Source organism: Microchirus variegatus, assembly GCF_963457635.1.
Source record: "Microchirus variegatus genome assembly, chromosome: 5".
NCBI lineage: Eukaryota > Metazoa > Chordata > Actinopteri > Pleuronectiformes > Soleidae > Microchirus > Microchirus variegatus.
Window position 1 is genome coordinate 25,550,031 of NC_139806.1, and position 62,080 is coordinate 25,612,110.

At 41.2% G+C, this 62,080-nt stretch overlaps 1 protein-coding gene across 1 annotated transcript; it reads right to left on the reverse strand.

Annotated features, from left to right (window-relative positions):
• Positions 1 to 3,378: 3,378 nt before the first annotated feature.
• tiam1a (TIAM Rac1 associated GEF 1a) lies at positions 3,379 to 45,488 on the reverse strand (the record flags this gene model as incomplete). The annotated part of the gene is made up of 28 exons (XM_083889829.1): positions 45,431 to 45,488; positions 42,791 to 43,434; positions 41,159 to 41,442; positions 39,938 to 40,213; positions 39,625 to 39,853; positions 38,108 to 38,280; positions 36,714 to 36,938; positions 34,330 to 34,515; positions 30,517 to 30,663; positions 30,317 to 30,391; positions 26,967 to 27,137; positions 25,055 to 25,159; positions 24,162 to 24,243; positions 23,856 to 23,942; positions 21,263 to 21,475; positions 19,794 to 19,924; positions 10,973 to 11,200; positions 10,692 to 10,760; positions 10,489 to 10,614; positions 9,555 to 9,663; positions 8,186 to 8,365; positions 7,964 to 8,082; positions 7,758 to 7,866; positions 7,116 to 7,174; positions 6,911 to 7,007; positions 5,443 to 5,530; positions 5,193 to 5,365; positions 3,379 to 3,959 (listed from the first exon to the last, which is right to left on the reverse strand). Exons 2-28 carry the CDS (start codon positions 43,425 to 43,427, stop codon positions 3,379 to 3,381), a joined length of 4,959 nt encoding a protein of 1,652 aa, XP_083745955.1. The 5' UTR covers positions 43,428 to 43,434; positions 45,431 to 45,488.
• Positions 45,489 to 62,080: the final 16,592 nt, after the last annotated feature.

Below are 62,080 nucleotides of genomic sequence, written 5' to 3' on the forward strand. Positions count from 1 at the left end.
AATCTCCAGTCTATTTCTTTGTCTTCCCTCGCTCCTTCATTTGCTCTGCACGAACAAAGCTTTTTGGCAACGACTCACACGATGTGTTTTCTACCATGACCTCGCGTAAACCTGATCACGGGGGTTTTCTCACAGAACTCTTGTTGATCTTGACTAATATAATTGCCTGTCAGGGGGCCCGGGGCCCGGGGCCAACTCTCAGATTGGGTGCCCAGGCGTTTGTTTTCTTTATCTCTTTTAACTGAACGTTTGAAGCTGTGTGAGATTATGTTCCATACAGGTGCTACATACTGTAATCTTCTCCACCTAATCCAGATATTTGCATTATTTGAAGCAGGATTCTGTTTTTTGTTATTTTTCTAACTTGACGGATTGTTTTCCACTCTCTGATTCGTCCCTCATCTCTTACTTTGGCTCGAGTTGGTTTGGATTAAGGAGCAGATTGATTGGCGGCGGTTCTGTCCTGATGAGAGAGAGAGAGGAGAATAATCTTCAGGTTACATGGCAGATGACAGATTATCCTCCAGCAGACAAACTGAGGTCTCAATATCTCACAGGAGCAACGGATGTTCTCTCACCCACTCTCAGGATTTCTTGAAAGCTGAAACACAAGACAGTTTTTTGAATAATCTGCTGATGATTATTGTTCATGTGCATTTTTGTTCTCAGAAACCATAAAAACATATGAATAAATAACTTAAACTTTACATTTTCATCCAAAGCATTTGTTTTACACCTTTTATTTAAAGACCTGTTTCATGTTATGTATTCATTGGATTGGTGATACAGACCATTAGTGTTGTTCTCTATTATTTATTATCATTATTATAATAAAATGGATTAAATATATGGGCCAAAAAATAATAATTGGCATCAACTATAGAGAAAAACTCACATTGGTCGACCTCTAGTTGTGAAAATTCCCCGTGTCAGTTGCCTCCATAAAGTCTTAACTCCTCATTTAAATCTGTGCTTAGATCAGAATTGACATTTTTGCGTGGACTCACTCTCTCACGGCTGCGAGCCAAAATGTTCAGAGAGGCAAAATAAATAAATAAATAAAGAAATGAATGAATAAAAAAGATCTGCCAACTCAGCCTGGACCTTTGACAAACAGCCTATAGACAAACTTAATTAACTAAGACAACAGCGATCCAGCCTCTGCTGAGAGAGTCCTTGGGCAGCGGCCGTAAACACCACACTGGTGGAATTGGAATTTATGGAACAGTCGGATAATCAATAGATGCTAATAAACTTAAATAAGTTCATATTAGTGTTCATAAAAGCTGGATTAACACTGCATAATTTATACTCACAGGCTCTTACTAGAAACGTGTAAACAGTTTAAATACTGTCTTAAACAGCTGTGTTTATTAATAAGACTGTATTAGTGGTCATTACAATCATAATTAACATTTAATTTTTATTATGATCAACCGTATAAGCACTTTCTAGATACTAGAACACAATATGTTCTTTACGTGTGTTTTACGAGTGTTTATAGACCATTTTTGATGGTAATCAATGACAGTAATAGGTTATAATCAATATGAACGTCTTACAAAGTGTAATAAACCCTTTATTATGCACGTGTTAACTGTTAATAAAGCTATTTTGCAGCCAATTGATATAAAGAGGGAATAGTGTATTATTAAAATGAGTAATATGTATTTTACACATATGTATTAAATGCACAGGCCTTTGAAAGTGGTAAATAATGAGTTTCTTCAACCTGCATTATATCTGAAAATTTTAAAAATGTGTTATTTATAGCTGATAGTTTGAATCAAGCATTTTTATTTGATCAGTGACTGTTAGAGGGTTAATGTGACATTCCCAAAGCTGGTTGTAAACCTTTATATCAGTGATGAGAGGGGAAAGGAGCTTTTTGACGTCAATAAAAATAATAATAATAATTTTAAAAAAATCACGATTACACAAAGGCTAAATTTAGAAAATTTATTTTAACATAAAAATGATACTCCACTGTTTTTTTTTTTCTAAACGTACAAACACAGTTTTTTGTACAAAGGGAGAAGTCAAAAGGGTTTCCCCACAGGTGATTGTACCTCACAGTTTAAACGTGTCTGTCCTGGGCGTCATCATCATCATCATCATCATCATCATCATCATCATCATCGCCCACATCTAAGAAACCAGCATCAGTTTTAAAAACACGATGTTAAGAGTAACTCCCTCAACAGTTGCCGTTTAAGTGCATGTTTAAAACATCCATTAAGGTGCAATGACTGTGGCTGAGCTCACCAAGAGCGTGTGTTTAGATGTGGTGACATGTGGTGAAACAGCACAGCCTGGTGGTTGGAGGAGGAAATGCAAGAAGGATGAAAGTTCATGTGCCTCACAAAAAAAGGTCCAAATGAGCTGGAAGATGATGTCTGCATGAATGTTCCTCTCCGTTGAGGACTAAAATACAGTTTGTTTCTTTTAATATTAACACAGAAAATTCAAGTAAAACAGGATATGTTGGTAGGAAATATGCTAATTATCAAACCGTGGAGAGAGAGCATGGCAACTGGGGCTTTATGACCTAAAGTGAAGTACATAAAAATACAGTTTTATTTTTGAAGGAATGAAAGTAAAAAGGCAGGACATTCATGTGAAGGAAACTCGCTGGTTTCTGGCACCTGGAACACACACAGGAGGCGGCTTTGTAACACTGGGCTTCTACATGTGGCGTAAACATTTAAAAAAGTACAGTAAAAAAAAAAAAAAACGCGGTAATTAAATAAAGAATTGGTAGACGATCTGTTTTCCAAACTACTTTGCTTAAAAAGAGACAAAAAGTGAGCTTCAAAACGTTATATATACACAACACTCTTGTTGTACACCTGCTGATATTAAGTTAGAACGACAAAAAGCACAATAAAGCTAAGTCAGAGCTCACCGTCGTCTGTTTTTCTTTTTACGACCCTGAAGAGTTCGGTTACACTCAGCCCTTTTGAGTGTTAAAATACAAACACAGTTTCGGAGTCAGAAAATATAGAACACCCACATTTCCTGTGTTAAAAATAAGCTTTGTCTTTTTGTTTTTTTGGCCAGAAAAGTCACATTTTCGCTGATGAATGTCGTGTCACGTGCACGCTTGGTTGTTTTTTTTGCAGTCTTTGTTCACACGGACACACACATCTGTAGCTCCGGGATGAGAATTTCTCGGTTTCAAGATATCCCGAGCACTTTCCTCTCCAGACTTTGGGATCTTCTGAATGCAGGGAGATGCAGGTGTGGTGGGAAGAAGAGGACTGACTGAGGTTTAATACAAGGTTCTCCTTCAACTCATAAATATGTAAAGCTTGTGTCCACTCCAACCTCTATCCTCCTTTGTAAATAGGTGAAATAAACTGCCATCTTCTTCCTCTATCAGAATACGTCACTGTTGCACCCGTTCGCAAAGTCGTCCCGCCGCACCCAGACCACGTCACGGTCATTGTTCGCGGCCTTCTCCACGGCACACTGCTTCAACGGGGCGACCTTCAGAGTTTGTGTCGTGCAGCAGGACAGAGAAATGCCACAGGAGGGCAAAGAGTCGCCCAAACCTGAACCATCGCGCATCATCTCTAACTGTCCGTTCAGGTTGAGTCCGTCCATCTTCCCGTCCAGGTCGCCCGGTTCTGCCGACGCGGCTCGCACGGACTTGCAGTACTCGTCGTCGTCGCTTAAAATGTCCGTCTCCTTCACCGGGCCCACGTCGACGCCCTCTCCGTGGCTTTCGTAGGAGCCCAAGTCGAACTGCTCCTCCACCCAGCGGTCTGTGTCCTCGCCTTGAGGTTTGTGGGACTGGAGGAGGGCGTGCTGGAAGAGCGGCGGGCAGGGCGGAGGGTGAGCGGCGTCCGACTCGCCGCCGTTGTTGTTGTTGTTGCCGTGGAAAACCAGGTCGGTGTCGATGGTGAAGCGGTTCCGCACCAGCTTCCTGCGAGCCAGCGTCCGAGACGGAGCTGAAGCTGAACAGGGACAGATAGATGGAGACAAACGACGTATTAGATAAAGCCAATATTCAGAATTAATTATGTTGAATGGAGCAGCATCAAGTGCTTAATTTTTCTTATTAGCAACGTACGAGCACTTGCTAGATGCTAGGGCATGTTCTGAATGTTTTTTTGCTTGAAAAAGATATTTAATATTAATATAAATGAGTGTTTATAGTTCACTAATCATCTTTGATGAGATAATCAATTATAGTAATCGGTTATAAATCAATATGAATGCCTTATAGAGGCTAATAAACCCTTTATTATGCACTTATTAACAGTTAATAAAGCTATTTTTACAGCCACTTATCATTAAAATTAATAAAAGACAAAATTTTACACTGATAACAAATATAAGGTCATTATACATTTATATGAATGCCTTATAAAGGATAATAAACCCTTTATTATGCACTTATTAACAGTTAATGAAGCTATTTTGCAGCCAATTGATATAAAGAGGAAATAGTGCATCATTAAAATGAATAAAAACAAAATTTTTAACTGACAACAAATAATATGGATGCCTTATAAAGGCTAATAATGCCTTTATTATGCACTTAATAACAGTTAATGCTCCTTTGCAGCTTCTTAACATGAATAAACCCTTTATTATGCACTTATTAAAGCTATGATTTGCAGCCAATTGCTACAAAGAGGGAATAGTGCCTCATTAAAATGAATAAAAACAAAATTTTTAACTGATAACAAATAATACAGATGCCTTATAAAGGCTAATAATGCCATAATTATGCGCATATTAACAGTTAATGCTCCTTCGCAGCTTCTTAACATGAACTAACCCTTTATTATGCACTTATTAACAGTTATCAAAGCTATTCTTTGCAGCCTATTGCTATAAAGAGGGAATAGTTCATCATATAAAATGAATAAAAACAACATTTTACACTGATAACAAATATAAGGTTATTATAAATGAATATGAATGCCTTATAAAGGCTAATAATGCCTTTATTATGCACTTATTAACAGTTATTAAAGCTATTTTTTGTAGCCAATTGTTATATATATTACACTTACTCTTCACATAATTAAAGACAAATGTCGTATTAGATAAAGTAAATCTACGGAATCCTTTATTTTTGAATGGTTTAAGGGTCACAAATGTGCAAAAACTGAAATAAAATGATGAAATAAGTTAGTTTTTTATGTTAAGAAGAGAAAAAATACTGAGGATTGTGTCACCTGCTCTGTTCATGGTGGGTCGTGCACCTTTGAGCGCACACAGGCGTTTCCCTCCAAACGGGACGTACTGCTGATTGGGCGGCAGAGATTCCGTTTTCAGAAGCTGTCGTCGTTGCTTCTCTCTCAGGATGGAGTGGACCGCTTTCAGGAAGTCCTTCTTACTTTCTGGAGAACTGAAATAAAACAAAGCAAGAAATAAATAAGAATAAGGTGGTTTGGTTGGACATAAACCTTTTAGTTTGTCTCTTACTTGCAGCACAGCTGGAAGTTCCTCTCTGGTCGTCCTTCAGATTCAGATCTCGTGTGAACTATCTCACACACCGCCGTTCCCTCGGAGTCTGAGGGAAATAGAGAGGAGCAGATATTCAGTTAGTTTCCTTCCCTTTAATAGCAGCAGGTCATTAAGCAGATGAACGATCTCATCACCAGAGCGTGATTTAAGGTTTATATGTGCCAGAAACCAGAAAGTCAGGGAGGACTCTGTCCACTAATGAGTATTTATCTGTTTTGTTTTCACAGGATATCATGTGTTTTCTGTGGAGAGCCTCGAGAGCCTTTGAAGCTGCTGTCAAAATTCTTACGGGTCATGAGAAATGACTTTCTGTGACTCGTGGTCACAAACTCTCTCATATGAAAAGGACTTTTTTTCGCTGTGACCTCAATATAAGAAGCAAAATATATTTATTTTCTGAGAAAACAGCCTGGTTAGAGCTTACGGAAGATGATAAGGGCCACAGTGGAAAAAAATACTTCAGTTCTGACTTTAAATTTCGAAATTCTGACTTTAATCTAAGAATTTCTGACTTTAAATTTCGGAATTCTGACTTTATTCCCTCCGAACTCTGACTTTAAACTCAGAAATCTGACTTTATTCTCCGAATTCTGACTTTAAACTCAGAATTCTGAATTTATTCCCCCTGAATTCTGACTTTAAACTCAGAATTATTTTATTCCCCCGAATTCTGACTTTATTCTCAGAATTCTGACTTTATTTTCATAATTGTGACATTACTCCCCCGAACTCTGACTTTAAACTCAGAATTATGACTTTATTCCCCCCGAATTCTGACTTTAAACTCAGAATTTTTACTTAATTCTCAGAATTATGACTTTATTCCCCCCTGAATTCTGACTTTAAACTCAGAATTCTGACTTTAAAACTCAGAAATCTAACTTTATTCCCATAAACTCTGACTTTAAACTCAGAATTCTGACTTTATTCTCAGAATTTCTGACTATAAACTCTTTTTTTACAGTCAGAATTAAGAGTTCATGTGCATCATTCAAACCCTGACAAAAATAGCAACTGTAATGTCCAATTTCTCCCCAGTAGATGTTACTTCATTAACTTTGACTAATAGATTTTTGTGCAAATTCAGGCAGTTCAGGTAATTCACACATACGTCCTCGTAAAATTATGTGTAATATTATTTATGTATGCATTAAACACAATCTAGCGCTAATCCTAAATCCCCTCATTAGTTTCTTAATTTTGCCAGATTTATGGACATCTGGACAATATTCAGACCTCAAATCTCCACATGGTGCTGCAACACTATTGTGTAATCATTCAATTTCTTGCCAAAAAGATATTTCAGAATAATTAAAAGATAATTAACTCTAATACGGACTAATCCCTGAGCCAGCTTTGACCCCAGCAGCGTTTCCAGTCTTCTTTTTCATACAAAAAACTTTACCAATGATGTGAAAAGACGTACTTGCAAGGGCGCGGACTTGCAGAGAGTCTGTGGCGATCATGTGACGGAAACGGAAAGGATCCCTGTCATCGCTCACAGACGCGCGGTGAGCGCCACCCTGGGAAAAAGAGAGAGATTTCATATAAAACTGCTGCAGTACATGAACACACCAGCAGAGGGCAGAAGAGTGCAGAGGTTTTTGAATGAATTGACCTGCTGTACTTACAATCTTTTTCCTGTGCTTGGAGCAGCCTTTGTAGACAAACACGACCGCTGTTTTGAACACTAGACAAGAGCGAGGGAGAGATGAAGAGGGGGAAATCAAAAGAAACCATTAGGGCGCGTCCGCATTAATTCACCGCATATATCAAAAGACATTTTCATTAACCAGTTTACATCAGTGACGGCTTAATGCAGCGTGTCAAAGGCTGCGTTTTTACAGCTTTAACCCTTAGAGTTGCTCAATCAGCAAACACAAAAGATGAAAATGGACCAACATGGCGTGCGCCGAAGCATCCATTACCCTCAGCTTCACCTCCCCACAGAAAGACTCAACTCTGTGTTCGCATGTAAAATTTATAGACAAAAGTGTCAGAGCGCAGAGAAGCGTGAACGGAGGAAGGGAAAACCTTCCTGGATCATATCAGACTGGATTTTCTTCTCACTCAGTCCATTTCACCACCGTCTGAAATAGCCACACAGCACCTCGTCTATGCATGACAGCCTCATGTGAGATGCAGCAAAGTGCCACGTGTCTCTACATATTACGATTACAGTTATATAGAACAGTATTTGTCTAAGTAGAGAGTATCTGAGACAGTGCTGCTGTAAAGTGTTTGATTTTTTTGAGCTCATCGTTCATTCTTACCAAATGCTGCCAAATCAGGGTCCTTCTTGCTCTTGAACAAAGACGCAGGAGGGTTGAGCCAAACCACACTGGAGTGAAGCAGCAGATCCCCCATGGACAGGTCAGCCACCTGAGACGGATCAGAAACAACACGACAGATTATGAGTTCCACATGTCAGTCAGTCGTTCCCGATCAGTACGTTTTTGGGGATCATCTCCACACGTACCTCTTTCTTGTCCGCGGTCTGTTCGTTGATGAGCTGGTCGAACACGGCGCCGTACTCCTCGTGCAGCTTCTGCATCTCGTTGATGTGACTGGCGACCTTGTTCATGGCCTTCATCGCAACTGAATGGGAGCAACGGCAATCGTCACCAAACCACAATTAAAAAAAAGTATCTCCACAGCAGCTTAATGTTATACATGAGTGAATATAAGGACGTCGGCTCACCGTCCAGGTGGTAATGTTCCTCACTGTCCGGGTCAGTGAGAGAGTAAAGCTCCCTCAGCAGCAGCGGGTACTTCAGGACCCTCTGGATGGGTTTGATTAGGTAAGACTCTAAAGTGGACGAGTGTTGCTGTCTGGGGTTTCTCTCGGCCAGGAAAGCCTTGAAATCTGGATCTGTCTTTGCTGGAGGAGCACAAACATGAGTGTTAATTGCTTTTGAAGAAAAGGTGAAGAAACGTTGACAGAACTGAGTCAACTACCATCTTAAAGTGTTTCAAATCATATCAAATTCAGCAACATTGCCTGCTCTAAAAAGCTGCGGGTGTGTCCGTTGGAGGAGTCCATTTTCACTTTAGTGGGGACCAAAGCAGCTGAACATTAGTTCAGAATATTCATGTAAATTCTCCAGTACCAAAACTACGGAAGAGGATTAGGGCCAATTCTGAGAATAAAGTCAGATTTCTGAGTTTAAAGTCATAATTTTGAGAATAAAGTCAGAATTCTGAGAATAAATTCATAATTCTGTGATATAAAGTCATAATTCTGTGTTTTAAAGTCAGAAATTCTGTGTTTTAAAGTCAGAAATTCTGAGTTTGAAGTCCGATTTCTGAGTTTAAAGTCATAATTTTGAGAATAAAGTCATAAATTCTGAGAATAAAGACATAATTCTGACAATAAAGTCAAAATTCTGTGTTTTAAAGTCAGAAATTCTGTGTTTTAAAGTCAGAATTCTGTGTTTTAAAGTCAGAATTCTGAGTTTTAAAGTCAGAATTCTGAGAATCAAGTCAGAATTCAGAGAATAATGTCAGAATTCAGACTTCTCTTTATTCTCAGAATTCTGACTTGGGCCTGTGTGGCCCTAATCCTCTTCCATACAAAACAATTGTAGAGAAGCTACATTTTCATTATTTTGGTTGCAGTTCAACAACATACTGTACACACACACAGAGCTGGTTTCACGACAGTCCTGCTCTCTGTCTCCCTCGTCCTCCACCAGTTGGTACTGCAGCCTCACTGTCTCATGAGTTTTCCTTTCTCGTCTTTATTTCCTCATCTTTAGGAATTTCAAATAAAGGGACTAAGACATCTCAGCAAGAGGAGTTGCATTTTCATACCACACACTTTAATACACGGCCTTGGGGCAGCAACTGTGCAGAACTCGACAGTACTTTTTTTTCCCCAAATGTGTCTGGACAACGTGATCCCACACGATGTCGGCCTCGCGCCTCACTGTGTGTCGAGTCTAGTTCCAGCTCGCCCTGTGCTGCACCGCGAGGCGTAAGACTAAAGACACTTCCTTTACTACACTCAGCCCTCAGCCATCTTATGTCACTGAGGGCTGGATGTGATTCAAGAATGTTTTTTCTTTTACCTTTAGCCAGGACCTTTGGAACCTTGGTGTGGCTGGCACAGAAGGCGCTGTAGATCTTGAAGCGATCGGCGTAATAGAGGAACGAGCCGCCCAAAGAGAACAGCACTTTCTGCGGGGAAAGCAGGGGAACACTTAATCCGATCACATCTCCAGCGTCTTTGCTTTTTTATTTGGTTTTTATGTAACCTCTCAATCACAGTCAATCCCTTTAGAGTCAAAGTGAACAAGGATTTTTGTTTGCTCTGCAGCAAATGTCTCTTTATTCCCTGTATTTATAGTTTTATTTTTACTTTGTTTTTAAGCCAGTTTGTTTTTACCCCTTGGAACACAGCATTTAGGCTGCTTTTCCCCCCCATTTCTATATTGAAATGTATATACAGAGGCCATCAGAATGTGCAGTATATCCTATCTGATATCCTTTTATTTCCTGCACAACATAAAGGCAAGATTTTTCATTTTCACCAACTATATAAACACACCTGAGCAAAAAAGTACTCAAAAATGTTAAAATTGAAATTAGCTCGTTTTTGGGAACAAAAATAACATAGAAACAGTCTATTTTGTGACTTCTGCACACTTATTTATTATTTATTTAAATGTGATAAAAAATGAATCATATATTTGACTCAACAACACCCTAACACAGGAAAAATGCATTTTGTAAAACCTGAAGATGCCTTAAGCCTATAAACACACATCCCCAGGATGTCCATATAAGGAGTTGTGTATTAATCCTGCTGCAATTTACCAATCTGAGCCGTGTGAGCACATAAGGGTTAATATATTGCTTAGTATGTTCTCTCCCACATGCCCTGTAGTGTTTCCTTGTGCATGTTTGTGTGCAGAGTGGGAGAAACTGCAGAAACTGAAGTGGCCTAAAGGGGAAACAAACAAACTTATCAGCATCGACTTCAAGAGATCGACCTTCGCTTACCTTAAACTGCTCCACCCTCTCCAGCCTTTCGAGATCTGGCACCAGTCGGATTCCGTCTTCCAGCGTTCGGAGAAACTCCACTTGGAACTCCACCATCTCCCCGAGGTTACCGAACAAAACGTCCAACTATAACAAACATCAAATGTCATTATAAATCAGCAGAATGGGGTATTTTTTTCATTCTTAGACTATAAAGGAAGTACCTCATCCTGTGTAAGGAAGCTCTCCTTCTGCAAAGGTGTCAAGTAGCACTCAATGAGGCAGCTCAGGTCCTGGAAAAGATGAAAACACAATCAGCCTGTGACCACATGTTCAAGTTAATGCTGAGTCATTACTGTGGATTTTTAAGAACAGAAATCTGCTCGCACAGGTGAAAACACATCCCACATCAACATCCTGCACAATTATCACGTCAATTAGGAAAAGCACTTGACCACAAAGCTATTACATCCACGCATGACACCGGGCAGATGTAAAAACTCACTTTGACGTAAGTCTTCTCCGTCTCCACCAACTCGTTGATGACCTTGCGCAGCTTGTCGGCGTGGGAGAGCTGCCGCTGCGCCGCGGTGCCGTTCGCGTGGGGTGGGAAGGCCGACACGGGGCTCGGCGAAAGGGAGGACGAGGACGACGAGGACGAGCACGACATGGGGCACTCCAGGGGGTTCATGTCATGGAGGCTGCGGCAGAAAGCGGTGACCTGCTCCGTGCTCTGAAGAGACGAGGACACAGAAGACAAAGTTGTTATACGATTGTACATAATTTGAAACGATTACTGTGTGATATTTGTACAGATTTGTGAGAAACAGATATTTTTTTCCGCCTGAAGAAGATGATTTGTATAGGTCAGGACAATATTGAATCTAAAATGGACATTTTTCACACAAGAAACATCCTGCGAAAAATGCATTATTCAAACCCTATACACACCCCCAGGATGTCCATATAAGGAGTTGTGCATTATTCCCATTGCAGTTTCACAAAAAAACACAAAGAAAACACAAAAAAATTGTATAGGTCACCCCAAACTTTAGAACTGTAGTGTATTCAAGAAATACTGTGCATCCTACGAATTGAAAATAGCAGTAGGTCATGTTGTGATTTTGCTAAAAAGATATGATTAATTGTCGTCCTATCAACGACTAGAGCTTTTCTGAATGTTGGAAAAATGGACGCAAACAATAATCCATCATGAAATGTGGGTCCAGGAAGGTGCGAAATAAGTATCTCATCCCCTGATATTAACATACGTTAAAAAATACACAAAAAAAATACAATATATACAGCACATTCTCACAGAGCCTTCCATAACAACACCCACCTGGTATCAAAAATACCAAGCATGAGCAGACCTGCCAACATTAGTCAAAGGACTAAATGTTAAAAAGGGAAAGCAGGGTGTGGGACACACACACACTCACACACACTCACACACAAGTCATACATTAAATGATTGTGACATAACATGCAGCGTGTCTTTGGGAAAACATCATAGTCTCCATCTAAACACGTCTTTCATAGTTGAAAGAGATATCGTAATCGAAAAACGAGAAGAAAATGGATGAGTAACACCGGAGCGCTGTTGCTATTATTTATTTATACCGAGCCTATTGTTAAACTTCCTTTTCTCTGGAATCAGAGCAAACATTTGGTGAATAAGTGGTTTAATTAGATTGTTTTTGGAGCAAGTCCAGACAGGCTGATGCTGCTGCTGCTGCTGCTGCTGCTGCTGCGAGAGATGCACTTAGATATATTTATTTTAACCTGCTCAGGAAGAAAAAGACGAACAAGATGAAACACAATGGAAGGAATGAAAGATCTTAGACGACACACCAAACCTCTCTTGATGGAACAAAAATGACACACATAATCCTCCACCTTTACAAAAACTCCAAATTGAACCGTCTTTTATGAAACACACCTCGGGGAGAAACACGAAAGCACAATTACTGGGGTGTTTCCTCATATTTTTGACTCTACAGTGACTCATCCTCTCAAGAAGTAAAACAGGAACAGATAAACTATTAGCGTGTATTACATCTAGATGAGGTTCATTCGTCCCCCACAATCAGTGTTATTCCCTAATCCCTCAGCTCCATGTGGAGGGTCAGTGTTCATTAAGCAGAATCTCTGATGTGATGTGCATTTCCGACGACACGGCTTGTCTTCGCCGATTCCATGCCTTGTCTCATTGTCAGGCTGCGGCAATGACAAACACGGGCTTTCCATCATGGTGTTCAAACCAGTTTTGCAACACTGCTGCATCACACACCAGCAAAATAACATAGGATGATGACAGCCAGTTTCAGTCTGACTAAAATATGCACTTTTTATAGAGAAAGCACGCTCGGTTTTTCCCCAGGTGTTGATTCACTTCCTGATCTCACAGCATTAACCACATCTTTTTTTCTTAAATCCAGATCCATATCACCACCAAGTGTAATAACAACAATAATAAAAACCTCAGGTAGGTCAAATCAGGGAGAATCTATCACAAACTTGAGTATCTGCCGATATCGTTCAGTCAGATAAAGTCATACATAGTGGCTGCATGAATTTAAAGCTATTTTCAAGACATAATTCTCCAACTCTGTAAGAAATATTCTTCGGCCATAAAGAAGCCCATAACATGGCTCAGCTAAAATACTGTTAGTAAAATGTATTTATACTTTACAGTCTGTACAAAGTGAAGCATGCAAAATATAGGATTTTTATATTTGTATCTGTCGGATATCTACGGAAGAGGATTAGGGAAAAATATATTTGAGTTCTGACTTCAAAACTCAGAATTCAGAATTTCTTCGCAGAATTCTGACTTTAAAACTCAGAATTCTGACTATAAAACTTAGAATTCTGATTTTATTCTCAGAATTCTGACATTATTCTGACTTTAAACTCATAATTTCTGACTTTATTCTCAGAATTCTGACTTTGTCAGAATCTATGACTTTAACACTCAGAATGAAGTCAGAACTCTAATATTTTTTTTCCTGTGTGGCCCTAATCCTCTTCCGTAGATAAAAAAACTGGTGCTGCAACGTACAAATATTTTCATTATCGATTCATCTGCTGTCAAATGCTCTGAAATGTTTTGTTGTGTCCACAAACCAAAATCATTTTTTTGTGACATGGAGCAAAGAAATCAGAAAACATTCACATTTAAGAAGCTGTGGCCAGGATTTAAATTCATTCGTTCAGTTCTCAACATATGGAGAGAAATGAGAAATGATGTCAGGATCAATCTGCAAAAACAGATTCACGGCGCTGTTTCTAAAACGCAACGAAACGCAGCGACGACATTTACAGTTTTTGACAGTGAGAGGAGTTAGTGACAGCCGAGTGACAGATGGAGCAGCGACAGAGACAGATGACGGCGGGAGACGGAGATGGAAGGACGAGCAGGGGAGAAGATGGATAGCCGCGTAATGCTTCACAATCACTGCTGATTAGGGAGTAGGGGGTTATTATGCTAATGAGGCCGTCAGAATAATTCAGCCAATAAAAGAGGACACTGTCAATCTCTGTATTTCTTTGGTTAAAAATAAACAATTCAAGCTAAAGAAATGTCCTTTTACTATGAATAATGTCGTTTTATATCCAAATAATGGATGAATAATGAATACACACGCCAGATAAAAACATGTATAAACAGGTTCTTTTTTTTAATAATTAAAACAAGCTCTCTTGATTTTTCGACTTGTTAAATGTGAATATTTAAAGGTGCCATATTATGTAAGAATGTGGCCAAAAAACTGTATTTTTGGTTTCGTTTTCTGACGTAACTGGCAACCCGTGGTTGCGCGGCAGCTGAGACTCTACTGACTGCAATGATCGGTAGACGGTGGTAGGTGGCGCCACATGCCAAAAAACATGATTTCAAAACATAAACATGATTTGCAGTCTGCAAAATATTTATTTTTATGCAAATATTTTGTCTGTACTGTTGTTGTTGGTGAGTTCAGTTTGTTATATGAACATTATTCCTGAGTCTCTGTGACATATTAGGAGGATTTTATGGCCAGTTGATTAAGATTTATTACATAATGCACCTTTAAAGGACATCATTAAATGTGAATAATTAAGGACATTTGAGAATATAATTTCATTTTTCTGGACTAAAATAGTTGAGAAAATAAACAGATTCATCGATTACTTCCATAATCGTTCCCTCTGAAATAAAGCATCTTGAATCTTGATGAAAACCTTACATAAACTGTAAGAATGCTTTCCCCTCGCTGAATCTCTAACCGTGTCAACACTGCTGTACTATGACATAATCACTGATCTGCAACACACACACACTCACATAAACACACACACACACACGCACACACATCAGAAACTGCATGGCTCACCAGCTGAAACACATCATAGATGGATTCGGTTGAGCGCTTGGAGTTCCTGCTCCTGCGTACGGCCGACATTGTCGGAGGTCAAACGGAGTTCAACAAGAGGTCATGCATCCGATTTTCGCAGTCCAGGTCGCTTCCGTGTCTCAAACTCGTGCACAGAAACTGATCAAAAGTATAAAAGTCTGCTTGTGCCATAAAGAGTGCAATAAACAGCAGTGGTCTGATGTCATCTTATCCTGCTGCCTCTATCTAATCAGTCTCTCTGTCTCAATCCTTCTGACTGTCTTTGCCTTCGTCCACTCCTTGTTTACACACTCTCTGCGTCTCTTTCCTTGTGTCTCTCACTCATGTCCAGGTGTTTCAGCACCAGCAGCAGTGTAGAGTATAACATTAAAAAAAACAAGATCAAACATCACATCACATGGAAGAGAGGGGAGGAGGGAGGAGAGGGAGCAGTCAAACACTGCCAATGGGAAAAGACAATGGACATCTGGTGACTGTCTCTTTCAATGCAGGTAGGAAAGAAATGAAAATCAGGGCATAAATGAGTCTGAAATATGAAGTTTGAACATCAAAAACTGAAGATTTCAGCTTTAAGCTGACGCTCTGAAAATCTACTAATGCAAATTCTACAAATGCTATTCACCTTCAGGTCTAACAGGAGAGTCAAGTTCTCGTTCCAAAATTGCTTCACCCTAAAGTTCTAATCACTTTTTTAAGCGACACCCTCATCACCTCCAGAAATGACTTTCAACGCCACACCTGCTGCACGACTCGTAAATCGGAATAAACATCTTTAAAACAGTTTTCGTAGAAGAACTCTGAAGGATGAAGGTGCAACATCCACTGACTTACTGTAAACAAATGCAGCACATGACACTTTGACCTCAGACGCGTGGAAAAAAAAAACGGTTGAGAGAAGGATAAAGAAACTTCTTTCTCGTGAGTCCAAAACATGCGATCACTAACCCCGGCAACAAATACTCACCATTTTATCAAATGTACAACACCACTGACCCGCCCTTCAGAACAGAAAGAGCGAGAGAGAGAGAGAAGTGCAGCATGAGGGAGGAGCGTGGAGGCGAGCTCCAACCTGCTCACAGACACACACACACACACACACACACACACACACACACACACACACACACACACACACACACACACACACACACACACACACGCACACACACACACACACACGCCCGCCAGCTCAAACCATGTGAGCCAAGACACACAGAGATTACGCATATCCACGTATTTGGCTCTCTCAAAAAAACGCACCGCACTGTTTCTGCACACGCTGCATGAGACGTCTATGAAGGGTGCACGGGTAAAAAAATTGAAGCAGCGACACAGGAAGAACAGGTATGAACTTGTCCAACACAGAGGGGGGAGAAGGCGAGGAGAGAAGACAGGGGGGGAAGAAAAAGGTCTTAAGGTTCATTTTTATCTGAAGTCAGAGAAACATGGAAATCCATAAATCCCTGACGGGATATGCATCTTGACAGGGAGTCGGCGAGGGGAGGCTTTAATCATTTAATCTCAAGTGGAGGGATGATTACGTTGTGACAGGAGACCTGAACAATCTATATATGGACATTTAGAGGCTGTAGGAAGAAGCTTATGAGGATAAAGTAAAATGTGAGGCATTACTTTATTTCTTACATTAATACATATTTGGAATTCCTATATTTTAACCCAGAAAAAAAATAAAAAAATAATATATATATATACATATAAACATACATATACATACACAAATATACATAATATATTTATATACACATATATACACATATATATTATATATTTATATATATGTACATATATACATACGTACATATATATATATACTTACATATATATGTATATATGTACTATTTATAAATATGTATATATACATACATACATATATATGTGTATATTTCTTATATACACATACAAAAGGATAAAGTCAGTGTCAAATGTGAGGCATTACTTTATTTCTTACATTAATACATATTTGGAATTCCTTTTTTTTACAAAAAATATATAAACATATACATATATATATACACAAATACATATTATATATGTACATATATACATATATGTATATATATATATATATATATATATATACAGTACATACACATATTTATATGTATATTTCAAGAAATCCAATCTATAAATAAATACAAAACAATATTAAACCCACATATTTACTAATTTTCATTTTAATTAAATATAATAAATAATAATAACAACAAATGAAATATTTTAGTTTAATTCGATGCACATCTTGTTTGCATTTTTGTGCATTTGTGTCATTGTGTGAGGCTCCATAAATCAGCACAGTTCTCCCTCCAGTGGACGGCCTTGGAATTACACCAGCAGCTGAAACAAAAGCTACTTCGAGCTCAGTGAAGAGTATTTAAAGATTATTATTTTTGAAGACTAAAGACAGGACGAATCTATGTTTATGAATTCTTAGCGAGCAGTAACTACGTCGAACGAAACAGTGCGTTTAAAGTGCCGTTTGTCCAAAATGACACCATCGGGAGTCAATCAGACTCCAAACCATGATGAAAACCGTCCCATAAAAACACCGTCTACATACTAAATTATGCATTTTCCATTTAAATTGGCCTTAAGCAAACTGATGAAAGGTTTCTAAATTAGAAGCAGCCCTTGTGAGTGAGGCTGACTACACCTCAGAGGACACTGGCAATCTCCATTATCTCCATTATCACTGTTATCCCGGGCAATTTTATTCTCTGATTGGTTTATCACATTGAGGAGGTGGCTCTGTGCTTTGTCTCAAATAATGAACCACCCCGCGTTTCCTCCGGCGAGCCAGACACCCATTTATCTCCACTAAATGATGTGAAACACTGGCGAATGTAGTAATTAGAAAGTGGGGATAATTAAAATTGGCCCACTTTGCCAATTTTTTTCTCTCTCCTCAGTCTCATCGCCGCCGTGTAACTGCAGGCAACGTGGGTGAGATGAGGTAAGACATGATCTTCAGCACATGAGGCAAAAGACGTGATGGAAAGAAAAGGACAGACGTGGTGGAAAAGTTTCAGAGGTCAGAGGTCACAGCTGACTGGGCTGTGAGCTGTAGGGGGTCAGTGTGAAGAAACCAACCAACAAGAACCAGGTGGAAACAGGAAGGAAGGAAGGAGCAGTCAAAACAAAGGACGACAGATAAGGAGACAACACAATCAGAGAGAACAAAGAGGAGAAAAAAAACACTGAGCTGTCATTTCTGACGACATCATGACACTTTGGAGACAAACTCTATGACGAGAACAGCCAGTAACTGAAGGGTTAACATGGAGGATGAATAAAGGAAGATGAGGAAACTTAGAGGAGAGGAAAACCGATCACTACACACTGTTTTTGCCAATATATTTATGAGAATATTTCTGATAATAAATAAGCTTACAACAGAAGAACTGGGAATGACGCTGATCATGTTCCAACTGAGAAAAAAATGGACGCTTGCAGAAAAGCCTTTGTTGTTCTTGCTCTTTTGGAGGATAAACAACAAAAGAACACAGCGAAGCAACATGTCCAGGGATAAAAAGTGAACACTACCATGTGCTCGACTGTTTGTTGTGGTTTTCTCGGTCGCGTTTTGTGAGGTTCCGCCGACTTTCTAAGTTGGAAATATGGATGGATTTTTGTCTTTTAAAGGTCCCATATTATATAAAATCACCTGTTTAATCATTTAAATCCTTATATTTGGGAGTCTACAGGCCCTACCAGTCTCCAAAGTGTGAAAAAAGATGACTCACTCATGTTTTTGTGGTCCTCCTCAGTCTAAGTACACAAGATAAAACACGCGATGTTGACTTGCGTCACAATGCGTAAAATTCCTGGAATTGTCTCGCAGAGCTCCGTAAAAAAAAACACGCGAGAGTGCTGGCGAGGGAAGCGGCATCCGAAAACCGGAAGTCCGCAAAACGTTCTATTCTTGGCTCCACAGTGCAGCACAGAGTTCTACACAAACTTCCAGCCTCAGAGGATTATTCTGTCCAGTGGATACATGTTATATATGACGGCAATGTGCCTGCTAGAGCCTGCAAATGATCACTTTTCCAAATGCTAACTGCTGTTAGCTCCCAGTAGCCTCTGTGGCTGATGTCATTTCCTGTCCCTTAAGTTTCGTTTTACTTTTTTTTTTTTTTTTTTTTTTCCTTAAAGAGATACTACTAAACCAAGTGTTCTGAACATGGCTGTTTTGGCAGGGTGATTGAACTGCTGTGGTGCTTCATCCTTATGGTATTTTGACCAAAGCATGTCACAGACATGTTCATGAGAGAAATAGGGTATAATATGGGATCTTTAAATGTTACTTGACGATGTTGGTGAACAGAAAGAGTCATTTGGTCCAGCCATCACAGCAGCCCTATCTGTCAGTATTTCTCTCGTCGTCCTACTGATAACGGAGTCACAGAACCACCAGCACTGTCCCACAGGAAGGATTCTAGACTAGAGTCGACTCTGACCTAATCCTTTAGTTCTCCCACTCTTAAATGAAGCTCACTGACACACATCCAAGAGAAAAAAACACAGCCTCTTTCCTCATCTTTGTGTCCATGTTATCGACAGAGAAGCACAAAGAAAAAAAGAAAAAAAACCGTGCCTGCTGGTTTCTGGTTATCAGGCTCAGGCCGTGGTAATGGAAGTGACAACCGTAACCGAAAGAGACCGGGCTGGCACACGCCGCGTCCCGGCGATCACAGCGCCGGCCCTGATCGGACCAGACATGATCCTAATTACAAAAATGACGCTGCTCAGTCACTCTGTCACATATCTGTCATCAGTGCTCTGCAGAGCAGTCACACATCACACACATCTGTTTTGATACGTCTGCTCTTGAACGCACCTTAAAACGTCAGTTTTGTGAATTTAAGATCTGTTTAAGACTCATAATTTTTTCTGCTTGTGTCCATGTCCTACCTTCTGTCCTGGCCCCGTGAGGGTTTTCTCTTCCTGATCGTCGGGGCTCTGCAGCGTCAGCGCGGCTCGGTCGTCCATGCTTTCATCGAGACTCTCCACCGTCAACCCCGATACTTCGTCCAGGATGTCCTCTGCAGATAAAGGCAAAAGAAAAATACGCTTACAAGGGAGAAAAATGTACACAGAGGTATATCACAATACTTGAGAGCCTTTAAAGTGCGGTATCAATATGGAAATATTCTTGACAGGGGATTTTCTGAGTGATTTTGTGTTGTATTCAAGCCTCCGACCACTAGTTGGCAGCAGAATTTGAGCCGTTTGGTATTTATTTTACTTTGGGGAAAATTATTATTGTATTGCCCCTGCTTACTGTAATTTGGTGATATATCATATATACAGCAATATCTGTGTATGAATGTCTCCCTTATGGAAATAAGCTTCCCTTCCATATCACACATTACACGTCATAAAATAATAAAATATGTGACTGCATCATCAAAATGGTTATTTTGCCATCCATATGTATGAGAAATTGACAGTCGTTCTCCCATGGGTTAAGGGCATTTTTTCTTCTTACGAATGATACCATCGCTAACCTCCATCTGTCTCGCTCTAGTGTCTTTACTCCAGTCCGACCCCCCCTTTTGCACGTGGCGTATCCCGCACTATGACGGCCCCCACGCTGCTGAAACGATCCCTATTAATATTCATAGTCCTCGTGCAAACAACGCCAGCTTGTCAGCCCTGTGCACTGTAAGCCCCCCAATTTATAAAGGAATACAAATGGTGCCCTTGCTCAGATAAAAAAGAGCAGGTCAGAGGAAAAGCTGGCAGCCGCCTGCAGGTTCGGCAGAAGACATGGGCATTCATGCATAATTAGCAGATTGTCCTATTCACCCTCTGCTTGGAAGGAAACAAAAAAGGCATCATAAACTATATTCTCCCCCCTTTTCACCACTAGTGCATGGGAGAGGGACACATGGAAACATGTGCACAGTGTAAATTCAGACTCATCAGGGTGATGGATAACGCTCATTTGCTTTTAAATCACCTTGAGAGTGTGACTGTACACAAATCAATCCTACATTTAACCTGTGAAGGGAGACAGTGAGGGTGATTTTTAGCTTTTAGCACAAGCTGAGGCAAAGACACGGCATGTGGACGAAAACGTGTGAAGAGATCATCAACTATTTTGATCATCGATGAATCGGTTTGAAGATTTCTGATTGTTTTAGCGTCTTAAATGTGAATATTTTGCTCCACATAACAAAGAAATCATTAAAACTGAATCATGTTGGTTTGCAGCTCTAAAAAGTGCATTACAGTTTTCCCTAGAAAATCAGAAAATGCATCAAAAGTGATTTTACTCTCAACAGCTCACTCCATGTGTCACTAGAGGACACTGTTTGTTTGCATCATCCATCAGTGACACTTTTAGAGACACTTTAACCAAACGAAGTCGGCCTCACCTTGGCTCTGGGAGTAGATGTCCGTGGTGCGGTCCTGCTCGCCGTCCGAGCGTCGAGGCGGCAGCGAGCACAGCGCCCGAGGGTCGAGCCGGGGCAGGGCGCTGACACACAGGGTCAACGCTTGGCTCGCGAACGCAGCCCTCATGTCGTCCATCTGCAGCGTCGACGCGGCTTTGCCGTTGAGCAACAGGATCTCGTCTCCCGCTTTCAGACCTGGCGGATAATGACAGGACAAAACCCGAGTGAGGAATGTTGCTCCTGCAGGTGGGGCTGACGCATGATAAGTGACAGATTACCATCAAACTGAGCAGATTTACTGCACAAACACAACTTCAGTGTCATAATCTCCAACATCTAATTATGTTGATACTCTAATGTGTTCTAATACATTAAAAATGCATCCTCCCATGCTTTGTGTTGCTCGAGGCTACAGTTGATGTAACACGACTGGATGAGTTTGAGACAAGAGGGTGAAATGCATGTCTATTCCTGTCCTGTCATCATGCACGTATATACTCTATAGGGTGCAGAAACCATGATTTTCCCTCATTCCAGTGTGAGGCTTCTCCCCTGCACCACCTGTGCCTGGCTCTGCTAATTGAGAATTAGCACTCAATCGGCTGACCAATTAGCAGCCAGCCTCGCCCTCACACTCACTCAACCTGATTGGCTGTGACAGCTGTTTTTGTGGCTTCCTGGCAGCGGTCTCACGTGTCATCGCTGTGGTGTCTTGTTTACGCCATCAATCACGGAGCTCCGCATTTGTTATTCTTCCCTCTGATTTCAGTCCGCAGTGATAGGAATAACAGACACTGTGCGATATGACGGCACAGGCACACATTTAGCCCTAAGTAATGACCTAGTTGTCCAGGATGTGAAATGTCAGCTGTAGAAGAGGCTTTATCGGAGAGAGAGAAATAACCCCTCTGAACATATATGACTGTGTGTGTGTGTGTGTGTGTGTGTATAAGTGTGTTTGTATTAGGGGGAGGGGGGAAAAAGAAGAGATTGAGAAAAGAGCCTTCAGGCCTCCTCGTCCAGTTCTGACCTGTTTTTTTTTTTTTTTGCACACGCCCTGCAGAAAATCCTCTCATATTCACACATTCATTTTCTCTTTGTGAAACACAGGCGCAGACATTCAGGGCTCATCCCAAGCGTAAATGTGGACCTACTTGTGTCAACAATGGCAAATGTAACTCAGTGATTCAGCAAAATACAGTATAGTATTTCCAAAAATGTTGCCTGTAGAGACAGTAAGTACAGTCGCATCCTCCAGCCTGCTAACCTGGCAGCTTTTAGGATTGCTATTACACTAGAGGACACAATCTCACACTTGAGTAACCTTGGTCTGACCCTGGGGCACAGTAATAGAGGTTGGGGGGTGTTATTTTCTATATATTAATGCTGTATCTACAGAGCTGCTGTGTGTTTCTCAACTCCATTAGGTCGCTCAGGCTCTGTTAAAAAGATATGAGCGAGTGAATGGGGGTTGACCCGGTTGTTCAGAGGTTAGTGTGATGCAGACATCGCAGTTTTCTTCTTTGCTCTCATGAGGGACTAAAGAGGAACCATAATTCACAACTCCTTAATCCTGATCTCGCAAAATCCACAGCACGACGATTTCAGTGGTGTGTCGAATTGAAAGTGTATCATTCGTTCATTCAAAATAAAACCAGAAATAAAAAAACAAAAAACAACTTGTTTTCTCAATATTCGTTTACAAAATCAAAAGAAAAAAACGGATAACAAGCGTTTCCTGTTTAATCCAATTTTGATAAATGCAAGTTACGTGACCCGGAAGTGACCTTTGCTAGAACGCCATCACTGGTAAATGCTGCCTGGAGAAAATTGTTGCAGAATTTTGAGATTAAAAGTACAATTCCATTTTATTAAATATATGGACTCACACTCGTAATTTTCTCCTGCTGTTTATGCGTTTTAAACATATCTATATTGACTGATCAGTTCCTAGATTTGACACTTTTAATCTCGTTAATCTGCGACTTTATTTTCTCGTATTCATGCCAGAATAATCCTCAAGTACTTCTTCTTCTTTGTTTTGTTTTGCAGGCCTTCTGATAACGTTCCGCTTTTTCATTTTGATTTTGTAAACGAATGAACAAATGATACACAGATTTATGTAGTTATGATAGTTCTTTTTTCCCCCTTTAATTTTAAATGTTGTTGTTGTTGGTGATTTATATCACATTTGACTTTCGGAGCTTATACTGACTGTGAGTGTTTTTCCCTGTGGACCACATTTCTCAGCACCAAGGTTTGGGTTTTTCTTTCTTTCATAATCTCTTTTCAACTGAGTGCCTCTCTCTCTCTCTCTCTCTCAAATATGAGGAATTGTGCTGCGTCAGCTCAGCAGCTGATGCGATGCAGTCACACAGCACTGCACTGATAAGACGTCATGTGGGACCAGGTGTTTCCCAGGTCAGGTGTTTCGAGGATTTTTTATCAACTCCAAGAAATACCGTTGCTATTCGCACGTGTTTTGTCTTCTGTGTCAAAACTAGAATGAATACATGAATAAACAAAAAAAAAAAGGCTTCATGTTGTCAGTTAGTATTAAAGAAGGAATAGAAACCTTTGGCTGCGGCCAGTCCGCCTGCTTTCACTTCTGTAATGTGAAGCTGTTGCGTCCCGTCTTCGTCTATGACAGCCACGGAAAAACCTGCAGATAATCAGATGCAAAGAGAGATTGTGTCGTTAATTTTTTTCTTTCTTTGAAATATTGCGGTTTGACAGTGTGCACGGCTGAGCAATCAGATCCACTTAAGGAACTCACCCCCCACTCATTACCAAAGCATGACCCAGGGAAGTCCATTACAAAATGAATTGGATACAAGATTTAATAATGTGACAAAAACCTGTTTATTTTTTTTCAACATACCGTATCCGATGGTGGAGGACTCTGCGTTGTCAAACCGTATCATCTGGGTCGTTTTGGGGCAAATCTCGATTTCTTTATAGACCTGCAAACACAGGAGAATTATGAGGAGAGTAAGTGTTGTTGGATGAAAACAGCCAAGGTCATGTTTTCGCTCTTAATAAAGAATGGATAGATTCATGTATTATTCAGGCTCCTTAAAGGAGCAATCGCATTTGAAGGTTGCGGGGGTCAAAATCCAGGTCACGTCTGTAAAGTGAGTGGGTGATCACACGAGGGGGTTTAGACCCCACAGTGGGGCAAGAGCATAGACACAGCTGTGTGGACCAAGCAACAGACGGGAACAGGAGTGCGCAGTGTGCAGCGAGTGTGCTCCGCTGCCGAGAAATAATAATGTAATACCGTAGACGCGGGATGAAAGGGGGTGAAATGAGTCGCTGATCAAAGCGGCGAGATAAAAGAGCTGTGGAGGAAAAATACAATGATTGTGCTCGGAGAGAAAGAGTTCAGTGTATCACCTACAAAGCACCGTCACACAGCTTTACAGTGGGCTCATGAATGTGGAGGTGAGGTCGATCATTTGCATGAATCATAAGAACAAATTACAAACAGAAATGTGCAAACAGATCGCAATCCGCACAATAGAGTCCAAATGCTCTTGTGCATAATTTATATCATATATGCCGCGGTGCCTTTGTTGCATCGTGGGAATTTTATATGCATTTCATAAATCAAGGCCGCAGCCAAATCATTAAACTTGCACAAGCTTGCATCCATATCCAGCCAGAAATGAAGTAAAAATTAATTAATAATAATAATGTACAGGCCATGCAATCCACATAAAAACAAGTGCCACAAATACAGGTTATTATCACCGTGTGTGTGTGTTTCCTTACCACATCAGAGATGTCGTCTTCAAGTTGGGGAACAAAGTAAAGCATCTGGTTGTCGACCCACACTTTCAAACGCAGGTAGTGGCCGGATCGGTCTATTTTATGGGTCTAAAAGGTAACAAGAAAATAAGAGGGAATGAGGAGAAATACAAATGAAAATGCTGCTTACATAGACAGCAAACTTTTAATCACATAAATATGCAACTTTATTTTCTCGTAGATTTGCCACCTTTAATCACGTAAATCTGCGACTTTATTTTCTCATATACATACATGTGTAAATGCTGCTTACGTAGACAGCAAACTTTTAATCTTGTAAATTTGCAACTTTATTTTCTCGTATATTTCCCACATAACAGCTCATGGCGCCCCCTAACAAAAAAAGAAAGACTTGAAAGCTCACGTGTTAAATCATGTATATAATCCACATGTATGTGCAAACATGTCCCACACATGGAGCCATGAATTAGACGCTCCAGTTCCTCCTGACATGTTTACAGCCATGCATGCACACGCACACACACGCGTCGCTCAGCTTGTTTCTCAACAAAGACTTCAACTGGAACGCATCCGTGTTATTATGAGGCATCATTATTCTGCAGCTCTGCCTGAGATCAATTAGGGAAAAAGAGGGAGATGAAGTGGAACGAAAGTTGACAAGACCGCATGAGACTTGAGTCTTACACGGCGGTAAATATTGTAGGGTAAGAGAATTACTGAGAAAAGATCAGGTGACGTGTACATGTTCATTCCTGGAAGAAACCCTGTCAGGGTCTTAGATCTCTCTGATTCATGTTCAGATCGGCATCCAATTATCCACATTGTTACCCCCGAAACTGAATTTTAAAAAGTTGACTTTTACATACAGTATCTGCTTATCTCCAGCCATTAAAGCTGTAAATGGTGGTCCTTAAGAGTCCTTATATAATCGCTTATAGGACTCTCAACAGAACTGTGTGCAGAAAGACTTGTTCTCCAAGGTTGCACGAGTTTTCAAACCTGTCAAAGTGAATTATTTGTACGTTTAACAGCTCAGCTCACACCGGTTTTATTTGTTGCCTTAATGCATGCGTTTGTGTGTATACTTTTATGTCTTTGTGAGGACCAAATAAACAGGAAATGAAAGTGAGGTTATTTTGGCTGGTCTTCACATTTTGTCACACTTTATGGGTTAAGACTTGGTTTCAGGGTAAGGGTTAGAATAAGGTTTAGGTTAGGATTAGATTAAGGCATTTAGTTGTGATGGATAACTTTCGGAGAGAATGCATTATGTCTATGTATGTCCTCACTGTGACTGCTGGTGTGAAACATCTGCTCTACAGTCATTAATCAAACATGCAATTTGCATGTACAGTGACTTGTGTTTCAAGTCGTCGATCAATGCACTGACACAATATTCAGTCTGATACTGGTCGAAATCAATGGATCAGATTTAGGATGACAAAAAAACACATAGATGCTTCACTCAGCACAGATTATAAAGAGAGACACACCATCACTTTAAAAAACCTACAATAGAATTATACTTTAAACTCAAAATTCTGACTTTATTCTCAGAATTCTGACTTTAAACTCAAAATTCTGACTTTAAACTTAGAATTCCAACTTTCTTCTCAGAATTCTGAGTTTAAACTCAAAATGCTGACTTTAAACTCAGAATTCCGACTTTATTCTCGTAATTCTGAATTTATTCTCAGAATTCTGACTTTATTTTCAGAATTCTCACTTTGAACTCAGAATTCTAGCTTTAAAATCAGAATTCTCACTTTAAACCCAGAATTCTGACTTTAAACTCAGATTGGCACCTGTAGTTCTGAGTTTAAAGTCAGAACTCAAATGGCCCTAATCGTCTTCCGTACCTGACAGACTCGTCTCTGCTAATACAACATTTGTATTCCTCTCAACAACTGCCCACCTTGCAGATGGAGCTGAGGACTTCCAGCGCCGTGTCCCCAGGCTGTATGACGGCCAGGACGGGCTGATTGTTTGGCAAACACACCCAGGAGGGAGTCAGGTAATCGGGAACCCAAACAAAGCTGTCCACGTTCTGCTGGGGCGGACTTTTCACAGAACCCGCTCTCTCCTTCTGCAAAGACAACAAACAAAGTGATTACGTTATACACAGTTGCTCTAATCATAATGTTGTCCATCAGCTCACAAAAGAAAACAGATTTGCTTGGGATGATGAGACTAATGTGATAGAGAGCGGTGGTGGCCTGAAAGCGGCAGGGTGTCTGATTACAAAATCTAATTCATCTGTGTTGATGAGAGCCTCTTGAAACACTTGTCCCTGTGTGGGTATGTGTTACACTCACGTGTGTGTGTGTGTGTGTGTGTGTGTGTGTGTGTGTGTGCATTCCTCGCAACCTCTAAGCCCATCAGAGTGACCTCCGACAATCTGGCAGCCATGTCGGCCTCTTCCCTCTTCTGTTCGACCTCACACTGTCTGTCACTGATACCTTATCAAGCGCTATCAAGTAACAGCATCCGCATTTATTCTTTCGTTCCTCTGTCGTGGCTCCCCGCCCGCACTCCCTCGTCCCCCACTAATCACTGTCTCTCCTTCTGGTGCCCTCTTCCCCTCTATCTCTGCATCACTCCATCATCTCCCTCCTCCCAATCTTTCATTCACGCCACACAATCTGCTGACAGTGGTGGTCCAGAGTGTTTCTACGGATTCAGCCTGTGTAGGCAGAGAAGGGAAAAATATGGGAGCAAATTAAATGCTTCTTTTTTTTTTCTGCATGTATGCACAAACAAACATGTTCACAGACAAAACAAAACACAGACACATGGATCAGGCAGGCCCAGAGGAAGAACCTCCCCCCAACTCCCTCAACTCCACAGCTCTTCTCAGCACCATCTGGCTCCCCTCCTGGCCCATCTAGATGCCTCTGCTCGGTGGGTGGTTCACTATTATCTCCCACTTTCCCTTTTAATGACTGTTTTCAGTGGGATTCCCGCAAAATACAATAGCAAAATCAACTTTTTAATCATTTTAATAATTATATTTGGGACTCTGGCGGCCTTATGACTCACTCACTACGTCACAATAAGACATTGTTGGAATTGTTGTCTCGTGGAGCTCCGCTTTGTCCCAAAAAACGCAGGTGAGTGCAGCACAGAGTTCTACACAAACGTCCAGCCTCAGAGGATTTTACCCATCCACTGGATGCATTTTATATACTGTATATATATATATATATATATATATATATATATATATATATATATACGTAGTTTCTTGTGTCTCATTTGCATTTAAAGAGACAGGCACTCAAAACCGAGCGTTCTGGACAGGTCTGTTTTTAGCAGGATGATTAAACTGCTATGGTGCTTCATCCTTAAAGTATTTTGACCAATATGTCTACTTTAATTCAATCATAATCATAACGATGCAGCTTTTTGCAGCCATATCTTACAAACTAGGTTGTTTCACTTCCAGAAATAAAAAAAGAAAAGAAACGTCTTTAATGTAACCCCCACACACTCTGCCAGCTTAAGTTGGGCGTGGGTGGAAGGAAATCAATCTCCCATGGTGCCACTGGGGTCTTCCACAGCCAGAGAGGGTTAGTGTTAGTTATATTTGCTTCTATCTGCTGAGCTTAGACCCAGGCCCATATTCCCTCCCCCACATATCTCCACTTCCTTTCTCTCGTTCTCATAAAATATAGAGCTGCCATTCTAACTCACAGGTAATGGGACATTTTTCCCCCCCGTATATTCATCATTTACCAGGCTGTGTTGGCTCACATATGGTCGTTTTAGATAATCCAGTTGCCAACTAAAGGTATTTTTATGACCGAAAGACTCGCCGGAGCACAGATGGTGTGAAAGTGGCCTGTCCCTTTGGTAACAAATGTCTGCATAATTTGTTGAAACATCAGAGAGCTAATGATCCGAACATATCAGATCTTTTTTTTTTTTTTTTTTTCACAGTAGGATTAGGAGACAGAAATAACCCCTGCGGTCGATAACCTGTGATGCTGATGGAGTTGGAATTGCCTGGAGCAAATGAAAAAAGACGAAATGGAAATCTGTCAACTCTGGTCTGGAAATGGCGTTTGATGCTTGAAAAGGAGGAGGAGGAGGAGAGTACAGTAAAGGGGGGGGGGGAAGACATTATTTCTGTCACAGAGACAGGCCGGTCAATATCGAGACAAACAACAACACAGAAGCAAGTTAGTCCTGGGAAGATTTGTGAGGCAAATAATGTGACAACTGATGCAGGAGGAGACACAGCTGTGGAAAATAAGATCGGTTATTATCTCACTCACTGTTGAGGAGACAAGTGGAGGTCTGAAGACATTAAAACTTGATAATGACCTGAAAGAAATATTCGCTGATGTGGAAGGCCTGCGCGGATTTTGTGCTTCTCCCAGATAGAGGAGCGCAGAACACCACAAGGATGTCAGTTAAGTCAAAAGAAGTGGAAAATCCAGAGATGTCTGATGGCCTGAGGGGGCTTCAGAAGCCCACAACCCATTACACGAGCACAAAGGTTCATCAGATGCCCCAGTAATTTTAATGTCGGCTTGTGAGGAAGGCAAACAATGACGAGGAATTAGCCTACAGCGACGAGAGCTCCGGTTTCTCAGAAGTTAATGCCAAACTAAAGAAAAGGAAGGAGGAACTTTGTACTGTGACCCGGGAGCTTTATTACAGTAGAGGCTTACAGTAAACAACCATCATATCTGTTGTGGTCTCTGTCATCTTGGTTTGGCAACAGGACAGATAACAACCACAGAGTAAATGGAGAGGATTTTGTGTCGTCTTTAAAGACGTTCACATGAGCCAGATTTAATGAAGTTTACAGCCTGAAACAGTACTTTCCCGATATGATCCTTTTCTTTTCTGCTCTAGAATGTCCTCATACACTCGAAACTCCCTTAAACAACTCCAAACACTGTACTATATATGCCAGACCTCTATGTGGCGCTGTAACTCAGCTACACAAATACACCAACAACACATATAATGTAGTTTATATCAACTCAAAACACAAGAGCAAGAAAGAGGAGGCTATCACATCACAGTTTTTTGAGATATTAAGATATTTTTCACTCTGGGACTTCCAGAAATAGCATTTTATGGCTCCCAAAGGACAAGTTCTGTGTGAATAGAAAGCCAAAAAATGTGGATAAAAAACGTTTGCAGACTCTTAACCGGGCCTTACTATCACCAACAAACTGAGATTTGTGAATTTGGTCGATATAAATCAACTGATTTCATGTCAAAATAAAGTAAAGATGGACGGGTTCTTACCGATTTCTCACTGGTGGCGTCTTCAAACATGCGCTCCAGGGGCTTCTTCGTGGACTCTGTCCCATCGACAAACACCTGGAACCACACAAAGTGACTCAAACCAGTGAGACAATGTTATGGCACCTATTCTCCACTTTAAATACCAAAGGTTGTTTGGTAAAGCAAACTCCTGTAGTGTGGATGTGTCACTGTGGAGAGACCTGGTTAATGGAGGGATGTCCCTTGCTCTTCCTCTTGGACGCGGTGTCCAGACCCCAGAGGGAAGAGAAGCGGCTTCGGCGTTTGCTGAAGGTCCGAGGCGCCGCCTGATTTCTCCTCCTGATGTTGTTCTCTGTGCGGGCCGAAACCTGGCGACAGTGAGAAATACAGGAAATACAAATTTGGTTTGACGTTTTGGACAATTCTGCAAAGTACACGCCTTTCATCCCATTTAGACATGTAGATATATTGATTAGCAGGATAATGTGTACAGTAATTCACACAGAATTCTTTCTAAAAGCGATATATTGCCTTTATTGGGGTCACATTAGATTCAACACTCATGTAGTGTTCAAATGAATGAGCTAAAAAGGGCTACATTCAGCGGTGGCTGTCACTCGGGGGCATGTAAACACTCCAACACTCAAAATCACACACTGTCAGCATCTCGTTATAAGCTAATGGCACACGCTGAACCCTTTGAACCTCTCACTGACCTACTACTGCACACACACAAAGAGAGAGAGAGAGAGAGAGCAACCACTCGTGGCATTTCTGGGTTAATTCACTGCTCGGACTCCCTATACGGTGCATGAATACATCATTTGATGCACATGTTGGTTTAAAAGCGATCACACACACATACTCTAGTTATGCGAGTGTGCGCTTGTTATCCGCCCTCGACGGTCTAATGAGAGACGCACACTTCAAAACTAATAGGACGAACCGTCTTCAAGACACGTCTTATGTAAGCTGCATGCAAGAGCTGCTGTTTTTACACAAATATCTCTAATGAACACACAGTTACTGCAGTAACTAAAGGAAGAAAAACAAACTATAGCGACTGAGACTTATATTACTTTTTCTTGTGTGTGTTTTTTTATATATATATAAATAAAGTTAGTATTTCACTGTCTTTTCCTTTTATTTAAAGGTGCATTATGTATAAATCTAAATCAACTGGCCATAAAATCCTCCTAATATGTCACAGAGACTCAGGAATAATGTTCATATAACAAACTGAACTCACCAACAACAACAGTACAGACAAAATATTTGCATTAAAAAACATATTTTGCAGACTGCAAATCATGTTTATGTTTTGACATCATGATTTAGCATGTGGTGCCACCTACAGCCGTCTACCAATCATTGCAGTCAGTAGAGTCTCAGCTGCCGAGCAACCACGGGTTGCCAGTTACGTCAGAAAATGAAAGCTAAAAGACCTCGGTATTTTGAATTTGAATGTAGTAACTGTTTTTGGCCACATTCTTACATATGGCACCTTCAACCAGGATATTCCATTGAGGTAATGGGCCAATTCCAATTCCTATCTTAACCCTCAATCTTAACCCTCAAGCTCAACCCTTAATCTTAACTGGCCCTCAAAACCAAGTGTCGAGGGTTATTTTGTCACTTAGAAATGGGACACCCCTTAAATGCAGATACATCTTCCGACTGCGGGGGGCAGAATAACGCTGCGTCCAGTCTGTCAACTCCAAAAAAGAAGAAGAAGAACACATTTATGTCAGGATTATTTATTACGATCTGTTTGTCAGTCAAGTTATTAGGTTGTCAGTTAGTTATAAGATGATACTCATACAAATACCACAACCACGGACATATTCAGCTGACAGTTACCACACACCACGGCTTATTGAAAAGTAAAACCATAGCAAACGATCGCTTGTCCGCACCGGCCGGCTATTGACAAAAGATCGTAAAATAAAAATAAATGTTACGCAACAATGACGTTAGTAATCCATAATATGGGCCTAAACTAAGTTAATACAATGGTTTTCAACATTTTTATATATCTATTAACAAAGAAAATACTTAATTTGTATCGCACTCGCTTCGCTGCTTTCGACGCCATCTTTCTTATGTGAAAACACGCAATGCATTCTGGGTAGCCCTTGCTCCCAAGGGTGGTCTCGGAAAAAAATCTCTATATTGAGGGCGATACAGCCCTTAAACTTGCCCCTCAACTTAATTTTTCTGAGAATCGGGACAGCACTTGCAATAGAGGGAGCGCACATTTTTGAGATTGAGGGTTAAGATTGAGGGTTAAGCAAGGAATTGGAATTCACCCTTAAGAACCTCTTTTTCAAAGGCCAAGATATAGGCAAAGTTACACATTTACACTGTTAAAACACGAGAAGACAGATGAACAGATTATGAAAAAAACATGTGCATGTTTTGGTGTCGGGGCCTCAAGACCTCTCAGTAATGTATGTAGTGTATATATCAGTTTATATGTATGAACAAGTGGTATGAAGCATCCCTCATATTTAACTCACAGGGAAAAAACACTGTTAGGAAGAAAATAATGTGAGATAGGAAGAAGCAGAGACTCAGTGAGACAGACAAAGACAAAGGCAGTGGAGATATGGCCAGTGAAGGAAGGGACGGGGGGTCGCGGGGGCCAACAGAGCAGAGGATGTTAAGCCTGTTTGTGGGAAAGTGCCTCAGGGATGCTGCAGCTTACTTACAGAGTTTGTATTGATCCACCAATCAAAAAAACCAAAAAGCCTCTGCTGTTGTGATGTGTGAATGCGCGTTTATCCATCTGCCGCTCGTACACAGATACTGTTTCCACCTCTTTTGTCTCTTTTGCTTTTCGGTTCCAGCTGCTTACTCTCTGCGAGCAGCTGCGTGATACACAGATACACGCATAGATCATTCGATTAAAGGTCGGGGATTTCATTCTTTACATTTTTTCCAGGTAACAGCGAGAGCCTGATACAGACAGCACGAAGACTGTGAGCCCGCGGGGCGAAAAACAGGCAGAGAACAAATGGTCAGAATGTCTCGTTTTTTTTCATTTCTGTGATGGGAAACTTTGAGAGGGGGGAATGTTCTGAATGTGGTGAGGTGACATCGAGTGTGCACATCTCAGCGTGTACCCGTCTTCTCAATTGTGGTATGTGAGAATATGAACGATGAAGACTGGGTTTTGTTTTATCTCAGTGCCGGAGTTAAATTACCCTATTCAACTCCATTTTTGTCTTTTGGGAGTCGGTCGAAATTGCTTTTGAAAAAGGTAAAGGATATAAATCAAGAGGCAAACATGTGTTACTGTTGCAGTTATTCAGATGCAGCTGGACCGATTTCCATTTTTTCAACTGGGGGAAAAAAAAATCTGTTTCTAGTTATAATCCCAAAGATACATCCAGTTTATGCCCATAATCCCATAGATCAGTCATTCCCAGAGACCTGGTTTGCATCCACAGATGGGGGATATTTTTGGATGATCAGCCGTTTACATAACACTCATTTGTATATATTTTGAATTACACGCACAAAATGAAGCTGACTAATTTGTCCAACACTTATCTCAAACTTTTAAGTGTCACAAACTTTAAATTATGCTCAAATTGGCTGTTTTCATGATTTATATTGGGAACCGGGTCAACATTTTGTCAAATGTATCTGTACGGACTAAAAATGAGTCAGCGCTGGCCTTTATTTGTGCTGAGTCATCCAACACGCGACAGATCCTCATCGAGGATATGTATCTGCTCATAATTTAGCATTCACTTTCTTTTCTTTGTACTTGTTCGCATGGTTTTGATGTGTTTTAACCTAAGGTAACATACGGCGTCTATTATTTTGCACATTTCTCAGGCCTTCAGTGGGCGTAAGTGACAAGAACAGCCTGATAAACACACCCACTCTCCAGGCTGAGCTGAAATTGACAGTGGGCACTTGGGAACCTCTCATTAAATGCATGAAGGCAGGGTTTGAGTTTGGGATTAAGGAGCTTTGATTCGGTTAAATTGCAAAATGTGTGCACGAGGAAATCGCTGTCATACCAGTGCGTGGAAGGAAGAAACGGAGAAGATGCCCAGTCGTCCCATGGCCAGCTTCGTGGGACGCGACGCGAAGCCCAGCAGGCGTTTGGGGTTGGGCGGCTCGCTGCCCTGCAGGCTGGCCAGGTAGCAGCGGCAGCGGAACAGGTCCATGTGAAACTGCTCCAAGTTCTGCTCCCACAAGAAGATCTAAAAGAGGGAGACGTGCGAGAACAGTGATGCATTAGCGGTTATGTAACTGCAAAAAAAAGCTAGATTAGATCCAGATTTATCCACTGGGACGGCACAGTGTTGAAAACCCACAAGAGAGATAAAATGTGCGTAGAAGATGCATAAATGATCAGTTTTGTCATTTGGGCATTTTGGGAAGAGCGAGATGTGGGAGTGATGAAGAAGTATTACTCATGAACACAACCCCCACCTTTCACCGACCTGCTGTGTTATGTATCAGAGCGTGGGCTGTGGGAGGTGGAACACAGAAACACTGCTTTCTTCACGTGCGTCAGGACTAACATTTATACATCATCTCCCAGGCCTGTCGTCTTATGTAAACTCATTTTACAGATCATTTTTGGCACAATTTGTACATGTACAGAGTTAAAAAACCAACAGCTTCCAACGGTCCTTCCAAATGAGGGAGGGGGAAACATAGTACAAGGGGAATCTCATTGTTCCCGAGAAGCCACAAGTGACAACAACTGCCAAATTTAATTTCATTGCAACAAAAGAGTTAATCAACTGCACCGAAGAAAAGAAAACAAGAACATTAAATAAGTTTAAACAGACAGCAATTTACTCTGAAGCTTTGATTTGTCTGTTAAGAGTTAAATTTAAAAAAAGAAAGAGAAAAAGGTTTGTAGGACGAGAAAACACCCTGAAACATTGAACGGTTGTTGATGGGGCGATAGTGGATCAGTGGTAGAGTGAGATGTCTTTTAAATGGATAGTTTTAAGTGGACATCAAGCCTTAAAAGCGCTGTATAAATACAACCCAAATGTGTTTTTTTGAAATAAATTGTTATATACTTTATTTTCTGATTTTATCACATTTTCTAAATTAATAAAACTAAAGGGTCCCTCTATTTTTGATTGACTTGAAACAAATGCCACGTATATATATATATATATAAACAGGGTTTGACACACGTACAGAGCCGGCCAAAGCCTTTATGGGGCCCTAAGATGAATTTGATTTGGGGGGCCCCCCCTCCCACCAGCTATAAATTGCATTCAATATAGTTTATAATAGTTTGGGCACTTTAACATGTTAACGGCGGTTAATGGGAGGCACCGTTTACAAGTTAGCTCCGTTAGCTCCGTAAGCTGCGTTAGTGCCGTTTGCGTGCCGACAGTCAAACTGGAGCGGTGTGTTTATTCAACGAAAAGAGCAGCGCTACAAATAACCAGCATACATGTGTACTGCGTATACGTTTAGCGTTACTTTAGAGACTCATTTTAACATTCTGGAGTCACGTAAACATGACGACACGCGCGTCTTTTCCCGGTCAGTCGTCATGGAAACGCGTCATTCGTTAATGTGCGTTAACGTTGAAGCCGTTACGTGCCCAGAGCACTAGTTTATAATTATAGTTGATATATATTTACACCAAACTAGTGTCACTCTTCTTTTAGAGAGCAGTAAAATCGCAACAGTTAGCATTAATGTGAACTTTTATATTCAGAGTGAAGCACTGAATGTGGTAATACTGAACATGAATTTAAAAAAGTAAACTAGTGAAATGACTTGATGTGCAAATGTGCACTAAATGAACAATCTGTAACTCCAAAATAAAACCAAATAACTCCATATCTAAACATATCTGAATTTCATTAATATGTTTTTAAAATGTATCCACACACTATTAAGCAGCCACTAAGTTCGCTTATGCCTTGGTATGGAAAAAGAGTAAAACTGCATGCTTTATTTCACTGACAGTGAGCAAACCTGAGAGTGGAGAAAGCTTTGAACCTGCAGCTGTGACTTGTTTCCATAAACAGCAATTACACGTGAAAAAAAAACCGACTGAGAGACATTTCAGCTTTCACCTGCCTGCTCATGTATGCATCATGTGCATGTGTTCTGACATGTGTTACGAGTATGCAGAAATGAGCGCCAGTCAGAATGTGTTTGGAAACATCTGTCAGTGCGAGGTTCTCCCTAAGAACATTTTCTTTCGCCTGGATGACGCCACAGCAGTAAAGATGATTTATCGCCGATATTTTCAGCGTGTGAGAGCATCAGCGCACTTCAAAGATAGCGGGGAAGGTGTTTTCTTTCAACTCAAACGCTGCTCAGTACGTGAGATCACAAACCTGCTTCATATCAGCATCAAAAATCACTCAGTAGATACTTCTTTCATCTTGACGATGATTACTGTATGTATTACCTGCTCCAGTATGGTCTTCCTCTTCTTGCCGTCAGTGACGGTGGACAGCTGCATGTCTCCCATCTTCTTCATCTTCTCGTCCATGTCGATCTTCTGCTCCAGCTTGCGGATCTCGGTCCGCAGCAGGCGAACCGTGTCCTCGCGGTGGTGCTGTCGCGCGAGAGCGGCGGCGCACGCTGAGTGGATGGCCGTGATCCAATTCTCCAATTCCGTCTGGCCCGACGTCTGACAAGGTAAGAAGTACACATCGATCAAAGGCCTTGGTTACAGTGAGAGAGGGTAATTAAGAGGGCTAAAAGAATTGAAATATCACTTTAATAACCTCTGAGAGACAACAGTCGCGGTAATCTGATCACTGTTTTATCACTTATGGTGATTGAATGTCACTGTGGACAGATGCCATGAATATAATTAGAAACATTTGAATATTACACAATGGTGACTGTGGCGGATCGGCGTCAGTTTGACAGTGTGGCCTTTAAACGTGTCACACGTGAAACAAACACATGGACACAGGACTGGCTTATCTGCCGCGTGGCTAAATGTCACGTCCATGTTCATGACACATGCAGATGTGTGCAGCTATTCAGCTCAGGACACTGCATTGACTTCCATTTATTTGGACAGCCTAAACAAAGTGTTATACCCAACCATAATCATCAAAACATGATGCCTAACCCTAACCAGTTCCTCAGAAATGAGGTTCTGCCTCATTAGGACTAAGGTCAGTGTTTATGCCAGAAAATGTCCTAATCTGCTGATTTATGTACACTCTTAGAAGTTCTTCGGCTTGTCCTCATAGGAGAACCCTTTCTGGCACCAGGTAAAACCTTTTTATAAAGGTTCCACCTGGAACCCTTTTGGAGTGTTCCACCACGAACCCTTTTAAAACCCTTTATTCATGAAAGGGGTTTTAAATGGTTCTTACTGGAACCATTAGTGTTACCAAAAACTGGTAATGGTTCCAGGTAGAACCTCAGCCCTTGTAGAAGAACCCTTTTAGAACCCTTATTTCTAAGACTGTAATACCAGGGAATAATGATATCATTTGTGGACCCAATTTATATGAAATACGCAGTTTTGAAAGGACATCAACTCATATATCACATGCATGTTTTGAATACCAAAAGGGGTGTTTTAAATCCCAGTAGTGCTGCAACAACGAATCGATAAAATTCGATTACGAAAAGGGTTGCCGACGAATTTGGTCATCGATTCGTTGAGTCGCGCGATTCATACGTCACTCATAGGCGCGGAACTGTTTAACAGACGACATCCATGGATGTTCATGCCGGTTCACGCGCGCCCACTGCGATTCATCGAAAAAATAATCCACCGATTAATGGATTATGAAAAGTTACAGCCCTAAATACCAGTGTCTCTCTCTCTCTCACCTGGAAGAGGAAAGCGTCCCCGACCGAGTTGCTGAGGCAGAAGACGAAATCCTTCTTGGGATGTTCAGGGACGGCCTGCACGATGCTGTTCTCAACCCACAGCGCGTGTTTCGGAACGCTGTTGTGGTCGATACCCGAACGACTATCTGAGTCATACAGGAAAAGGGTGCAGCCTTGAGGGAAAACAGAAAACAGAAAAGAGAGTTGTTTCTACTTTTTTCACTTTTTCATTTAATTCAATATGTTTGGAAATTGGAACATCTTCAAATAAAACACCAAATGTGCTGCATTTTATCCCTCAGTGGAAACAATGATGCCCTACGTTGTTAACATGCAACATGACATGGAGGAGGGAACACTGGGAGACTAAGATTATTTATTTTCATGGGGGGATGGAATGCAGCTGTAGATGCCGCATCTGCATTTTTTTGCGAATATGAGATTGGATTAGACACGGACGGCGGCGTAAAATTAGATTGAGACGAGGCCCGAGACGAGGCAACGTAAGGCCACTCACTCGAGGGCGAGAGAGGACAGCAGAGGTGACGAGCAAGGGCAGGCGCCGCGTTAGGATGTGATGTGATTACAGTCGCAGTACGCGGCGGAGAGAGAGATAAAGTAGGTTAGGTCCAGGTTAAGATGTTATCTGAATGCAACGGCACGGCTGAGCAATTCAGACTAAAATCAATTGGGTTTTTTTCTCCCCACAAATATATGTTCGCTGTTAATAAATATCAGCGGTAACAAAATCTTGGATTGATTTGATTTTAGATGCAGCAGCTTTTAAAGGGACAGTACAGGTTTATATATTATTATTATTATTATTCATTACATTTACATTTTAAAAGGCAGTGTGGATGGTATTTAAAATATACAAAAAAATCTGAATTATTGTACATAAATAAAACAATCAAAGAAAAACATTTTGAATTTACCTTTACATAAATATAAATTATTTTATACTGTATACATTTTTACTGAAAACGGGGATTCCTCCTGAATGCCTGTGTTCCATTTTAGACGGATGAGGAGCGTTATTTTCAGAATAAAAGCCCCCATTTTGTGAGAAATAATCAAATTGTTTCGATTACTTTGTTTTTGTAATCATGAGGGGCCAAAATCGTAATTGAAACACAATTTTCGATTAATCGCGCAGCCCTATACAGTGCAAGAGTTATGTATTATTTAACCACAAACAATAATAAAAACACCAAACTGAAAAAATAAGACATGTACGCTGTCAGACAGCCATATTTTTTTGGGCTAAATCCTCCATATTTAAGGTTATTATATTCAGAAAATATAGTACAAAAGAGAAGCTTAGTCTGCCTAGCCAAGGCTAAACAGCATTCTAATCACTATTCCGGTCAGTCAAACCCTAAGATGGATCATCATGTGATCACATCATCCTCAGTTTGAAGCTGCCTCACAATTCCCATCACTCTCTATTGGAAAAAAAAAAGGTGAAAAAAGCCAAAACACAAGTCACAAATAAAGTACAAGACTCAGTGCGACACCTTTCAGAGAGACCCAGTAGTGTTTCCATTTGCGCCTCGTTGCAGTTTCCACCTTCTTGTTCTTTTTATGGACCAGGAAGTTCTTCACAGCCAGAGCTCCGGCTTTCCTCACCGTGCCTTGTGCACAGCCAATCAGAGCGTCCGATGGATACGCGCTGCTGAGCGTGCCGCTGCTCTGCTCGTCGCTCACAGCTGAGCCGGCCTCCTCCGCACAGTCCCGACCCCGCGTCTGCAGAGAAGGTCATTGAGAGATGAAGCAGGTGCGAAACACAGCACATAACAACGTTTAGATGAAACGCACAAGGTCACTGACCCAGGCTTGATTGTCCAACTCCTTCCTGAAGTTCTCATACACTCCTCCTCCTCCTCCTCTTCCTCCTTCCCCGCCTCGGCCTTCTCCTCCTCCGGCGCTGCTGCTGCCGCTGTCGCTGCCGTTGAACACGCTGCTCTCCGCGGTCGAGTACACGGAGAACGAGGCCGACATGGCCTTGCAGCGGCGCGACACCAGGTCGCCGTCGATATCTGTGGTGACGCCATCTATGCCGCTGTCGCCGTACTCGCTTCCTTCGCCCAGAACTCCAGAGATATCCTACAGGGTCCAAACCAGCAGATGATCAATAAGTGGACATGAAAAATAGTCACGATGCAAGAGGTCATTTCACTTCATGTGCAATAATCAACCACAGCTCATGCTTCTCAAAGGGTTTACTGGTTTGTGCGTTTGTATTTCTGTAACTGCATCACCATGTGCGTCTGTGCACATATTTAGCCGTGCAGTTCCGCTCCATGACCGCTCTCCACTGTAAGTGACGGGGGTCTGCGTGTGCTTTCACACTTTTTCCTTTCACAGAACTGAGTCTCCCTCTGTTCCTCTTGTTGATCTATTTATATCCAGGCTAAACCCCCCCCTCCCCCAAGCCTGACTGGATGAATTATGATGAGCACTTAGGGCACACTGCTATCCAAGGGTGCTTAAAGGGTCTGGGAATAACTTAAAACTTGCTATTTTTGTACTTCCTTTTTATTTACTAATGTTTTCAACAAAGACGGGATAATTATGGAGGGCAGTCTTTATTCTTGTCAATTAAATCCCCAATTAACCAGATAATTGCAGTGTATTTTTTATTTTAAGATAAGATTAAGCTGTAACTTATGATCACACTGTCACCATGTGTGTGTTTTTTCATATGTAAAGACATTACGCGTGATTGCTTTAATTCCTCGAGGAGGAATTAAGAAACCATCATTAGAGAAGAACGCCCACAGTGACTTTCTATCTGAAAACACATACAAACATGTTCTGCGAAGCATGTGGAGACACAGGAAATGTCTGCTGTCAACAAAATGTTAATGCCTGGATTGACTGGTGTCCTGTGTCACGTCTCTGAACCCTGCTGAACTTCCTGGATACGACTGGTAAACAAAGTCCTCTTTCTCCTCTTAGAGTCTATATTTCATAAATGAGGACAGAGGAAGATGAGATCTTTAACCTCTAACCTCTAACCTCTAGTGTCGATTCATAATGTGATCCAACCTGAGTCGTTTGTGCGCGACGTCCCTGGAAAGCAGGGCAGGGTGCGGCCGGGATGCCGAGCCCCGCCAGGCCCTCGGAGAGGCAGTGGGAACGCCGGCAAGGAAGCGTGAACGCTCCGTAGCCTCCGACTTCCTCCTCGGTTGGAGACATCAGCCCCTCCTCCCCGTCTCCATCACCGCTGGCGTCTTTCCGGTTGTTTTTAGGGTAACGGCTCCTCTGGCCCCTGAGGCCAGGACTCTGCTGGCTGCACAGATGGTCCAGGGACGATGCTCTTTCAGCTGAGCCTGGAAACGTACACAGGTGGTTAGTGCAGGGCAGCGTGTGGGTGTGTGAGTGCGAGGGGAAGAGCAGATTTGAAAGTCAAATTAACCTCCACCATGTCTCTGTGAATCTGCATGTGTGTGTAAACCAGAGGTTGACTAATATGGAGAGTTTTATGGCTGCTGCCGATGATGATTTTTTGAAAATAGGGCTTGTTTGATGCCAGTTTTTTGGCAATGGTCTCTTTTAATATCTCATGATTCCGATTTGATGTGTAGTTTGTAAAAACAGACTGATTAATAAATAATAATCGACCAGTGCTGATGATTAAAAACATAGTAAATATCAGTCTGATTAATCAGCCTGCCCGATTTATCAGTCTACATCTCGAGCACAACATGCCTACACATTCTTCCAAGCTCTGCCACCACCCGAGGCAGCGCTTAGATGTTCGACTGATAAATTGCCGGCTCCAGTCTACCTTCACGGTGAAGTGCAGCAGCTCCCGCATAGCATCAGCTCAACCAACAATCCTGTGATCAACTGAACTCAAGCACGACTCGCGAAAGCGAAATAAGCTTCAATCAGTCGACTTGATTTTCCTCAAATTCTCTTTTACTCTGCTCTTTCCCTCCCTCCTTCTTCCTCATCATCTGCAAAGCAAATCAAACGATGGCCTTTTTTTCCCTCAACCATAAGTCCTTTGTGGTGCTTTTTGAAAACAACATCCTGAATATCCAATGTTCTGCTTCAAAACAGGACATGTAACATATAGGACTGGGTGATATACACCTAAAATATTATCATAAAACAGTATGATAGCAGCCAATCGATGATTATCATATTAAATGTTAGACAAGTGAAAAATCTATATTTGCTGCTGCAGTGCATGTGAAAGAAATCAGTTGTATTATGAATATGATTAAAAATTACTGTAAGTGATATCTTTAAAGGTCCAGTCTGTAACATAGGGAGAGTTTATTTGGGAACAGTTGCCAATACGTATCTTTGTTTAAGTGCATAACTGATTTAAAATATACACTTTTTAGTTTTCAAACCCTTGGATTAAGCTGTTTTAATGCACTTTTAAACAGTAGTTTGAAGCAAAGATGAATTACATATTTATAGTACAGTCCTCAAAGGCCACCGTACTTGCCTGCTCTAATACTCAGGGTGAGCAAATGTTATAATCTTTAGATATCAGTATTTTCTTTCACATACTGGACCTTTAAATAGTACTGGACTGCAAATCTCCCCATGTGGGACGAATAAAGGATTATCTTATTATCTTAAGTGTGCTTGCATAATGCATGAACATTATACACATTTTTCGTAAAAATACAAATGTGGGGATGTGTGAGACGTCCTCACCTGCTCCGGGCCGAGTGAACCGCTCCTCCTCCTCGTCTTCTCCTCCATCAACGATCTCCTCAGTGCTGGTCAGATGCTCCTGGCTCAGGTCAGACAGACTGAACTCCAGACTGTCTTCTCTCCACATGTCCGCCGACTTCGACCGCTTCTTTTTGAAACTCCCTCCCTCTCTGGGGCCCTCAGTCATTCGCTGCAGGTACCTTTCCTCCCCGGCAGCATCTCCCTCCCCCATGGAGTCCTCTCCTCCGTCCTGAGCTATCGTGTCCGCCTCTGAGGTTTCAGGGGTCGGCGTGGCCAAAGGGTCGTCGTCCTGCTGGAAGGACTCCGGCCTCATTGTCATAGCCACGCGTTGTGTCCAGTGAGGGTTGATGCCGAACTCTTCGAAAGCATCTGCGGCGTTGAACGATTCCAGCCCGTTCTCCACGAGCGACTGCGGGATGCTCGGCGTGCTGGAGGAGCGCGTGGACGTTTGAGAGTTCCTGTGCTCCTGTTTCACGGAGGAGGAGTGCCGGGAGCGGCGGGTGATCGGGTGCTTGTTGGAGAGGCGGAGTGAGCGGGACGTGTGCTTACGGGAGAGCTGTCCCGCCACGTCGCCGTAGAAACCACTGTCCCCGTTCTGACTCTCCACGTTTCCCATGATTCAACTGCAAAACAAGGGACAGGTTATTTTACAACTATGTATTGGTCTAGTGCCAGATCTGTGATTTATCTTCTAACCCTTTAACACCCAAGCCCCAAAATATTCATCTGGACTTTTTATTTTTTGCTTATTTTTAACCATGACAGGGCCAGAAAATGTCCTGTGAGTCCATTTTTCAAGTATAACTTTCAATATTTGGCAATTATTTCCAACTTAATACATATTTTAACATGCAGTTACCATTAAAAATTAAGAAAAAATAAAAGTTTTATTAAAAAGACACTCTAGTTCAGATATTTGAACAGTGTAAAACATGATTTAAAATAATATTTGTTTGAGTTTTTGTTTCATTGTCCAAAAACAGGCCTTGTGTAACACCTAGTGTGTGATCTATATGTATGCTTATTAAGTAAAGGGCTAATGTGCCCTATTTTTTTTTTTTTTTTATTAAATTTGCATGTAGATCTGTGTTCTTGGGAGGATCAGGAAAACGGTCAGAGAAAAACAAAATCTTCTAATTTTGACTGAAAGAACTGGGTGGAGACGTTCAAAGTCAAAAAGAGGAATAAGGTTAGGTCTCCTAAGTCTCCTAAGTCATAATGATCACAACTCAATACTTGAATTGAAATCCTGATAAGTGGTCGCAGCAGATTCTGCAAAATCAAGTCTTAAAAATGTGCTTGGTTTTTAGTGATCTTACTGGATACCATTTGACTGTTTTACTTTGATCATGATTTATTGTGTTTACCATGTAAAGCACTGGTTGTTTGACTTTATTGCAAAACCATCCAATAACAAGATTGCTGAGATTTGCTCATTTTAAAACTGGTATCTATCTATTTTCAGATATATCACACCTACAGTAAGTGCAGATTGTGCCCTTTAATGAACAAAGAACACGAGTGAAAATAGACTTTAACTCCTTCAGACAAAGCTCTCAAATTATGACCTGGTCTATTGCTTTGTCGGATGAGCGCTCAGCCTTTGATGTCCCTTTAACTGATGGCGGGTTCAGTACACGGGAGGTGAGTCATCCCCAGACAAAGAAGATGGTGGATCATGTATCCAATGTTGAAGAGGAAATTCCCTGAACACTAATTGGCTTTTTCAACAGATCTGGATGTGAAGGAATTTGTTGAGGATGATGCAGTCTATGAAGCAGCGAGCAGACAAAAAAGGGGTTTATTTAGAGATTAAATACCTTGGAAGTTTGGTGGTTTTGTCTCATTTAAGTCTTCAGAATGAACGGAAATCTCATTTAGCTTTTAGCGCCTTTTTTAGTATCTCAAAAATAATGAGATACTATCTCAAAATAATGCGATATTATCTCATTATTTTTGAGATACTACGTCAATATAATGAGAAACCAAGTCAATATGATGAGATACTAAGTCATTATTTTGATATAGTATCTCATCATTTTGAGATACCAAGTCAAAATAATGAGATACTAAGTCATTATTTTGATATAGTAAGTCAATATAATTAAATACTAAGTCATTATTTTGAGATACTAAGTCAATATAATGAGATATTAAGTCAATATAATGAAACACTAAGTCATAATTTGAGATACCAAGTCAATATAATGAAATACTAAGTCATTATTTTGAGATACTAAGTCATTATTTTGAGATACTAAGTCAATATAATGAGATACTAAGTCATTATTTTGAGATACGAAGTCAATATAATGAGATACTAAGTCATGATTTTGAGATAGTATTAGATACTAAGTCAATATAATGAGATACTAAGTCAATATAATGAGATACTATCTCATTATTTTGAGTATAGTAGTAGGATATAGTCGGATCTTCTTTTTTTTACTCTGGTGGAAATGGGCTTCCATATTTTTGACTGTGCAATAAAGTGGATTATTCTTATATTAAATCACTGCCTTTAAGACAAACCAAAGGTAGTTAAAGTTACTTGGTCTGACTGATTCCTTATCAATGAGGACTGACAATTAAAAATATAACATTTACTGTAAAAGTTACCTTAAGTTAAGCATCAACCTCACAAGCGTCCCTTCAACATCGTGGCGTCGTCTTTCACCGAACACATGATCCTCCACGCATCTTCAAACACTTCGCTGTTGTCGTCGCTTCGGCCTGAGAGGAACCAAAAAAAAAAGAAGAAAGATTGGAAGTGGATCAGTGTCGCTTCAAAGTGACCCGCTGTGTCAAATGCACACAGAGAAGAAGGGAAATTAATTCTCATTTGACTCCAGGAGCATCTGCCAGATGCATTACACAGAGTTCAGTGAAAGGGGTGAAGTGAAGGTGAGGATAAAGCCGTGAGAGGAAATCTAAGATGAAAGACACCGTGCAGGTAACACATTTTATCAGATAATGCAGACAAATATCCATGAAATATACATTAATATGCACTCATACTCTATAGAAACACACAGCGCCAGAGGGGAGAATGTGAAAAGAGAATAAAATTCAAAAACAGCCGCGTTTTATTTAAACTGTGCCGTTAAAACTCCCTGCCAACGAGAAGGCATGCACAGGCACGTGCACCAAACATTTTTGGGAAAACACCTCTTTTTTTCCCCCTGCAGACAAAGAAATGCCCACACTTTAAAATGACATGAAGATGAAAGCATGCTATGAAGTGTGATTTCTCTTTTTCCCTGCTTAAGACTCAATTAAACGATCCTTGCCAACACGACCTAATTTTCTCTAATGCCAACCCTGAGCTGCTTAGAGGAGACCATTTCCATAATGTGCTGTGTACAGTGTGAAGGTATGCAAGTGTGAGCATGCTCACTGTGTGTGTGCATGTTTTCAGTACGACAGTCGGATTAAAAAATGCATTTATACGTGTGTGTGTGTGTGTGTGTGTGTGTGTGTGTGTGTGTGTGTGTGTGTGTGTGTGTGTGTGTGTGTGTGTGTGTGTGTGTGTGTGTGTTTGTGTGTGTGTGTGATCACTCTCGCTTGGTGAGTGTGGGCATTATAAGCACTTAAGCTGCGGCAAACACTATATTCAGAGTTGTTTGTTTCAGGAAGACTTTAAGGAGGCACATTTATTATGTAAGAGAGATGATTTCACTGGTTTCTACTCGCTGTTGCAAAGTAGATGCAAAGCACACCGGTTTACGTCTTTCACATCGAGTGACATGATTAAACTTTGACGGTTTTAGTCCAAACGACTCCTAACCGTCACTCCCACTGGCTTCATGTTAATTTTAAGATTAATTTCAACATTTGTTTTTCAGCCCTTAAATGGCTCTCCTTGTTCCTAAAACAAGGCTCTTCTTAAGACTCACTTTTACTCCTTGGCTTTTGACCCCGTATGACAAGGCTATTCAACTTAAGGCCCGGGGCCAGAACCGGCCCTTCAAGCAATTTGGACCGGCCCGCAGCCCATTAACCCATAAATAATTAATGTGTTATTAAAAAGGCCAATAAAACCGTAGCTTCGCCCATTTCTGGCACTTTAGCGCCACTTTGTCTTTATATTGTTACCTCTAATTTTGTAAGAGCCAATTGTGACTGTTACCCAAATATAGGTGGTACTGCAACCTTTTTGCACTATACGCAAAATGTATTGTACCTGAATGTTGGTGGTTTTGTCACTTTCATTTTTTGCACAAAACTAGCAGCTATTTCAATAAATAAGTGCTAAATAATGTATAACATTTTGTGTCTATTTGTATCTGTTTACTGTACATGCAACACAGAATAGTAGTAGAGGGGTTGACCGGGACAATGGCTGGACAGCCTTCCGAAAAGCTGGCCCTCTGGAAATTTTATTTGAATAGCCCTGCCGTATGATAATTGTGTGGTCTCTGTCTGTTTCTAAGTTTTATCTATATTTTAGTTTTCTATTTATCAATCTACTTGTTTATTTGTCTGTCAATTTCTAGAGAGAAGTGGACAATCATAGCATCTCTCTGACGCATCCGTGCTCACATACTGAAACTTCGCCACGGCAACACATTTCGCCCCAGCTGTGGGAAAACAGTTACACAAGCTGAACTTGACCCTGATCCTCCACCACCTCCTCCTCCTCCTCAGCCTCCTCTTCCTCTCTGGTCTTTCTTACATCTCATCCAACCTTCATCCAATCTGGCCCAATAAGTTCTGTCTCAGCCCACATGCAGCTGACCTCCCACTATCTCTGATAAACAAAGAATCACACAGTTTTATCATGAATGCATAATATTTGTGCACTTTACATTCCCTCAATTGACTTATCACATGCTTTACCTATGCTGCTACTCCTTATTTGTTGATATTGTTTGTGTTTTTCTTGTATTTCTGGCGTATTTACATGCTCAACTTTGTTCATAAATAAACTCATTAAACAGATTACTTGAGCACTCTAAAGAGGCATTGACTACAAATCGCTATTTTGCATCAATATGTCTGATTCTGTCTTCAGTGCAGTGAGCGTGAAACAAACACACAAACGCACACAAACAAAAACAATCCTGTCTGACACAACACAGGGGAAATCAAAACCCCCGCGTCTCCTCCAGCGGTGCACGGTCTAAAATGTTTAGTCTCCTCGTTTTACCTCTTCCTGTGCCCTGCAGCGAGGCCCAGGAGACGGAGAGGGATGATGGAGAGACGAGGAGAGGGAGTTGGGAGGTGAAGCGAGGCTGAAGGCGAAAACGCAAGACGTCGGCGCACAATAAAAGGGGAAAATGGAGGAGGGAAAAAGGAACAGACCGAGCTATGAATAGAAGTTTGACATGGAAAAGTGAAAATGTGGGGAGGAAAGAATGAAAACACGGAGATAAAGATAGAGACAGGGAGAAACTGGGGGTCCTATTGTTTCTGAAGTAGACACATGCTCTCGCTGCCTCTCTTCAGGCTTAATTGAGGGAGTCGAGACAAAAGGGGAAACATAATTATTCGCTCTCTTTCTCTCTCGCAGTATATTAACACACTGACAGAGTGTATTAACACAATGGCCTCTGCATCAGCAGCCAAATCATTATTAACTCACTAGACAAACACACACTGGGGAAGGGGGAGAAAGACGAACTTGCAAAAAAAAACAAAAAAAACACACACTCTTCATTTCTATTTGACTTTTTCTGAATTCATCACCAACGGCAGATGTGCTGTACTGATTCCACAACATAACTAGTTTCTACGATATCACAGACGCAGCTCTGTCAATGCAGCTTAAACACACGGCATGCAGTTCCTGCCACGAGGGGTTTCCCAGTGAAAACAATAATAAAAGTCAGGAAGCGGCGTGGGATCATGGGAATTGTTGCCTTGTTGTCTTTTTAGTTCGCCTGGAGAGTTTCTGCTACACAATACGCTTAAAATAAATAAAGCAATAAAGAAGATACTGGCTGACTCGTAGTGCCCAATATCAGGGCTGAATTATTTGGGTAAAATATCTAATTACGACTTTATTGTGATATTTACCCTTTAAGGTACTCAAACATTTGGTCGACCACACTTTAAGTCACTATAGCTCAGTGAAAAATGCATCAAGCTGAACTCACTAACACTTAATGATGAACACTTATGAATTATGCAAACAAGGTTTTTTATGAACAGACGTCTCAACCGTTTGGTAGAGGCCTGTATATATATATACATATATATTGTTTTTCGTTATTGGTATCATAAGTAAATAAAATGAAATATAAAAATGCAAAGAAATTATTTTTCCTTTGCTTTTTTCTTGGTGTGCACCTTAAAGGGTTAACTCAAGCTTCAGTACAATATTTACAGTGTACGGTACACAAGACAGAATGCTACCATCAAAAAAACAACTACTATACGCTAATGCAATGGTTCTCAAACTGTGGCACGTGTACCATCAGTGGTACGCGAGCTTCCTCTGGTGGTACTTGGAGGAAAATCAGAAATACTGTTCGACTGTACATACCAGGGTTTGTGATCGGAGTGGAGCTGAGGAATTTTGACCGGAGTGTGTAGAAAATGAAACAAACAACAAACAAAAGTAATAATTAGTTAATGGCGTTAACAGCGGTTAACGACGCTAACGTTAACGCCCATTAGCGCATGACACGTTTACATGACGACTGACCGGAAAAAGCATGACGTCATGTTTATGTGCTCCACTAGCTCCTTTAGCGCCGTTAGCGCGCCTATAGTCGAACTAGTGCAGCGCTACAAATAACCAGCGTACGTAGTGGAAAAGTGTGGTACTTAATGCGTGCTGATAACTAATAATACAAAACAGTTTTTAATATTTATACAGTATAATTATGTTTTTAGATAATTTAAAAGTGCCATATGTAAGAATGTGGTCAAAAACGGTTACTACATTCAAATTCAAAATACCAAGGTCTTTTAGGTTTCGTTTTCTGACGTCACTGGCAACCCGTGGTTGCTCGGCAGCTGAGACTCTACTGACTGTAATGATTGGTAGACGGCGGTAGGTGGCGCCACATGCCAAAACATGATTTCAAAACATAAACACGATTTGCAGTCTGCAAAAGATCTTTTTTAATGCAAATATTTTGTCTGTACTGTTGTTGTTGGTGAGTTCAGTTTGTTATATGAACATTATTCCTGAGTCTCTGTGACATATTAGGAGGATTTTATGGCCAGTTGCTTTAGATTTATTACATAATGCACCTTTAATGAATAAATGTTCCATATTATATCTTTAACGACACTGGCAGAAACAACAAAGTAGCCCTGGTGCTCTTAAAAGACTCTGTGCAGCCACAAACATCGCACGTCTCTATCACCGAAAACGTGAAGCAGACAGATTTCTGCGGCACAGCAGCATGAAGGCAGACATGCTTCCAGTTACACACACACCTGCACAATCTCGAGGGAAATGTCACACACACACACACACACACACACTCACACACACACACACACATATATGTGCTTTCACACTCTCTGGAAAAATACCAAAGGCCTGTCAGAACAGCTACGGAGCAGGAACATCCCTCCCACACATACACACACACACACACACACACACACACACACACACACACACACACACACACACACACACACACACACACACACACACACACACACACACACACACCCTTCCTTCTGCCAGTCTTTTCATCTGCACCTGTCTCACAGCCACACCCGACATGACACACAGCTCAACTCTCCAGACTGAAACCCCATGACGCGACTGTGCGCTACTGTACGACACTGTACGGCGATTGCAGCCAAACCAAACCTGTCATGTTGTTGTTGTGTTATTGTCTGCAGCACACATTCTGGAGAGGCTGTTGACCTCAGACCGTGACTTCTTACCACTATCAGCGCTTATAGTAAACACACCTAAGAAGTACCACAAAATAAGATGTGTAATTTGTGCAACTTTCTTTTCAAAATTATTGTTTTTTATGAAAAAGAAATGATGTATAAATGAATAACGGCAGAGGTGAATCATTAGTCTCACACCAGTTCTAGACAGATTACGATCGCTGTTAACAAACTCTTAATCTCCTCTAATCCTCGAATGTTTCGGTTGCCTTTATTGTCGCTGCCTAATGTTGTGTTTCGTCACCCAAGTGTGATTCCTTTGTCAGTCCTGACTTCAATAAGCCAACCTCAAAGACACGTGGAAGAGCAGTGACCTGTCTAGACACCGCTGTTACCAGAGAAGCTCTAAGTTCGCTACGACCTCTGTGACCTTCTCCCAAGACAACCCCCCCCCCCCAAAAAAAAATAAAGCCTGAAAATGCTTGAAGTGTTCGCACGGCTCACCCTTCCCTCAGGCGCTTTTCACACACACACACACATATATAGTGTACCCCCATCCCTCGAGGCAGGGAGTGAAGTCGCTGAGGTTAACAAACTCTCTGGGGGGGCAGACAAAGGAATTTCAGATTGGGGGACACTTCATTCCTTCGCGTGTCAAAATAGACGACCATGAGAATCCTGCAGAAGGGTTTATCAGTAATTCTCCACGCTTACTCAACTACACACACAACTTGCCCCCACAAACATGCATGAAGGGAACGATGGGGGCTTCCTTGTTGCTTACGTTGACCAAACCGGCTTCAAAAGATTCTGCAAATAACATGGGAATTAAGACGAGGTGCAGTATGGCTCAGTGGTCCAATCAAATAAGGATCAAGGACTTATCCGCGAGCGCGTGCCTGTGGCAGCACACTGACTGTATGTGTGTGTATGTGTGTGTATGTGTGTGTGTATTGTTCACATTTGAAGAGGAAGTATATCCATCTAGTTCTGAGATAACAGTCAGATGTGCTCTGAAATCGTCCTATCGTGGAGATGGAAGCGCACACTCCACTGCGCTCACGCACACTCCCTTCAGAGACGGACTGTCTCAGACATCACTGGGAGAATTCCCTGGAAGAAGGAGATTAGCTTCTTATTCATCCTTTCACGATCTGACATCAGCCACACACACCCACCTCCAACCCCCCCGCTGCCACTCTCTGCTTAAACAAACACATTCACATGTGAGCATGTGTCTCAGCTGCTGCTAATGTCAAACATTATTCTTTCTTTTTGTTTCTAAAGTAGAGATATTTTAAAAAAAAAGAAAATCCTTCATGGAGAAGGCAAGGCAGAAAGATGACAGAACAAAGTGGAGGGGAAAAGACTGACAATGGCCCTGCTAGCTAAGATAAGTGATCCAATATTCAGAATCAGTATCAGACTGATATTTAATATTAAAAGACAGAAAATCAGAACATCCAATATGATCCAAAAGCATAAGCACACGTAGGGCTGAACAATTTTGAATAAATATCCAATTGCTATTATTTTTGACAGGTATTGCAATATGATTCGTGATATCAGAGGGAATGGTCATTTTTACATAATTATTCAAATTTTATAAAAAAAAAAAGACATATTTGAAATGATAACTGTGTGATATTTGTGCAGATCTGTGAGAATCAATGCCCCCTTCAGTCTGTAGAATAACCCTAACCCTAACCCACTAACCCTAAACCTAGGTCAAAACATTCATTTATCCAAAATGATATTTTGATACACATTTTGGCTTTAACAAAGCCCAAAAAAACTGAAAAAAGCAGTAGGCCCTATTGCGATTTTGACAAAATTTCAATTAATTGTTCAGCCCTAGAGCACAGGCTGTAAACACCACTGGTTTAATCCAATATTAATGGTTTTCCACCAATTGGAATGTGTTTATTTCCGGGTCAAATTACTCTGCAACTCACTCAACTTTGGCATTGACACAACATTTCAATTGCAACGCTACAACATGCATTCATCGTCCGACTGTTAGCCATTGATGTTTGCTGTGAACTTTACTTTTTAGATCTTGGGTCAGGCAGCGCTCAATATGTTCTATTTCATCAGTCGGTGAAAGATCCACCCTGTCATATGACCAGAGTTCAGAAAGCACAGAGCTACAGCTACAAGACAGCATCAGAATCATATTGATTCTAGTGCACCAGAGAGCAATTAAACCATGAGAATTCAATAAAAATACATTTTAAAAGTAAAAAAATGTGAGGAGATGTCAAGTGTTGCCATGTCCAAAAAGAAATAGTGCCATTAGATTTTGGGGTGGGTGCGGCATCTAGGGATCAATTTTAAAAAGTACAGTGACAACCAGTTCACTCCACTTTACTCCTCAAGTGTCAGCAACCTCATTAAATAAGCGTCTCCATCTTTCTCGGAGCTTACGCCGCTTCGCTCCTTAACTCAGATTTCAGCGGACTGTCTCTGCAGCGCGCCGCTGTCAGGGATTACCATATTTTGAAGGAAATATCCTTCTAGCGCGATGAGTGAAAGGCCCATGAGAGTCAATGAGTGTGCGCGGATTCCGACGCTCTCCGAGTTAGCGAGTGCAACTTTAGTGATCGTCAAATCCTTGTATGAATCCAAAGAAAGGGGATTCCAAAGACTCCGGTAACCTCTTATTGTGACCTTTCAAGATATAGATTTTAATGCAAGCCTTTTATAATTATATACACTTCTCTTCAGTTGTTCTGAGATGAAGGAGAAGATCAAGAGCATGTCAGCCTCAATGAAATCCTTCACAGACCTCTGTTGTAAGTTTCTATGCCACTTGAAATCCTCATCGCAGCAGGTGGAACGAGAATTACCATTTTCATTTTCTGAATTCTGAACAAATCAGCTCCTTTTCCAGCTTTTTTTATTTCGACACCTCAATCAACACTTGTTGGTCTCGATATAAAAAAAAAAAAAGTGATTGCACAGACAAGTTGTCAAAAACAATCAGCTGAATATTGATGAGGTGATTTGCGGTTCCCCAATATGTGAGAGGTGGTTGCAAAAGAAGTGTTTAATTATTCAGGAGGAGCGACGCGAGACAGTGACTGTGCTCCAGATTCAGCTGGTAACCGTAGAAACCCCGCGGGCCACGGCACAGCCGTCGGGGAGGACCGTCTGGGAGTGAAGGAATAAGATGGAGAACGGCATTTAAAGCACAAGGAGAGCTCTGTGCAGACGTGGCAGCAGATTTCTTTAAACGACATGTGGGCGACGGCGTGCAACTACAGGGTTTTTATTATGCAGCACAAATCCTCCACTTTGCCCCAGCCAAACCCAATATCCACTATTTTTCCTGTTTTCTCATGTCTCTGAATCCTTCTGTCATATATTGTAGAGATTCCCTTGGTATTTTTTAAGGGGACAAAAACATCTAACTTGATATATTTCCCCTACATCTGCTTCCCACTTAGTTTGATTTATCACAGTTGCACGAAAACACTGAAATGCTTTGCCGTCTCTGTTATTGGCTTGTTTGCCGCGACCGTGTTGTGACTGTGTCCAAGGTGTCCATCTATTCAGCTCGGTCCCAGCAAATTCCTTTCAGCTTGGTTGAGATGGTGATATAGTAATAAAGTGGGATTGGACACAACGCTTTTAAAGAGCTTTTAATCCTGGAATTAAGATGGACAGATTCAGGCCTTCTGTCTTTGTAAGGGAACTCCTTCCCTTTATTTAGCTTTTTTCTGTTGCCTAAATTAACTATTGTGAAGTCTTTAGGGACCGTATTAACTGGAGAATGTGCCATAAAATTGGGGTTGCATGCAGACATTTCTTGAAACTAGGCTGTTTATACAAACTAGGCTCTGTTTCCATGTGGATAATATCTTTGAGGTTTCATTATGGCAACTTTTTCAATAAAAACGGTTGAACATTGAAAGATTTGCTGTTTGATCGTTCCATTATGGCACCAAATATTGTTTTGGAAATCCCTACAAGTTAAACTCTGGCATCACCACAAAGTCAGACAATGAAGGGACCCTCAGACAAACACAAGACAGGTGTGAATGAAGCCAAAATTGGCGGTTAGTACTTCCTGTTTGTCTTTGCGCCGTCTGGGGAGAAAATGAAATAACAGGGTGGATGTGTGGGTGAAACACGGGGATGAGAGGGTTTTAGGAAAAGGTAGAATGATTGAGGTGGGAGGTTGAGGAAGGGGGGAGGGGATGAGAGCAGCATGAAGAAGGATGATGGCGTTGAGAGGGGGATGAGAGGTTGTTAGAGCAGCTGGAAACGAGTGCCGGGGCCACAGGTAGACAGACAAATGATGTGTGTTGAAGGTGGAAGGAGACATGAGAGGTAAAGAGGTGGAGTGGTGTTGATAGGTCCTGCAGGGTCTGATAGAGATGGATGTCATGTCAGGCGTGAACAGGCTTGACTTGTTATTGTTGTCACCGGCGATATGACAAGACTGAGACTAAGTGGAGAGATATATTGTTGTGAGAAATAAACAGGAATCGTGTGTGTGTGGAAAGAAATTAAGAGGTTCATGCAAGGGCACAAATATATAAACATCTTTAAAACAATATATTTTGGGATTTTCTTATCCCTTAATATCAAAATATCAAAGGTTCATATATTAAGGATGCACAAAATTGACAAAATACCGCGTTAACATGCCCAGCACAAGTTAAAACATCTCTGACAACCACAAATAAGGGTTCCAAAATGGTCCTTCTACAAGGGCTGAGGTTCTACCTGGAACCATTTGCTTCTGGAAAACCCTTTCCCCAAGAAAGGGTTCTTGGTAACACGAATGGTTCCAGTAAGAACCATTTTAATCCAGAGAACCCTTTAAAACCCCTTTCCTGAATAAAGGGTTCTTGGTGGAACCCTCCAAAAGGGTTCTTGGTGGCACGTATGATTACATAGACTGATTTAGCTAAGAACCATTTTGATCCAGAGAACCCTTTAAAACCTCTTTCCTGGATAAAGGGTTCTTGGTGGAACCCTCCAAAAGGGTTCCAGGTGGAAACTTTATAAAAAGGTTCTATCTGGAGCCAAAAAGGATTCTCCTATGAGGACAAGCCGAAGAACCTTATATGGTTCTACTTATCACTTTTATTTCTAAGAGTGTATGATTACATAGACTGATTTAGCTAATAATGTGAATTGTTTACACCTGTCTTTTACAATAAAACAGGTTACATCAGTAACTGCTAAGAGGATGCATATATAATAGAAGGAAATGGAAATGAGGTGCTATTTCTGTAAAATATCCCTTTATGGTACCTGAGCAGAATACACTGAACGTTGACAGAAGTGTAGAATGATGGTTCTATTATTGGGGCCACAAACTTATTATTATCTTATTTTCCTTTTGTCAATACCTGTTTTAAAACAGTTTTTAGATTGCAAACCCTGGTTTTACATACTGCAACAGTGCAGTATGTAAATATTAGCTCGCTGTTACTCTTAATGCAAAGACGGTTAATAAAGCAGAACTCTCTGTCACTTTATTAATTAAGAAAACTGCTGAGGCCCTGCAAAACCTTTGTGCGAGGCAGTGACTGTAGAAGGACAGGTAACGAGGGAAGAGAAAATGGAGAGGAACACCAGGGGAAAAGAAAGAAAGGAGGAGGAGAGATGCACAGTCTACAGCAGCAGGAACCTGACAGAGGAGATAATGTTAATAAAGATATTAGAAGCAGAGGAGGCAGACTGGACTGGAGGGGGAGGGGGGAGGGGGACGGCAGGAGGTGGAAGTCATCTTAGTGCATCCCTGCACCTGAGTCAACAGCAGCGCCTGCACACACAAAGTGCCCTCTTGAAGAGGAGACAGGAAACAATGTAGTGCAGTGAGGGAATGGGGGTTCAACATGTTCTGCGAGAATGCGATGGACAGCTGTGTTGTGTCTCTCCTGCTTCTCAGGCACGTAATCCAGTGTTGCTGGAGAACATAGTCCTTTGATCAATGCATGTAGCGTTTTATAAGATTGAACTGAATCAACAAACGCTTAGGTGCATTATGTAATAAAACTTAAGCAACTGGCCATTAAATCCTCCTAATATGTCACAGAGACTCAGGAATAATGTTCATATAACAAACTGAACTCACCAACAACAACAGTACAGACAAAATATTTGCATTAAAAAAATATTTTGCAGACTGCAAATCATGTTTATGTTTTGAAATCATGTTTTGACACTACCAGTCAGTAGAGTCTCAGCTGCTGAGGAACCACGGGTTGCCAGTTAGGTCAAAAAACGAAACCTAAAAGACCTCTGTATTTTGAATTTGAATGTAGTAACAGTTTTTGGCCACATTCTTACATATGGCACCTTTAAAATACAGGAAACATACAAACGATATTAACACGTGTTGGAAAAAGTTGCATTTGAATCAATGTTCGGCTCATTTCTGACTGCTTCAGTAGTCACAAGATGTCCCAAATGGTTATTTAGTTTTCGTCTGCATAAAATAAACTTACACATGTGTTTTTAAATAAGCTGATAAGAAATGCCACAAATAAGATATATTATTTATGATTAATGTATACATTTTTATGAATATGTCGGCCTATGCATTAATATTTTTAATATTAACACATACTGTACTATACTGCCAACTATTTTTGATAATGCATCATTTTTTGTGTTTTTTTGAGATACATACAACAAATTATCTGATTTTGCAGCTTCTTAAAAGTAAATATTTTCTGTTTTTCTTTTTCCATATACCGATAAATAATTAAAACTGAATCATTTTGGTTTACAGACCAAACACCGATCAACGTATTTCAAAATAAAAGACTAATCAATTAATCAAGGGGAAAAAGACAACACTTAAGTTCTGTCAGTGTCTCGTGACTAACAATGAGACAAGGCAGTGCAGCATCTCTTCAGTGGACGGGGTTTGATCTAGGTCAATGGGTCCATTTCTTAAGTGTCAGGCTCTTGAGCCCGAGCGTTATTGTTTGGGTTCTGAGTGGCTACAGTGAATAGAGAACTGCCTCCTCACCCTTTCAAAGCATTAGTGACCTGCATAGGCACCGCACGACTCTCTGACATCTGAGTGCAGGCCTGAGGAGAGCGCACAAAAGCAATCTGACCACACACACACAAACAAAAAGGCATGTGCCTAAAAGCTAATGCACCACAGGAAAATAACACAAACACAAAATCTAAAAAGAAACCTTATACAGCAGTAACCACGGGGCTTTTTTGGTATCTCCAAAGAAATGTCATCCAAAGAACAATATAATCCGCACAGCTCTGCCCGTAAGCTTTCACTCGTCCTTTTGTTGCTCCACACAGATATACTCATTCATATTTCCACATGTGCACACTTAAATATGCACTCACAGACGCTGTTTCCCCGCTGCATCGCTTCCAGGTCAACGGGCAGCAAACGTGACTGTGACTGTGTCTCTAACTAACTCTCTAACTAAGTGTCACTAATGTAATGTGAGGGGTTGAAAGGGAAGATGGAGTGAGAGGGAAGAGGAGAAGAGTTGGACAGAAGAAAACAACCACACACACTAAGTGCAGGCGGGCGTTCAGATTTGCAAGCAGAGATAACAAAAAGATCCCAGGAAGGCCAAATCTCATCACTGCAAACAAAGCATTAACGCGATCTTTGAAGACGTTTTTGTACTCCCACCATATTTCCTCCCTTAAATCCCAACTCAACACTTCACACACCGTTGTTTTTCCGCTCACTCACTCTGAACTTATGAAACCACCTTCTTGTTTTTGTACCAGGTGAACAGAAATATCTCAAATCAAATTTTAGGAAGTGTTATACTTCAGAAAAACACTCTCTTTATACCCCGCATCTTTCTATACTGTATTTAAGGCACTGTAGCAATATGTGTAGCACTTATGCGTGTGGGCTTGAACACAACACTGATCAGAGATAATGGGCACACATAGACAGAGATGCCAAATCTGTCACATCGAGAGAGGAAGGAAGGAAGGAGGGATGAGGGTGCAAGAGACAAAGAGAGAGAGATGAAGAGAGTGAGAGGGGGGGAGTGATGAAAGGACGGAAGGAGGAAATTCCTAATTCATCAGCAGACACAAAAGGCAAGAAATGAATGAGGACACATGCCAACTCACGTCAGCTCAGACACACCCCCCCCCTCCTCCCCTGGACCCCCTGCTCAAATTAAAGGCATCCCGTTCTGCTTCTCCCACTCTTTATGCATCTTCCTCCGCTTCTCATCAGGGGGTTGATGTTGAGCGCCGAGGTGTGTGTGAAACGTAAAAAAACAAAACGCTCTCTCCACCTCACGTTGCACACACACTCCCCGGCGAACACGTCTCAAAAGCCCTGCTCAACCGGAAGGGTGACATTACAAACGCATGCACATAAGCAAACACGTCAGTCAGCCGCGGAATACCTACCGCTCACACTGACGTGTTCTAGTCTCGCTCAGTTTCTCATATACAGGCTTATGCTGAGAATGTGGAGTAAAGGTAACAACACAATAACACTGCTACTAAAAATAATACATACAACCATAAATGTCACAGCAGGAGGTTCTTAGTTGAATACAGACTCCAGATTCTTCCAGAGCTGAAAAACATGCAGATTGGGGTTCGGTTGATTTGAAACTTGGATATGGATATATTAATGGAGAGGTTTGTGTCTCTGTGATCAGATGATGACCTATAACCTTCCTCTCACCCAGTCACTGTGTTTACATTCACAGTTTAATCAAGCTAAGGCCATAGTCCGACTATGCAGGCAATCGGACAACTTGCCGAGTCAGAGTATACAGTACATGTGGAGGAGAAAAACGATTTATTCGCCGTGTACGTCTGACTCCGCCTCCGTAGGTGGCGCTGTATCTGTCTATAACCTAGTGCGTGTTGAATCAGTTTCCTGTTGACCTTCACGTCACAGAAAAACAAATCAAGTCCGACTAAGCGTATACATGCAGGAGTAATCAGACAATGGATCACATTATCCAGTTATGTTAGTCCGACTAAGACGAGCTCGATTTTAGTCATGAAAAAGTTTGACGAAGAAAACCAACGTATTGTCTTAGTCTGACTAAGACTAGCTCGATTTTAGTCAGACTAACATGTTTGACGTGAAGAAAACCAAATGATTGTCTTAGTCTGACTAAAATCGGACAAAAACATTAGCTCCAGCTTCCTTTTCAACCCTCAAAGGATAAGTGATATCAACAATGTATGGAAATACTATCTCAAAACACCAAACTCTTAAAGGGGATGTAAGAAATGTACGATATGAGGACATCAAATGACCATGACGACTACAAGTGCGAACAGAAATTGGCTACTGGAGTCAGAAATGGCACACTTCAAAAAGCCTCAGTTTGCTTTTGTCAAACTTCTCAACCAGAGGAGAAGAAAAATGAAAGTCTACAGTGGAGATGAGTTCAAACAGAGACGGCTAAAATCAGAAAGGAAACTGACCACAGTCCACGACAGAAATGCATGTCTTCTTTCGTTTGTGCAATTGAAAATGTGGGACAGGAGGACAACCTAAAGAAGTGGCCTCAGCTAACGTAACACCATCGCAACAGACGGCCAAGCTATGAGCAATGGTCAGTTGTGTTTTGTTAAGATCAAATCTTGTTTGTTTAAAGGCAGACTAAGACCTTTAGTATCCCACATCACCAAGTCTGGGTTTTACTGTCAACATCAGGTGATATACAACAAAATTCAAAGTATCTCTCCATCTTCGGCTGTCAGATTTGTCATGGGTTTCCCAAAAGAGACTTTAACATCATCTGTCTGGTATTGGTCTGCAAGTGAGGAGAACTCAGAGTGAGGGAAAGAAACATGTCTAGAGAGGGCAGACACACAGTCAAACTCAAACATTTAAACAGCTTGATTGCCTATGTGAAGATGGCGGACACTGAGGGGGCTGGTTCAGCCTCATATTTGCTTAACAACAAAAAGGAGTGGACCACTGAGGAAGAGGGATGGAGCGTGAGCAAAGCAACAGTTATATTAATTGCATTGTCCCTTAGATCTGTAATCACCAATGGTTTGACCTGCAGCCACAAGGACACAACAGTCTTAATCACTGGGGAAATGTTTGTCGTTAATGAGAATAATGGTGATTTCATTATCTTAGATCTTAAGATCTTAGATCTCCAATCTCAATCTGAAATCTAAAGATCCTCAAGACTAATGTTTGGCCAGTGGAACCTATTGGACAATACAAACTGTCAATCATACTGGTGTCCACTCATATATGCCATGTTTTATGATCTATTTTCCTCTAAATGGTAACACAATTTACAAAGTTGACGTTGTTTCCTATTGAAGACGCCCCAAAACTAGCAATTTAGACCATAAATTCCTTAGAAATGTTCCCATTCGCTTCATCTCTAAGAGTTATTTGTGTAACCACTGCAGTGAGCCCCCTAGTGGCTATTCAGAATATTCTTGCTTCCTATTTGGCCTCAACAAGTTAAGAGCCCATCCTGTCAAGGTAAACCATGAAATGTTAGGGCTTAAAACTCGTTTTTGGTAAGAATTGAATGAATAGAAGTCAAAACAGTGGTTTTGGTTTCACTATGGCCTCTTTAAAGACACAAACAAGTAAGTCTGGGAGTGTGTGTAGACAAAGAAGAAGATATGCGTACCTGTATCTGCCCTGTAGGTGAGCTGACTGAGCATAGTGGATCAATCTGGGTCAGCGTGTACACATCCTCACACACAACACAAACCCACACCCCCTCGGCTCACTTAATGGATCCCCATCCCCCCGCCCCCTGTTCACGCTTACCCACTATATTAGCTTACTGTACACTCATGGAGCACATGGTTGAGCGGACATACACACATATACCCACCCATCCTCCCACACACAAATATTTGTCCTGAACGCACACTTGTAGTAAATAGACACACATGCACGTCAACCTTATATGTAACCGTATAGAAGATAATGGCTTTTCTACCTGCAAACACACACACAGCAGTTATCATCTGCCACTTTAAATCCCTTCACGGATCACTTCCTCAAAACATCCCGCCAATATTCAACTTCCTGGTAGCAGCAAAGTGAAGCAGTGGCTTGTAGCGGGAAAGATAATGTGACGGGAAGATAGAGTGAAGAGAGTGGAGTCAAAACAAACTACATCTACTACGTGTGGATGATGAGAGAATGAGCATTTTGCAAAGGCTTCATAATCTGTTTCACTATTATTATCTTAATTCATCTGTGTTTTGTGAGCTTGTCACAAACCTGGTCTACACATTAGGGCGGATTTTAACCTAAACCCCGGACCAGGTCCAGTTTGACTCGTCTGTTTTCTTTACTTTTGTTAAAGGAGAAGCCTGAAAAGAGAGGGAGGGGAAGGGAAAGGACAGCGGAGACAATGTGCCCTTTGACCACTCGTAACTCTCTGGCCGTCTGGATGCCTGAAGACGACCCTGTGCACAGCTGAGAGCTAACACTTCCACTTCTGTGCACACACGGTGTGTTTGAGTGAC